Genomic DNA, 72089 nt, shown 5'->3' with positions numbered 1-72089 from the left:
AATAAATGTATCACTGAATATAGATACTTTTTTTCCTGGTACAAAACAGAGAGGATTAGCCTATATTCTATTTCCTAGATTTTATTACTCTGCATATTGGGAAATAGAGTGCAAAGCAATTGAATTTCAATTTTGTCAGCAAGTTGACTTTTATTAATTAAAACTTATTTGTTCTCACCAGTTACATTCTCACTGTTCATTCTGTATCACTTTGTCTTTCATTTGAAAAAAAACCCAAACAAACAACAGCTTTCTGGTTTGGTCTTTGCAGCAGAATGCTATACTTAAAATACAAATCCTTCAGTGAAACTGAAAGTATACAGTGGTCACAATACGAAAATAATGCTTTCCCAAGAGCATGAAGGGTGGTGCTAAAGTAACAAAGTGTTGGTAGAAGCAGGATAAAATGTTTGACCTGTATCAGCAAAAGGAAAGGGACATAAGTGGCATGTAAACTGGCATATTCTTATGAGACAGAGAAGAAGAAAATGTTTCCTTGTATATATTTATGTACAATGATCATACAGAAAATCATGATCAAGTATATGACTTTTTTTCATTAATTTTTTTTTAATGCAAAGGGTATGTCTATAAACCAGAATAGTTTTTAGAATCCTCTGACAATCATGTCTCTGTGAAATAAAGGCTTTAATTGTATACTGGAAGAATGCTAAAATTTGGCACCTTCCATTAGCTTACAAACTATAATTATAAAAAGGCCAAAAAAAGACATGCAAATATGCCAGAACACAGGCCCAAACTGGTCTATTTGATTCTTTTCTGTAAGATCTAGTAGAGGCAAATTGGCACATGGTGATGGATTTCCTCACTGTGGTTCTCACAGCAGTCCGGGACAGAAGGATATCAAAGTGACTGAAAACATGAGAGGAAGTGATACATTAAGACAATCTTTCCCTTAGAATATGACAGACTCTCATAAATGTACTAACATTAAAATATTTATCTTCATGGCACTTTTCTGACTGCAGTATCTTCCTCCAGCAGCCTGGTACACATGAATGCAAGTAAGTAAAACTGTAACACCAAGGTGAGGATGGCAACATTTTTACTTTATCCCAACTTCAGTCTTAGTATTGTATTCTTTTAACACTATATTACAGAAGTATGAATGAATGACAGTATTTTGAAATTTTGACTATACTATTATATTTACCTGTTTACACCCACAAAGAAAATATTCCATTGTACACAGCACTAAGGGCTATGTCAAAGTGGTTAAATCAATATTCTTTAGCAGGAAGAAAAAATGTGCTTTCCTAACATACTCAAGTAAAACAAGGGGTAGTGTTCTTGGAAATGATTTAACATGCTTAGTATTGGATGGCTTGCATTTCATCTCTCTGGCTTACATGTTTAAACCTTTCGCTGGTTTTACAGTATGGGATTGATGTGCTCCAGCAGAGTTAGCTTATCACTGCAAGACACACTCTGTTGTGAGGCCTGCCTCAAAGAAAACATAAAATGCACTGAGAACCTTTGATATTTTGATGCAAATTCCATAATGTATATTAAATAATGGAAAACAAACTGCACCACACTATAACTGGTGTTTATCTCAGCTAATAATCCATGTGTGCTTACTTATAAAGGTGGAAATACAAAATTAAGAGCAATAAAATGAGGAAAATAAAGTATCTTGTAAAATTCAAAATATGTTGGGTTTTTTCTTCCAGATCTATGACAACTTTTAAGGGAACTTCAATTTCTTTTGGAAGACTTTACAATGAGTACAGAATTCAAGTGTTCTTCCAATATCATCATTACAATTACAGTTTTTGTGGAAAAAAATATTTATTAACTTTTTAATATACTTTTATGTATTTCATAGTGTGCATCTCAAAAAAGAAAGTAAGAAATGAAGGCTGAAATGTTCATAATGTAAAGCTCTTGAGCAACTACAGCCAAGTTAAGATCTGTGGGTCAGTTATTAATTTGTAGATCATATAATCCAGACTATACACTTTTTTCACCAGAGTTAAATCAGAAGTGGATCTCCAGTTACCTCAAACTACTTTTCATATTTGAATGTCCAAGATGTTAATGTACTTAATTCTATATGCTGGTTATTCCTTATTTTAATCCCTCCGTAATATTCTGAATCTAAAGAAACTGACAGAGAAATAATTGATTATCATTTTGACCTGTAAATTATTTGGCTTATAAAAAGCCAAACTGCAAAAAAATTGCAGTTTTGAACCTAGACTGAAGTCATTAAGAAAACAAACCTGTAGATTCTGGGTACTCTGGATATGGGAAAGTTCCAGCTCTTAAGAACAGCTTATCTTTTTCTGAAGCTAGTATCCATTTTCTCAGCCTTCCTTGTTTGAAAGACTTTTTTTATATCCATATAAATGAAAAATGCTAAAGACCTCAAAAAAAAAAAAAAAAAGAAAAAGAAAACATTTTTCAAAATATTGGTGGAGGGTGGGGTGGGTGTGTAAAGCTGACGATGCCATAGAAAAATCTTGTATTTTTTCAGGATTATCAACATTCCATATGGATCTTCTCACTGACATACCACTGCAACACTGGATGTCTAAATACCAGTTTGAATATGTTTAAAGCTCTGTCCTTCTGTGTTTTTAAAAGCATCATGCTAATGATAGTAGTTTCCACAGCAACCAATAGCATTTCCTCCTTTTCCTCTACCCTCTTGCCTGGCAGTGGTCCCTGTAGGACTGACATCTCTTTGTGTAAAAATAAACAACTAAAATTTTGTGTAATACTGTTCAACTAATAATGCTGCAGAATCTGGATAAACTATGTATTTTAACTGCCAAAAAGGCTTAACTCCAGGTTTTATGCTCCTTGTTGTTTTGGGGATTTTTTTGTTGGTTTTGTTTGGTTTTTTTTGTCTTTTCTGTTTGTTTGTTTCTTCTTTTGTTTTTGTTTTTACAGATGATTTGAGGAAGAGTATCAAAACTAACCAAGAAATCAAGCAAGACACTGGGAAATGGGATTTCTTCCTGTCATGAATGAGCCTGAAACATCTTAAAAGGCTAATGGTCAAGATCTCAAAAAACAAACCAAACCAAACCAAAACTTTTGATGAATGGTACATATGCTTCATTCTTGCATCAATCTTTAATTCATCCTGATTTCTCTGAATATTCTTGTTACAGGTCACTATTCCCAAAATAGCTTTAATCACTCATTTCCAGGTTAAGACTTGTCAGCAAATTGCTTTTTATGAATTTCTCATTCATTATTCATCCAGTGTAACTGGTCATAAGAGTAACATGACAACACAGCTGTCAATACTGATGTCTAGTATTTATTAAACAAGATGGTAAAGAATAATAAGCCCTTTATACAAATATTAACATCTGTAACTATTTTTTATAAAATAAGTGAAACTTAAACAGTTTGTGAGGAGTTTATTTAGTATACTGAGTCATCTCATATTTTATATCTATTTTATTGTGAACAATTGTATGTGGTGGACAGGATGTAATTTTAAATTAATAGATTAAAATTAATATAAATAAAAGAAGTGGAATATTTATGAGTAGTTTCCTTATGCTGTGAAACAAAAAATGCTTTACCCATCATTGCAACTCTGTTTAAATAAATACATTTTGATAAGTTAAAACCTGTGTGATAATAAAATCAAGCTGATAAGCATTCTATTATAAAAAGGCCATATATTAATCATCCCAAGAAAATACATCTAAAATTTTATGTAAGATACTGTGGATTACTTATTAGGTTTGTTTGCATAGCTACCTGTTCAACAGGCATTGATTCAAGTAATATTTAGTTATACTGCCAATGTCAATCATTCAGCAGTAATAAATCAATCAACATTCTTTAAACAAAAAAGTTTAGAAAAAAACCCCAAAACCTCAACAACAAAAACCAAAATGTACAAACAAATAAAAACCAAACCGAAACATTTATGACCAAGTCATTAAGTTTTTTTTCTTCCAAATTTTCATATAAAATGTGTTCTCATATTCAGATTTTCCTCTGCAACTGTGAAATCTGAAGTGTAGGTAAGATGGAAGGGAATAGGTTCTTACATAAAAACGTTCTCCCAGGAACTGAAGATTTAAGAAAGAAAGAATAGTTATTGTATGACAACTAATTAAATCAGTTCCAAGAGTTGGCAATGGTGAAAAGCCTGCTGAAAAGCAGACTTCTTCATTGCTTTGTTTTTCTGTTACCTCTTACATCTTTATTAATCCTGTACCTGTTTTGCCATTTCAAAGCTCCTGGTGTTCTACAACGAGGTAGACCTTGATTACAAAAAAAAAAATATTTAATCTTTGCTCCTCTATAGGTCTGTTATTAATACACACTTCCACAAATTTCTGCATTATCAGATTTTCAGATTCCAAGTTTTATATTTGAAAAGGTTTTTACTATGCCCTTTTTTATTTGTAACAGTAAAATTTTTTGACTTGCACAAGTGAAGGTATCTTTGTCAGATGTAGAATCATTCGATTACCTGGTTCCTAGCTTATCATATGCGTGGTGTGTCATGTTCTGTTAAAGACAATTTGGTTGAGTATTTATAAAAGTAATTTGTTTTTGTTGTCCTGACTGCTCCACATGGTGACAGCTGGGACCTCCTTCAAATTTTTCACTCCTTGGAGAAGTGAGAGCATCCAGGCTGGGGAAGCTTCCCAACAGGGAGAGAAGGAAGATGAGAGACGCAGCAAGACTGCAAACTTGCAGTATCTACCTTGTGGAAAGCAGAGAGCCTGCATGCAGCAGGGAGCAAATCTAAAACTGAGCCAACTCTCAGAGACCATGGAAAGAAAGCTTCTTTTTTAGGAACAGAGATGGGACTACATGGAGTTTCTCAGCCTAGGAAGACACTAACAACTTACAGATTAGAAAGCAAGATGAGAGGTGACCACACAATACATGGGGAATAGTTAAGTGTCTGACAGATACTTTAATGCCTCACATAGAAAATCTGAGTTGGTCTGTTTAAAGAATAGCTTTCCCTAGTTTATAATTTTATGCTATAAAAAATAGAATGGAAACTTTTTGGTGTTTTGCTTCAAGAAAAAGGATAAGTAAGTTCCACTTTAGTGCACTGTAATTCAACCACAACACCCCACTGTATAAAATAGCCAACAACATAGACTGTCAATACTGTCGTTTCCTATGCTTGCGTAGATCCTAGGCTATCTGGAAAGGAAAGAGAGAACCCACTCCCTCATTCCTAGACTTAATTGGTTATAAGCAAAGGTGCAGGAAATGGTAGGATCACAGCTCTGGTCCTACAGCTGTGATTCATCAGGTTTTTTCACATCTTCAGAATTTATTAAAAATTCTAGATTTATTTTTGGTTTATACCTCTTTAAAGCAGAACTGCTTTTCACATCAATCTATGACTTTAATCCAAGAAAGCTTTATTCAAAGGGAAATTTTGTGGTAATATTAACTACCGTCTTTTGCACAAAAGGGTTAGCTTTTGGCAAGATAGAAGGACTATAGACAGATATGGCAAACTGACATTCATATTAATTATGAAGCTAGAATAACTACCCATTTTTTAGAAATCGCCTGTGCTACAGCTCTTGGTCATGAGCAGGCTGAACTACCTGTAGCTTGTTGCTTGAGCATTAGGGATTATAGAATCATAGAATCAATATATGTAATTCCCTTTCTTTCCTGTAACAGCACTTTCTATGAGCCACTTGGCATCTTGGGCCTAGGTCTGTAACATAAGTGGCTTTATTCAAATTATTTGTCCAAAGGAATTAATACTTATGTAGTCAGTATGCTTGAAAGATTAGAGCCACAGGCACCAGCTGTAAATTCTGTCTTTTGATTTAAAACTTTGGCCTGTTAGTCCTATTATGTATCTCAGACAAATGCATGGAAACTGTATGTGCCAGGAAGACATTAATAGCCAAGTTATTGTCTTTTCCCAATATAAGCAGGGATAATTTTATAATACCATATTATGATTTCTCTTTCTAATAAAAGTATCTGATTGTTTACTGATCTGCAGGTTTCCTTGCTTTTTGAACAAGCAAGTAAGCAAAAAAGGAATAAAATCAGCTCACACAAACAATGAGAAAATAACAGTGGTATGCATGAGGAGAAGAGGTAATGCTAAAATGTTGATAATAATACACAGCAGTGTCTTTTAAGAGCTTTTCTCAGATTCCTAACAAAGTTGACCGTAACATCTAACAATATTGCAAATCATACATATGTTCTGTTGGCTGTAAATTACAAAATATGGTTTATATGTAATACTCAAGCTACCCTCAAAGTATTGAAATAGACTTGAATTACCATATTAATTTGGAAGATATCTATGCTTCAAGGTTTTCAATTCAGTTTCTGTCCAGCCTTCCTTCAGAATTAAAATTTTAGTTTTTGTATCTCACATTAATGGAATTAAACCAACTGGATTATTTTGTTTCTCTTCCAAATTGTTGCTGACTGCTTTCACGTTACTTATAGCCAAAAAAAAAAGGCAAGTGCATCTACAACTATCCCACTTGACAGATCAGCCAGCAGGGCTTGCCTTTAGACAGACAGATGGTATCTTTCCTCTAGAGACAGACTGTTCCACTTGCACAAATAAGCCGCCATCAGACTTGAATCAGACTACCGCCCAGTATGCTTGTTGCAGAGGAAAACACTGTCTTGACCATTTTATAGGGACTGAATCAAGAATAAAATTAAAATAATAGTAGCATTTTTAGTCTCCTTGCATGGTGATATTAACAAAAGCATTTTTCCTAGGTAGTGCATCACTGAAACAGGCAGTCCAGAGTGGTTGTGGCATCTCCATTTGTGAAGGTTTTCAAGATACATCTAGAAAAATTCACAGCTGCATTGATCTGGTACTGCTTGTAATTCTGCAGTTAGTGTGAGACAGTACTACATGACCTCCAGAGATTCCTTCCAACCAGTTTCTATGACTCTATGATAAACTCAGTAGTAATAATGGTATTCCCAAAGATGATAATCCTCTTTAGATACATAAGTTCTTTCATAAGTTTTCAATACTGGCAATCCTATTTACTGCCATCATGAATGAGGAAACTGATGAAAGCCACTATCCTTGCTGTCAGATGATTCCTGTTTTTTAAATATACATTATTTTAGACATGTATGCCTCTTTTTCCACTGTAAAGCCAGTGCTATTAAATAAATAAATGTTAATTAGGGTTCCCTTTTACTTTTGCTATAAAACCTGGTGTCATTCCAAGGAAGTATGTAATTTAGAAGAGCTAATTATTTTATTCTACATTAAATGTTAATTAAATATAATTTATGATATTATTGTTATGTGATGAACAACTTCAAATTATAATGTCACATCTTAAGATCAAAAGAGTTACAGGCATTCAGTATCTTTGGGTATCTGGTAATAATCTGCAATTCTGCATCTTTGAATAAATCAGATGTGAACTTTTTTAGATTAGTTGCATCTTTTGTATTAAAATTTAATGAGAAATATTATTCTAGTGTCATAATAACCTTTTTGTTGTCTTGAAAACATAAATTAATTTCATTTAGAATATTAAGATTATTCTCCCCCTGAAAAAAATGTGGACATAGCAGTTTATTCCAAGATCTAGACTGCTAAATACTAAAATATACACCACCGTACATAAAAATTACATGCTTTGTATACCACGAAAGACTCAAGTATCTAAATTGGACAGTCTTTCTAGATAGCCAGTAGAATTTGTTATCTATGTTAAAAAATAAACCCTGAAGGCTTCACATTGGCATTATAGCCACCTAGATATAACTATTATGCATGATTCTGGAATCCTGACTTTTTTTGCTCCTTGGCTTTTCTCTGTTATTTAAGAAACTAAAATTAAATTTAAGGTATTCCATCTTCTACATGTAAGTCCTATTCTTACAATAACGTTTGCTCATCTCTACAAGAACTGCTATAGTCCTTTTCTAAAAAAGAATGACAAGAAATGAACCCAGGGAAGACATATATTCACTAATATGCTGACATTAAAATATGGTTAGTATTATATTTCTTTTACTCTGTCATGTTCGTATGTTTATGTCTTCTTATCTGTTAATATCTCTGATCCCCTGTCTGCTTATTATTATATTTCTTCTCTTATAAAGTTTCCTTTATAGAATTTTCACTTACCTTTTGTCCTAATACATGCTTTCTTCTGATTAAAGCAATTTTTGTTTATTTGCTTCTTTGTTTTGCTTTGCAAGGAAAAAATGTCCTCAGGTTTTCGAAACTGTTAAGTCAGCAATTACTTAGTGCTACAGGTGAATGAAGTATCTGAAGGCAACCAAGTATTTCACTCTGACCTAGAATGTATTAAAACAAACAAAAAAAAGACCCAAACATGAATGAACTTTATAAATAATTTTCTTTGAATCAGAGAATCATGATTAGAACCCATCTCTAATTACAAAAATCTGACTTTATTGTAATATCCCAAATCATATTTAGCTACCCATGATCTATATGATTCTATCACCTTTATATGCAGTTTTAAGCATACAGACATTGAAAGTATTCACATACACACAGTTTGCAGATGGGAGTTTATAATTAACTATATATTTATCTATATATTTGTATATTCCATGTCTTGGTTGCAGAATATTTTAGGTCATCTGGTGCATTAGAAATAAAACAGTTCATTAATAAAACAAATATGCTGTATTTCTAGGCAGTTGCAATGTACTGTAAATTGTATTGGATATCTGAACATTAAAAGAGATTGATGGACACATTAGAATTAAATACACCACTTGAAAGAAATGATTGGAAATCCACTTCTCTAACACTTATCTTCCTTTCCATCTTCAAAGAAACACATCAGCGTTATTTCAGCACATACCAGCATATTTCTAGAGAGGAAGAATATAAGATTATTCAGAGTTGTATATGTTATATACTTCCCAATGCACAGATGGAAGTAGGCAGAAAAAAAAAACCACATAAATTTGTAATTTAATCAAAAACCATTTTTTAATCCATTTTGTAACAAACTTATAATGACCAAAAAAAAATGGAGGAAATTGATGATGAAATGAAAAATATCTTATTCAAAGGACAGTCTAGAAAATATGCTAGTCTTTCACAAGAAAAGTAAACAAATGTAAAGATCATCAGTGAGCATGCTCTAACAGGAAACGGATGCATAGCTTTAAAGCAAAACAAGTAACAAAATCTGATTCACAATTGCTCCAATGCCCATACATCTATATTTGTTTTGATACAATAAGCCAGTGTAAGTCTGAAAGAGTGCATATCATGCTCTTCATATGAACCTGTGTGCTCACAAATTCATGAAAGTCTTAAAGAGCTCAATCTGTTTAACTTACTAAAGGAAACATTAGGAAGCAATTTAATTGAAAGACTTTTAATATCTTCAAGGGGAAATTATTTTTGATACTAAAAAGCTTCTTAATCTCACAGACAACAGTGTAACTAAATCCAGTGATTGCAAGTGTGCTAGAAACAAAATCAAACTGAAACTAAGGTATGTGTTTTTAAACATTTTGGGTTATTAGCTACTATACCAATTTAATGAAAATGCAGAGAGTTAGCTTTAAGTATTTTCAACCCAGATTAGGGTTCGTTATGAGAGCTAGATTTTCAATCAATCAAAGCTTATAAGGACTGATGTAAGAATCAGAGTAACTAATACTAGATCATCTTCTGCACCTGGGAACAGTATATATAGATGAAACAACACAACATAGTCTTTAGCTCTTGTTCTGGTTTTCCATTTTAGCAGATAGTGCTTCCCGTATCTTGCAGCACCGTGTGAAGCCCAAAGCGTGTCCCAGTAATACTGCACAACCTTCCTGTGGGCTGGGCCCAGATGCTGGGGTCTCTCCATCCAGCTCATATGATTGATCTCTTTGCATATATCAATGGCTGTGTCAGAGGCCCCTCTGTGGGCTTCCTAGGGAGTGCAAAATGAAGCAGGCAACCACCCAAAGGAAGATCTAAGAATATGTGAGTATAACAATGCCAAAAATGTCCATCACAAAGCAGAATGAAAACACAGGGAATGATACTCTCGGAAATGGAAGTCTCCCTGTATCATGAAAGCATGGGACACGACACTGTCAGAAAGTAATTTCCCCGTCATAAAATGGTGTCTGAAGCAATATGGTGGGCCCTGAGCATGTAGTGGGAGGGGCTTGCAGCTTTGCTATCCTTTAGCTATAAAATTGTGGCTGAAACAAAATGCCAGTCCCCTGTGTCTGTAGGGGAAGGGACTTCCAGGTCTCAAGTACACCTGGGTAAACTGGAAGTGGTGGCTCATCCTGCCAGACACAACAGACCACATTGCCAGAAGAGGGTTCTGACTTACACAGTGAACAGTATGTAATCGCTGTTTGCAGGACTGGGATACCTGCTACTTCTTACCTTGAGTGAAAGTTCTCCCCATACTATTATCAAGCTCAAGCTGAGTACAGTATGTCCTATTCCATATATTGCTATTCCTTATCATGATGGGGAAATTCTCATTCCCATTCTCATCTATGTATGGTTCCTTAGTGTAGTGCAGTGTTAGCGGCTTTGCCCGTAACTGGAGAGCATCAGCATTGACAGAGATCTACCGCATATAATAACAGACAGTGTTTATGAAAATATATGTTGAACAGCCCTTCTGATGATGAGGAAGACATGAAACAGAAGAAATCTGAATATTAAAGAACCATTCGTACAGCATTTTGTATGTTGACAACCTCAGTATCTATTACTCTGTTGCAAATCAGCTTAAGACAAGTACTTTATTGAGACTATATGTATGTTCTGTTAAAGCTTGCATTTGGAGTACTTGAAGGTACATATAAAGACATGAAATATACTGAGCTTATTCTACAGGTGTTAAGGAAAACTTATGTCCTTTCTCTGATCTTTTCTTTTGAAAAGTGTTTAATTGCCATGGGTTTTTTTCTGTTTCTAAAACAGTATTCCAGCAATGGAAAGAGTATTTTTAGGCTGGGTTGGAGGCTGTTATAAATTCTTTGCTGTCCTTATGACCACGACAACCAGGGAACTGGCAAGATGCTTGTATTTTTTTACAAGTCTTGCCTGCAAGCAGGGCAGTACACCACTGGTACTAAACCCCCCGTGAGTCACTGTGCTAGCTTGTGTGTTATTCCCATGAGTCACTGACAACCCTGGTTATTATCAATGTCTCTCTGATTGCCATCCACGCAACTAAGAGTGGATGAGGAAGATATATTTGCAAGAGGACTTCCTCTTCCAAGACTCAGATTTACGAGATTCCCTTGTGAGGATCATGTTTGCCTTCAGGATACTGCACAGTGTAAGAAGAGAAGGGAAGAGACAGCAGAAGACTGAGAGTGGGAAGTCCACAGAGAGCCATAGCCATTAGCAACAGCTGCCCCCTGCAGATTTCTGCCAATTCGAGTTCAAAAACTGTAAAATGGGGCAGGGCAAAGGATGGTGGGGTGCATATTGGCTGTTTGGAGCCAGTGGGAGCAAGTTGGAGCTGGTTCCTCCACCCCACTGCTCATGTGACTTGCTGCACAACAATGCTGCTTATGGCCACTGGTCAGCCAGAAGCAACGACTGTCAGTCCCAGGGTGGGGGGGCCAACAGCTTTTTGTGCCACAGGGCAAGGGGGTGACATACCACTTTCCCCGTGGGGCCCACAAAAGGAGGCTTCAGGTCAGGAGACAAATATGCCCACAGAGTTCCAAGAAGGGCCCTTAGTTCAAGGGCCTGAGTACTCCTGTCAATGCAGAGTGTTTCACTGGGGCAGCCACCACCCTGTGCTGAGGGGGCCGGTTCCATCGGCATGGGGATCCAAGGAACACAGGGAGAGATGCATACCAGAGAAGAGGTGTTGGTGTTAGTCACTTTTCTTGTGTAACCCTTTCAAGGGTATTACTAATCAGAATCTTCTGCACTAACCTAAAGATTCAATTAGGCAAAAATAAATTTCTGGATCCATAGTTTTGGCTTGTTCCCTTTTGCTGTAATAAAATTTTGACTGTAGAAAACTGTGAACTGGGAAGAGATCCAAAGGATGAAAAATTCAATGGTAAGCTAATTATACAAAATTCCTGATCACCTCATGCTACTCAGAGAGAAAAGTATCTATTCATTACTTTTGAAACAATAGCCCATAAATATATGCATCTTTTTATACTGGTCTCTACTTTTTGCTCTAGCTCACTGGATAAGCTTTCAACACAGCTCTAGCCTATGTGATGGACACACTGGACAAAGCCAGCAGCAGTTTGGTTCAGGCTACTAGTCCTTACTGTTACAGGTCATTTAAAACCTCCTTTTCTCCTGGCCTCAGTTCTCTTGGCCGGTGTGCCTGCTCCAATGTTGTCACTATACCTTGTGCTGCTGTGAGAGCAGTTTGTAACTTGCAGGATTGTACCTTGCAAAGGGTCAGTGAAAAGCATTGCTATTTTGGAGAAGTACCTAGAGATAGCTGTTTAACTGCACTGATCAGAAACTCAGTTGTATACACTCTTAGATGAGAAGGCAAGAATGTTTGGTATGTGATAAGCTGGTTGGGAACACATGAAGAAGATGCAATTTAGAAACAAGGAAGATAAGAGATCAAGATTTGTTGAGACAGGTCATAGGGACCAAGCTTTACTTCTGGAGCAGAAATTGAAGCAAATCTGTTTGAGTCAAATCTGATCTGCTGTATGTCAGATTTTGCTTTGTCAACATCACCACCATTTGGTTTGAGTCTGATAAGTCTAGGAGAACTGGAGAGGAGAAGAGGAAATTTAAGGTGGCACAACAAAGGAAATATACACCAGAACCAGCTGCAGTGAGAGGGGAAATTTATATAACAAAGGAGGACTACGTAAAAAGGACTGTGGCTACAGTATTTTGATATTTTATTTTTTTCACAGTATCTGGGTTTCGTTTTCTGATCGAGAACAGATGATGTGCCCTCGAAACAAACAGAAACAACACACAGAGAAATATTCTGTTTCTGTACAGAATTTCTGTTCTATTCAAATGATTACACCTGCACTCCTATTTAGGATGTAATTCAACACCTCATAGTTTGAAAAGGATACCCAAGCTGCCTAAGGGTGTCAGTTCATTTCAGCAGCATCCCTGTATGTCTGCCAAAGATTAAGAGTCCATGACTTGAACATTTTTCCAGTCTATACAATATCATCAGTTGACATCAATCCTCTTTTTTAGAACATGGTTCCTTGCACAGAGGCTACTCCTCCTTCCTCCAGCCCCACATCTCTTCTAGGGTTCATTTGAGGTCAAAGTACATACTGCATGAGGAGCAGTGTTCTCTCTGCTGACTGTGTCAGTACTGTTAAATAACACAGAGTCATGAATCAGTCTTAGGGATTAGATCATTCCAGGCCAAATGACACGAATGGGACCCATATACATTAAGGTTAGCTATTCCTACAGCAGAATTTGCTTGGTGTGAGCTCATTGGAATGGTCTAACACAGAGCAATTGAATGAATGAACAGTTACACATTGCAAATGATATAGAGATGATGTGTGCACAAGTTCACAACCTTGACCAATATTTTAACAGCCTGTGTCGCATAACCTGCCTCCTGTATGAGCTAAGGAACCACTTGCGGTGCAACACTCTTGACAAGGGTGAAGTAACCATAGAGAATTCTGGATCCCTGGCAGAGGAAATTCTGCGACTAGCAAGCATCCAGCCAATAATACACACTCTCAAATGTAGGTGGGGTTGTTGGTGGAGGGAGTGTATGTATGGAGGAGAACAGTACAAACGAGAACAGCAACATCAGGAAGAACTGGAAAATGGGCCAGCAAGGCTCATAGGCTTGTCAAGAGAAACCCAAGAGCATCACCTGAATGCAGGATATTAGGAATGAATGTTTGCCCTAGGATTTACTCCATGGAATAATTTTGCATAACAGCAGAGTAGCTTCATACCTTTTCAGTACTTCATAACTGGAAAGATAATTCTGTACTCTGGTAACTGACCCTCTGCTATGGAACTATGCATCGCACAAAGTTCTATGCTCATCTGTGATGGAAGAGGCAGGATGACACTGAACTAACATAGTGGAATTATAAATATCTTAAATGTTCAGTATCTACCTAATTCAGAGTACCTCCCTTTAGATGTGAAATAAAACTGAAGATCATCAAGCAGATGTTTGACAACTGTTCAGCAACCATTTCACTGTGCATTTGTACCTGGTTACAAATCTATCAACCAGGAAAATTTTTAGTTACATACTGAAAATAGTACCACTGCAAATAAGCCTGGTGTCATGGGGTAGAGCATGAATCCTTAAGTCTACATGATTAATAAGACACGATCATGCATTTATGTATCAGGGAACAAGATAATTGTGAACTGCCTGCCGCAACAAATACATCTCTCTTTCTCACATTCATACCAACAGATCATGCAAAATGTGTCTTCAATTTATGTGGTATTAGTTATATACGCATTGGCAACTGCTCTTCTCAGGGCTATTATCCAGTCTTTATGATAGCATAATACTCCTATACTGTAATACTGCACTATAAAACTGTGAGAAAAAAACACAGTCTTGTTTTTCTGTTCTACTCGTACCCCTTGTCCTTGTTTCATCTGGGATATAGCTAATTTTCTTCCTAGTAGCTGGCACAGTGCTGTGGTTTGGATTTAGCGTGAGAATACTGTTAGTACAACACCAGTGTTTTAGTTGTTGCTAACTAGTGCTTACCCTAACCAAGGACTTCTCAGTTTCCAATGCTCTGACAGTGAGATACAGAAGCCAGGAGGGAGCACAGCCAGGACAGCTGGCCCAAACTAGCCAAAGGCATATTCCATACCACAGAATGTCATGCCCAGTATATAAACTGGGGAGAGGTAGCCAGGAGCCACTGAATCACTGCTCGAGGATGGGCTGGGCATCAGCAAGTGGGTGGTAAGCAATTGCACTGTGCATCACTGTTGGTATTCATAGACACACAATGAGCTGCTATTGCACAAATATCTAATTTCTGCTATCTCAGCTCTCAGGAAAGTTTACTCAGAAAGGAACGTCACTTTCTCATATGATACTGAAAAGTCTAATAATATTTTCGTACTTAGAAAAAAATAGAATCAAACTAAGTAGTGAGTAGTGGTGATTTTTCTTTTAGTGTCTCTTGTGCAGACATCTATTGTAAAGTTTTTTATATATCCCTCCAACATGAGCAGAATCCTTTTAAGAATATGCACAAAATGTATTAGTGAAACTTCACTACATGGAATGTTTATAATGGAGAAATAGGGATTAAATTTATCCAGTAATTACCAAACAGTGTTTGTAGAAAACAGCTTGTTTATTTATATTCACTTACTTTATCTCTATACAGATTTATTGACAATCCTGTCTTTAAAAATACATTCTGATCTGTTCCACTCAGGACACCTTTTTTTACCCTTACATGTTTTTGTCACTCTTTCTCCCACCAAAACTGTTTTATTATCCACATTCTTCTGAGAGAAAAAAACAAACAACTGAACTTGTCTCTGCTGTTCTCTTATGGTGCCATAGATTTCAAGGAAATTTATTTTTTTTGTAGGTAGATATGGAAGACTGAACAAGGTCTAGGTCTGGCAGATGAAAGGTCCTCAGTGTCCACGCAAGAAGGGAGTAGAAAAAGAGTGTTCATATGTCCCACCTACCTGATTGTGAGATAGATGAGAACTAGTTCATAGATGTAATGAGAGCTTTCTGAAGAAAGGCACAGAAACATTCACATTCTAGTGAATTTCTGATTTGTTTATAAGATTTTTTCTTCTGCTTTCTGACTTAGCATTGTGGGTTTCATGTGCTACTTGAATCACCAATAAGACTAAAGATTTGAAATCTTTGCACAGGCACTGAGTAGTCACAGCTCCAAGACAAAATTAAGTCACATTTGAAAACAGAATCCTCATGTTTACAGAAATAGTGTTTCATTTTTCATCTGTGTTGGTTTTGTTGCTTTTTTTCATTGACACACCCTGTACCTAATCATGCCTTACATATACTTAGAAGAAAGATACACATACATAAATAATATAGGTTTGATAGCTTGAAACAGTACACACAGATTTCTGAGGTTAGAGACCACATCCCCTGCTGAATATATTATTTTCTTTAGGCATGATGGGGAAGGAGAAAGGGAAGAATATAACCAATTATGCTATCTGCCATTTTGTTATACATCTTGTATTTTCTCTATTAAAGACCTCCATTATTAATGTGGAAAAAAGGAATCTTTTCCTTTCCCCAGTTTGATAAGTATCTCTGATCTCATTTAGGCATTGGTTTCCTAAAGATAGGACAAGGTGGAATTAGTTCAATCCTAGCCCCAGTCATGTACAATTTGTGAAATACAAATGCAAGAAATCTGGCATTAAAAAGAATGTTAATTGCAGAGACCAGAAATAGAGATGACTGAGTTCTTGCAATATCTCTTTTCTGTAGACTGTGCCCAAAAGCCTGTGTAAAAATCTGCATTTAAGTAACTAAATATGGTTTGGCTTTCAGAATGCTGAATCACTCAAGAAAGCAGTTGACATAATTGGAAGCCAGGGAAACTAACACTCTCAGAAAATAAAGCCACATTTTCTTACATACATAATTTGACCACATTTATTTAATGATTTCAATCAGAAATTATCTAACTCTCCCTTATGAATTTCCTTGCCTCTACTTCCTGTTTCTTAATCCATTATTTCCATCATAATCTTACCCCCAACATATTGGATAACCAATATCTGAAGAACCAACTTGATATGAAAGGGAATGAAAAGAAAGATCCAAATCTAGCAATTATTTCCTGAGTGCATAACAAAAACTAGAAAAGTTGTTCCTGAAATCTTAAAACTCCAGGGAAGTTGGTCTGCATGGCTGGCTGAGGTCCAGACTCATCCATATTTCACAGAAATTTGAGCAGGAATATTTTTATAAATGTTTACTGCACTACCTCTCAGTTGGGCAATCTCCATGTTAAATGAAAGGATTATACTGTATGTTAGCTGAACCCTGGGGCTTTTAGAACTCTGTTTTGCAAATTATGACTGAGAAAGTATTAACCACATTAGCAAGAGGAAAATAGCAACAGTAATAGTATAATGGACAGAATAACTGGTTTGCTGGTGTTGATTCTCCATTTGCTCTTGAGAGCTCACCAAGTATAACACCCCATTCTTTTTTATCTATTAAATCCTCAATGTTTTAACAGATGATGTTGAAAGACAGAAGACTTTTTTTTAAAACTAGATGTAAGTATATGCTTACTTTAATTATTGACATAAATTCAATTCTGTCCCCTATTCAGAATTTTCTGATTAAAGGTTTTTGAAAGAACTTTGTTTCCAATTTCCAGTTATATGCATTCTTTTTATGCCTACAGAGTTTACATTTGCAATGCTGATAGCCATCCAGTTTCTTCTCTGATTAGTCTCTTTGATATAGTAGACCATTGTATTGGGTTTACATGGCAAGGTTTTGGTACAGGAGGTGGCTTCTGATAAGCTGCCAGAAGCATCCAACAGAGCCAGTACCAGCCATCTCCAAGGCAGACCTGCTGCTGGCCAAAGCTGAGCCAATCAGTAACAGTGGTAGCAGCTCTGGGATAACATAATTAAAAAAGAGAAAAGCCTGTTGCACAACAGCAGCCAGAGAGAGAGGTAAGAGTATGTGAGAGAAACAGCTGTGCAGACACCAAGGTCAGTGAAGAGAGAGGGAAAGGAGGCACTTCAGGTACTGGAACACAGATTCCACTGCAGCCTACAGAAGACCATGAAGACCATGGTGAAGAACATGTGTTGGAGACCTGTGGTGAAGATCACGCAGCCCATGGAGGTTCACAGTGGAGCAGATACCCATCTGCAGCCCCTATAGGACCCCACACCAAGGCAGGTGGATGTATGTCACAGCAGTGGCTGTGACCCTGTTCAGAGCTGTTGCTGGAACAGGCTTCTGGCAGAACCTGTGAAGAGAAGCCCACACTGGAGCAGGTTTGCTGGCAGAACTTGTGACCCCAAGGGGGACCCACGCTAGAGCAGCCTTTCTGAAGGACTGCACCCCATGGAAGTGACACACACTGGAGCAGCCTGTGAAGAACTGCAGCCCATGGGAAGGACCCATGCTGGAGAAGTCTAGGGAGGACTGTGTCCCATGGGAGGGACCCCACTGGAACAGTGGAGGACTGTGGGAGGAAGAAGCAGCAGAGAGAATATTTAATGAGCTAACCAAAACCTCCATTCCCTGTCCACCTGTGTCACTCAGGGGGAAGGAGGTAAAGGAGGTAGAGAAGGTAGGAGTGAAATTGAGCCTTGGAAAAAGGGAGGGGTGGGGGGAAGGTGTTTTAAGATTTGGGTTTATTTCTCATTATCCTAGTCTGATTTGATTGGTGATAAACTAAATTAATTTTCAAGTCTTTTTTTCCAGTGATACTAATTGATGAGTGATCTCTTCCTATCCTTATGTCAAACCATGAGCCTTCTGTTATATACTTTCTCCCTCTGCTCACCTGACAAGAAGTGATAAGAGTGGCTTGGTGGGAACCTGGTGTCCAGCTAAGGTTAAGCTACAGCTACACAAACTGTAGTTAGTATAAGCAACATCTTACATTATTAACCTATGAGTGAATTTAAAGCACACCAAAAAGTGAAAACATTACCTGGTATTGTGGAATTTAATACTTTCTAAATAGGATAGAATAAAATCAGAAGGGGCTATAACGACTGGAAGGAAAGGAACTGCTAAAGTCAAAGGTGGCATTACCTGCCTCACAGAAAGCATTGGGAGGAAAAAAAGAGAGGAAAATCAAAACAAAAAACTTCCGAGCAGTTGAAAAAGAGCTGAATTTCCCTCTGCCAAATTTGTCAAGCACAATTTGCTCTTATTGAGGCTATGTTGGCTGTCACCAATCATTCCCTTATTGTCCATGTTCCACAGCATAATTTTCAGGAGGATATGATCCATGATCTTGCTGGACAGTGAGGTGAGACTGACCGGACTGTACTTCCCTGGGTCTTCCTTTTTTCCCCTTTTGAAAATGGATGTTATGTTTCCCCTTTTCCAGTCATTAGGAACTTCACTGGACTGCTACAACTTGTCAAATATGAGGGATAATGGCTTGGCAGCTTCATCCTCCAGTTCCCTAGGGAACCATGGATGCATCTCACCAGGTCCCATGGACTTGTATACCTTTAGGTTCCTCTAGATGGCCTTGAATCTGATCTGTCCTGCAGTGGGTGGTTCAACAATACTGAATGATATTTTAGTCTCTCACACAGTACTACGTCATTTATCAAGTATTCACCTCTTCTTTTTCCTGCCGTTACCATTTTTTCTTTCAGTGTCCTAAACACAAATCGCCATCTGAATCCCCTAAATTACGGACAAGATATGGCTATGACTGTTGGTTTATAATCATAATTTGTATGAGCATTTTCAATATTTATTTTTCACCAAACAGGATAGAATAATCTGTAACCTGCTGCAAATTTTTTAAAGGAGAAAAGATAATTTTATGGTGCTGATGGTTTCTTTTTTGTTTGTTTGGGGTTTTTTCAAACAAGTATTTCCATTGAAACAGTTCAGCTGAGCCATTTCTTTTGCCCTTTTACAAAATTGTATCATTATTACTTATGCAACTACACATTTGGACCATTTAATGGTAATTTCAGATAAACCAAAGTGATTTCATTTATTAAAACTACTAAATGCTTCCAGTCATATTAACAATTATAAGCATTATCCCTTGGTTTTGGATTTACTAGAAGCTGTAGCTCAAACCTCCATTCTTAGTAGGCTGAATTTTTGTCAGGACTACATATCCAGAAGGCAATTGTTTGGTTTACTGTATGATGGAAGGCATAAACTTTTTGGTGTATCATAGGAAAGACATTTGGAACCTTGCTCACGAGATCTACCAAAGAGTGGGAACTAAAAATTGCATGAGGCAATATAACATATAAGGTGACACAGCTATTTTGATAATCAGTCAAAATTACTGATTTTCAAATAATTTGAGATAGTTTCAAAAGCAAAAATAGAAAACATAAATGGTTTAGGTAATCAGACAAGCATTCATAAAATAAATTTCGTATTATATACATGCTTAAGGTAAGGAGATGATTCATTGATAGTCATAAAACTGGATAGTAGAAAGAAAATTACTATTTTTGAATCACACGTTAACAAAGCAAGTAATTCTGAGAATATTCTATTTCTAATTTAATTACTCATGTATTATTTCTTATTTAATTACTTATTGGTGGCTTGTGGATTTCTTTTTCCTCTCAAGAATGTATCTCTATGTAAAGTTACTGTATTGAAAGCATAAGTAAAGGGCTTTTTACACATCTAATGGTTAATAAAGGATTTTGCATACTGGTTCTTGAATTACCAAGGTTATACTTAATCCCTCCAAAATGTTTCTTTAGAAGATCTAAATTACAATCTTCTCTTGCTCAAACAAGAAAGACCATTTTAATCTTGTTTTCTTAATTCCAAAAGAGAGGAAATTCTACCTGTATCTGTTCTATTCCATTTTTGAGGGTCAAGACAGAAAGTTAATAACTCTGTCTTGCCCATTTGCTCTGACAGCTGGTGGTCAATTAGTATTCCCTTATCCCATAATTGGAATCGCTGATTACAAACCACTGTTGCTAAGACTCAAATATTGTGGCTCATTTGCAACTTCACTGCCAGGTGAGATTAAGGGAAATGTCCCCCTGGTTAAGCCACCAGGAGCTGTGCCAAACTATAATCAGTCTTTCGCATACATCAGAGACCTACAAACACAGCAGAACGATTGTATAAGCAGCAGCTGCAAGTTAAAGCTGCATCAAATTCTTCAAACATATGTACTTTGCCAGATATCCAACCACTCTTGCAAATGCCAGTACCTCATTACTTGGCAAGTTTTCTAAGACACACAGCTGACACAAAGTAGAGGAATACCAAATTGTTCACACAATACATAAAAGATATTTTTTAACCACATACAGGTAATAATTCTGATTCTGCTATTGACAAGATTATAATTGCTGCTGCCTCTGCATTCAGGCTTCAGGATACCTAATACAGAATCTTGGTAAACACTGAATTTATAGATAATCAGATTTATGAATTAGCTTTTCCACGAAGTACTTACCATACTGTTATTATGTACACTTAATGTTAAAATGTAGACCTTTTACCAAAACAGGTCTAGCTCATGCTGAAAGTCAGCTGTTCATTGACGGTAAGGGAAAAACTGGAAGCAGGGAGCTTATTCAAAAATCCCATGAGTAATGAGGTCTAAGTTAAGGAATATGATCACTTTGCAGATGATTAATGGTTTGATAAATCTATCATTTTTTATTTTTATCTTTCAATAGATCTCCATTTTTAATTCCTCATTCCTGTCCAAGGAGCCCTGCTGAACAATCAATCTTTCCAAATACTGCCTTTTCTGCCCCCTTTTTTTTTCTGTGCTATTATTTCAGCTAGAAATACTACTGTATTATAGGAATTAACCTGGGAATTGGGAGATTGTGGTTCTGTCTTCATAAACAAACTAAATAAATCTTTAACTATACAAGGATGACTATTCCTTATCTCTAACTTTTTTTCCCTTTGTCTCACTTTGTTTTGAATTATAAAGTCTTTAGGACTCAGATTCTCTCATGTTTCTGCTACCAAGTCTCAGCACTTCAAAAACCAATGAATGGGAGCTAACATCTATTAATACAGTTCAGGCAATAACTGGAAGCTGTAGTTTCAGCATTCAACTGGTTCTTTCAGGGGACACTAACTGAAATGTGCTTAAAAGTTTCTAGGCTTTCAGTGTTTTCTTCATTTCCAGAAGAGCTCGTGAAAATCCTCATCTTTATTAGCTATTTAGCTTGAAGTGAACCTGTTCATTGAATGCAATCAATGTGTTTAATGTTTTGGTATGTGCAACACGAAATAACTGTTCACTTCAGAGTGGTCCTAGCTTCATTCTTAAATGTGCCCCAAAATCTTCTTTAATAGACAGTGTTACAATATATACTTCAGTCCTCAGGCTTGAAATCCTTGCCAACCTTCTATCCTATTAGATTTACATGTAGGGCTGACATGTTGAAATATGATTTCTTAAGGTCCAGTGTGCCTGTGATTTCAAGTGACACAAATTGGCTCTAACTGAATGATATTTTCCAGTGATCTTTCATGGACTCTGACTGCTTATACATCAAATATTGCAGCTTGCCTGACCAAACTATAAGGGCATCAGTGAAGGAACTGAGTGTCAGAGTTGCTTACTTCTCTTCCCCTGCTTATCTTCAGAATTTTAAATTAAGAGAGTAACATTCCATCCACTGAGGAGATTAGCTTGTTTCATTAGCAAGAAGGATGTGAATAGTCATGGACTGGGCTGTGATGAGAAGATTAAACTCTCAACTATCCCTGAGAGTATATAAAGAAGTGCTTGAAAGTCAGTAACTGGAACAGTGAGTGGAGAAATAAAATGCAGTGTGCATAAAGTTTTGAGTGTTGATGACAGTGATGGGAAGAACAGACCCATTAGAAAGAGAATGCCTGAGACAGATAAAAAATTATAGATCAGATGAGCTCATTACCTACCTAGAAAAATCTTCGGTAAAATGACTGAGCAGCCCTATACTGCTTCTCAGCAATAGAGGTGGATCTTGTCTGTACTGAACAGATCTACCAGATATGTAAATGAGAAGAAATGCCTATTTATAGCTAAAGATTTATCACTATTTCCATTTGTGGTTCAAAAATGAGGGACATATAACAACTACATTTTCAATAAAAACATCTGATACTGACTGCATCTAATTTATTGCTTTCTCACATAGCCGTAAAATATTAACAGGAAAGTTTTTTTTTGGGCAGTGCATAATTGAATGGCCTTTCAGTTAGATTTAGAAAACACTTTTTCAAACAGGGCAAATCAATTTTAAGTATCAAACGTCAAAATCTTGTCTGTGTGTTTCCAAAATTTAAATCTAAATATTTTTACTACTTATAATATTTTAATTTGTGTTTATACACATCTATATATTTTGCAATATCCTCTTTAGAAACAACAATAAATGGACAAAAAGCAATTGCTATGTCTTATCCAGTTCCTGAAGTGCATCCTTGTAAACAAAGGGAAGGTAGTCCTTCTGTAGAAATAATACACCTCAAATAATGCAACTGATAATATAGAAATCTAAAACAGAGGATACAAATTATACCCTGAGAGCCTTTGTTTTGAACCTTGTGAAGTAATTTATATATAGATATGTATACTGTATATGAAAGGCATTACTTTAATTCTAACAAACTACTTTAGCTTTTGCATATTCTTTTGACACCACCACAGTATCCTGTAAGACTATCAGTGACTGGAAGACTGTTTAGAATTTTTTTCTCCCTAGATATCACAGCTTTTTGGGAAGCACTACAGACCTAATAGGACTTGTATTTTTATTCCACTGTTAGCAATACATGATGAGCTTTTCTTTCTTTTTCTGATATTTTCGCTGTTGTGTTTCAATTGCATACTATTCCTATTCAAATTAAAACCTGTTTAACGTAGATGCAAGTTCTGATACATTTGGAATTTGCAATTAAGAGATAGAAATGCAACAACAGCTTAAGGTACTATTGCCTGTTTAGCCACATGGAACTTAAACTAAATTTCTGGTAATTCATACAGATTTCTTGCTTACTATGCCAACGGTTTTATCCTTGACCTGGAAGGACCACACACTCTAGGGATTAGTGGTAATTACATTTCAGTCTAAGACCATGTCCACAGAGCAAAGACTGCCAATGGAATCATATTGTGCTGAACTGCATAAAAATTATACCAAATTATGTGTAGATACTTTACAAGCAAGTTGCTCATAAAAAGGTAAGTAGCAAACTATATTGTACTGCAAAATAAAGTTAATGACAAGAAGATTAACTGTTGCTTTCCTGGGCATTTGGTTTTTGTTTTATTTTGTTTGGGTTTTTTTTATTTTATTTTTATTTCACTGCTCCTACTGACTTCTTTTTGTTGTTGTTGTTGTTTAATTCAGGGTTTTTTGGTTTTGGGGGGGTTTTTTGGTTGGGTTTTTTTTTTTCCCCAGAGGGTTAATCAACAAGATGTCCTTCTTGGTTTTGTCTTTATTCTCAATACATATGACATTCATTAACTATGATTTTCTTGAATTTCTTCTTAGCCTAGGAAATACTACCCTTACATTTCTTCCAAGTGTAGGACTTCATTAATTTAAAGGGAAGCTAAAGGCCCTATAAAGCGATGCAGGTTTGTTTTGGTTTTTTTCTTTTATTTTGGGGGGAGGGAGAGTGTTACAAAGTTCAGTTAATAAAGCTAATCAAGGTTTCTAATTTTCTATTAGTTTCACTGACCACTGCATTTTCAACCAAATATTTGTATAGTTCTAGCTTGCTGTTATATTTTCAGTTCAGCCTCAGTTTCATTGCTGTTCAGCAGCATCCTGGTCTACAAGAAGAAAGGCTTTAGGTTTTCACCTTTCCAATACCAAGTATTTTTAAAAGTAATAGATGAAGTATGACCCTCCAGATAATAGATGCAATTGTTTATAAACTCAATGATGCATTTTCAAGCAACTTAAGCTCATCATATTGTCTCTCATAACTTTCAACTCTCAGTAAGCACAAATTCAATTAAGACATTAATTGTAGCTTATGCTGCTACTATAAGTTTCAAAAATAAAATTAGAAAGCCATTTTTATGCTTCAGTCTTCTTAAACTGAAATACACTTCAAACTGTATACCTTAAATGACCAAACAAAAGTTGCTAAAATAACACATGCAGACACTTTCTCCAGGAGGATGCTGTGGGAGACAGTGTCAAATGCTTTACCAAAGTTCAAAGAGACAATGTCCACAGCCTTTCCCTATCAACCAGGCAGGTCACCTTATTGTAGAAGGAGATCAGGTTGGTCAAGCAGGATCTGCCCTTCATGAACCCATGCTGACTGGGCCTGATTCCCATTTTTTTCTCACACCTGCTTCATGATCTCACTTAAGATCATCTGCTCTATAACCTTCACAGGCACTGAAGTCAGGCTGACAGGCTTGTAGTTTCCTGGGTCTTCTTTCTTGCCCTCTTTATAGAGAGGTGTCACACTGGCCAACTTCCCATCCTCTGGGACCTGCCCACTAGACCAGGACTGCTGATGAAACGATGGAGAGGGACTTAGCAAGCTCCTTTGCCAGCTCTTTCAGCACTCTTGGGTGTAACCTATCTGGTCCCATAGACTTCTGTATGTTTAAGTGGAGCTGGAGGTCTCTAACCATTTTTTCCTAAATTATGAGGACTTCAGTCAGCTTCCCATCTCTGCCATCCAACTCAGGGAACTGAGTAACCTGAGGATGGCTTGTGTGACTATTACAGACTGAGACAAAGGCAGCATTAAGTACCTCAGCCTTTTCTTTATCCCCAGTCACTAGGTCTTCCCTAGTATCCAGTAGAGGATGGAGATTCTCCTTGGCCCTCCTTTTATTACTAATATATTTGTAAAAGCATTTTTTATCATCTTGTATGGCAGTGGCCAGATTTAGTTCCATCTGTGCCTTCACCTTTCTAACTTTCTCTCTACATAACATTCTGGTACTTTTCATGGGGTGACAATCCCTTCTTCCACAGGCAATAAACTCTCTTTTTTATTTTCCTGAGTTCAAGCAATATCTCTCTGTTCAGAAAGGCTGGTCTTCCCTGCTGGCTTGATTGTCATCACATAGGGACTGCCTGCTCCTGCCCCTTGAGGATTTCAGTCTTAAAAACTGCCCAGCTTTCCTGCACCCCTTTTTCCTTCAGTAATGTTTCCCAAGAAATTCTGCCAATCAGCATCCTAAACAGATCAAAGTCAGCTCCCCATAAGTCTAAGGTGGAAGTTTTGCTGATTTTCTTCCAGACTTCTCCAAGGTCAGAAACATCCACATGCACAGAAAACATTAGCTTTCATAAAACAAGCTATCTATTCTTTGAGCTGTAATCTCGAAAAAGTGAAATGTGTTATCTTAGTTCATTTTATGCTACAAAAATGGTTTCTCCCTCAACTGACAAATCAGCAAGTTTAATTGGTTCTTTGACCTGCAGAGAAAGAACAGAGCCAAAGGTTCTTGCAGACTACCTCTTTTCCAAATCTGTAGCCATTAAAACCCAATTACATAGATACAAGAATCACAGTTTATTTAAGCTGATATAGAGCTGTTGGAGCAAGTAAAGATGAGGGACATGAGGATGATAAGGGGACTGGAGCACCTTCATAGGAACACAGGCTTAGAAACTTAGGGCTGTTCAGCCTGGAGAAGAGCAGGCTGCATGGAGACTTCATAGCAGCCTTCCAGTATCTGAAAAGGGCCTGTAAGAATGCCGGATAGGGACTCTTCATCAGGGACTGTAGTGATAGGACAAGGGGTAAGGGTTCAAACTTAAGCAGAGAAAGTTTAGGTTAGATAAGGAAGAAGTTATTTACTGTGAGGGTGGTGAGGCACTGGGATGGGTTGCCCAAAGAAGCTGTGAATGCTCCCTCCCTGGCAGTGTTCAAGGCCAGGTCAGACAGAGCCTTAGGCTACATGCTCCATCATCCCTGGCAGTGTTCAAGGCCAGGTCAGACAGAGCCTTGGGCTACATGGTGTCCTGATTTCAGCAGTAGCAGTCATTTTTCTTCTTCTTAGTAGCTCGTGCAGTGCTGTGATTTTGACTTTTGGCCTGGGAACAGTGCTGATAACACTGATGTTTTTAGTTGCTGCTCAGTAATGTTTACTCTGACCAAGGACTTTCTGTGTCTCATGCTCTGCCAGGGAGGAGGGGAAGCTGGGAGGAAGCAGAGACAGGACAACTGACCCAAACTAACCAAAGAGGTATTCCACACCAGAGCACGTCATGCTCAGTATACAAGCTGGGGGCAGTTACCTGGAAGGGCGATATCACTGCTTGGGTTGGGCTGGGTATTGGTCTGCGGGTGGTGAGAGGTTGTATTCTCTTCCCTTGTTACTTCCCTTATCATTATTATTATTGGTGGTAGCAGTAGTGGTTTGTGTTATACCTTAGTTACTAGATTGTTCTTATTTCAACCTGTGGGAGTTACATTCCTTCGGTTCTCCTCCTCATCCCTCAGGGAGCAGGGGCAGGAAGTGAGGGGAGTGAGCAAGAGGCTGCATGGTTCTGTGTTGCCAGCTGGGCTTAAATCACGACAGTTCTTTTTGGTGCCCAACATGAGCATGAAGGCTTGAGATAACGACAGATCTGACCAGAGTGTGTCTAACTGTCGTTGTGATAAGCATTTGATGTTTCGGATTAATAGTCACTCATCACAAGGCTGATTTATTGGCTCTTTATCTCAAAGTTTCAGCATGTTGTACCTTACTTATAGCCAGTGTTTGTTGCATTAGTGTTCATCAGCTGGGGGCCTTAGGCTAAGGTTCTTGTTACATTGTACTTTATGGTAATGACTTGTAATACAATAGACTCATTAATCATGAAATTGATCTGGCTTGTATTCCCAGTGTGGTAACCACCTCTATACTTTGGGAGGAATATAACAGAAGTGTTTAGCAATTATACATCTTTTTTTCCCCTCTTTGGGTGGTCAGCCTGTGAGTGAGACATTCCCTTACCTTCCCAGCTCCCCCACCAGACTATTTACAGCATCATTTGAGAGTTATGAAGGTTTTGAATGGCCTTTGAGTACCCCTGAGACCTGCCTGCTGATTGTGATGGGGATCACCATGTTTGCACTCATACAGAGTGTGTTTTACCCATGACCATTTTGTCTGATCTCAGAAGTTAAGAAGAGTCAGGTTTGGGCCTTGTCTAGGGTTAGGTGACAATATAGGAGGAACAAGAGATTTTCCCTGAGGTTGAACAGTCATGAGTGGCAGGGTGTGTGGGATAGTATGGGCAAGTATCTAGGCCAGGGGGCCCCTCCAGTACTTCTGAACTTCACTGCTGAACAAGTGCAAAATCCAGAAAAATTAGTAAAACATTTAAATGAGGTGTGCTGTCATCGCAGTCATACCAGAGAAGGACAAATCATGGCAATGTGCTGGGGCTTGGCCTATGCTTACAGAGCCCTGTTCAACACTATCCAGCACCTTCAAAGGGAAAAAAATGTCTCTGGATCTGATGGCAAAGCAACAGACAACGCAGCTACTCCAACTCCAAATACAGCAGCTACACCAACCCTAGTGACAAGCACAGCAGCTACTCAGACTCTGACTGCAACAGATAACACAGCTACTCCAACTCCAAGTACAGCAGCTACACCAGCCCCAGAGACAAATACAGCAGCTACTCAAACTCTGACAGCAACAGACAGTGCAGCTACTCCAGCTCCAAGCACAGAAGCTATACCAAGGACAGGATCTACACCAACCCCAGCAACAAGTACAGCAGCTACTCAAACTCCAACTGCAACAGACAGTGCAGCTACTCTAGCTCCAAGATAGCAGCTACACCAGCCCCAGTGACAAGTACAGCAGCTACCCAAACCCCGACAACAGATACTGCAGCCACTCCGACCAGTGGTAATCACTGCAGCTAAACCAGAGGACCAATTCAAGCCATATCAGTTGCCCCTGAAGTATGAGGCATCACTGTCCATGGCGAGGGGTTTGGAACTAAATGATCTTAAGGTCCTTTCCAACCTTGACCATTTGATGATTCTATGATTCTATATTGAATAAAATTCAAATGCAGTGTCTAGAAAAATATAAAACCACAGGTTCCCCCATCTCTGAAATGAACACTCTAAATTCAGACATATTCCATTTTTGAATGGTTACCCACCTATGAAACTACAGAGCAAGGCACTCTTTTTTAATGTTCTTTTTTCCTGAAGGCACCTTCCACAGATCTCAGCTTCTATTAAGCTGCAGATAAAATTGCACATGCAAGGTTTACCAAGTGTTCTAGTTTAAAAAAAACAAACAAACAAAAAAAAAGGCAGAAAGTACAGGTATGAATCAGAATGCACTTTTCTGGCTATATGATGATGGATGGGGATTACTGCATCTTCTGGGTTTTGTGGTAGACTTATTCTTAAAAAGTGCACTAGATGTATTTTGAGGAAAGCTGATGGATCAGAGTCCTCTCAGTTTTCAAGAAGGTATAGACTAAGAATTAGAAGTTTGCTTAACACTGAGGTAAGTGTTGTGCTTTTTGCTCCCCACATAAATATGGATACATGTAATGATGGAAAGATAATGTAGGCAGGTAGGGAATGCAGTGGCAAAGTATTAGATTTGTAAGGAGCTGGTAAGAGATTTTTAGAATCACACTTCAGATTACCCTAAATTAATTACCAAAATTTTCTTAGTCCTAATCTAGGAACCTAAATCTTCCTGTAGAATTAAGTCTGCATCTCTCTAATCAGAGGACTGAAGAGCATGGTGAAGAATATGAGAAAAGACTGAAATTACTGATAGGACCTCTTTAGGACTATCACACTCACACAGAAGATTTTAAACTGAAAAATAAAATACCAAGAGAAAGCCAGAGAAATGTAGAAAAGCAGAAGGAAGAAACGCTCCAGAAACGTAAAACTATTTTTTTTGCTTTTTTTTTTTTAATTCCACCATATGTTCAATGTATAAATGTATTATTCTCTTTTAGAGAAAGAGAAAATAAGTTATATATTTCATTTTGTTCCAGTCACAGAAAGACACCATCTTACATTTTTCTCTCAGATTTCTCTCCCTTGGCTAGGAGCCACCTGGGAGCTCTGAATATGATACCCCAGAGTTCAGTAGTTACCTGCTGAGCAGAGCAATTCTACTTTACTATTCACAGTTACTTTTTTCTTAATCCCTCAGACACTTCCATCAGTCTCTGATGTTACTAGGTATTATGTCTCTGAAATATTCATTGTTCACACCAGAGCTGCTAGCATGGTCTGACTGCTTATACTTGGGAAAATAGAAGTACAATCCTTTCAGCCTGTTGTGGTCTTTTTTTTTTTGTTTTTTTTTACTGAAAGGACAAATGTAAGTATTTGGGGCAGTAACTGTTCAGTGTGAGGATGCTAGCTTTACTTCACTGTTGAGCAACTGTGCATTTCAGATCCAAGAGTAATTACATTTCTTTTACTCTGTTGTATGTAGGTCTGATAGGGAAAAGATGAAAAAGATAAATCTGTTGATGCTCAGTCATTCTGCCAACATATTCGATTTTCACTTTTTATTGTTACCAAGTGGGGCGCGGGAGGTGTTGCAGAGGTAGCTTATGTCCTGCTGTAGTTCGGTGCTAATTTCAAAAGTTGTCATTGATATCATCTTTTGAAAGGAAATTGTGAAACAAAGCTCTACACATAAAGAAATTTTCCATTTCCCATCTGAATAAGCATTTCAGAATTTGTAACCTTAAATACAGCAACTGAATTATTAAGAAAAAGGTGTACACACAGCTGTTCTCCCGAAGAAATAAATAAAAGAACAATATTCAAAACCTTATAAAAAGTATTTTTTTTAATGAATGCAGCAGTTTTCAGAAACTTCACTGTGAATTTCAAAGGTGGCTTCTACTATGGTTCATTTTTTGCTATGTTTGCAACTGTGTGGTACATACCCATGGGAGATTTCAGACATGATAATTTTTACATAGTCTACAGGAGAACAGCTCAACTGACCTTGTTCTCTTTACAATCTCCTTAGTTTCCATTACAGAGTCCTCTGTCAGTACTGCTGTGCAGAGATCTCATTTATATTCTGTGGAGTACTACTATTTATCTCTGATTTTTTGATCCAGTATGCCAAACAGAAACAGCTGGCCTGGTCTGTGGTCTGCTGGCCAGTTTCCCTTGGGCTGGAGGGCACAGAGATTGCAATATTGCAAAGGGTATGCCTGAAATATCACACTTGGTTTAGTCTCATCAGGAGGGACTCACATCTGTGTTTCAGTAGCACCCCTTTTTCCTGTCACTCTGGGAGCAGACCATACAGGAGCCAACAAGGCCTGCAGCATCTGATCTGGTGAGGTGTGAGAGAGTGCTAAGGGAGCCAACAAAGAGCTATGCTTTCATTCAATATACTGTGATGATGTGGAGCATGCTGGAAGTGTGGCCAGGAGGAAAACCTGTGAGTGTAGCAACAATGTATAGTGAGGTTATGAAACAGTCTGTACCTTTCAGTTCAAACTAGTAGATAGAACTTTTTTGAGAGTTCTCTACTTTTGTTGACCTGACAAGATCTGCAAAAATAATCTTCACTCTTTATTCAGTTGAATGAAAAAAAAAACCCTGTAAATAAATACAAAAGATAATTCCTTTAAAATTTTCTGTTTGTTTTAAATTTCATTGCAAATCGATAAAATGTCTGTCCAGTTCCAGTAGTAATGCAGAGGCAAATCCTGATTTCAGATTTAATGTGAGGTGTCCCTGCCCATAGCAGGGGGGTTGGAACTAGATGATCTTAAGGTCCTTTTCAACCCTAACTATTCTATGATTATATGACTCTTAAGAGTTATTCTGCTATTCATATGGTGGCATTTTAAACTACGTACATGGTCAGGTGAAATTTTGCTATTCAGAAAGATAAATAATCTATTCTTGCCAGCAAAGCTCCACATTGTGGAGTCTCTCTCTCTCTTTGTTATTTCCATTCCTGATACAGAATCATAGACTCATCTAATGGTCAGGGTTGGAAAGGACCTTAAGATCATTTAGTTCCAACGCCGCTCCCATGGGCAGGGACACCTCACATTAACCATGCCACCCAAGGCCCTGTCCAACCTGTCTTTGAACACTGCCAGGGATGGAGCATTTACTACTTCTTTGGGGAGCCTGTTCCAATGCCTCACACCCTCACAGTAAAGAGCATCTTCCTCATATCTAACCTGAACTTGCCCTGTTTAAGTTTAAAACCATTACCCCTTGTCCCTGATAAAGAGTCCTTTAAGGGCTGATGTCAAAAAAAAAAAAAGAAAAACAAAACAAAAAACATGGGTGATGGAGGAAAGTAAAAGCAATGGGGTCTATACTTCATTTAATCGTGCCTTTTACAGTGGTATAGCACATATAATGTGCACCACACTTACCAGCTCTAGTTCTATCAAGCTAAAAAATAATGTTGGGAAAAAAAGTTGGGTTGGCTTTTTTCTTCATTTCTTTTCCTGCTCACTTCTTCTATATTGATACTATGGTTTGACTTTTGCGTTACAAAATTCACTGAGCTGGGATTATCACCTCCTGTATATTTTCAGAATGCTCTGCACAGATGTCAGCCTGGTTGAAGCTTGCTATGTTGTGAAAAAAGACACATAGCTAGACTCACTGGGATATTTCATCTCTGTTAAACTCCTTTGGTGGCACAAAGAAAATGCAAATGTAGTTGTGGTAGCTAGCTAAATCAGATTTATTGAAATTCTCAGCACCAAAGAAGTCAAAAGTGAATAAAGTATTCAGTGAACTGCACTCAGAATCATAATGTTAGACAGTTTACTGTGCAAAAAGATGAAAAAAGTATAAATTCAAGAGAGGAGGGGGAATATAGGTTAAAAAAAAAATGTTGTAACATTTCTAAAACAAACTCACAACCCTGTATATGTATTTCATTCGATCCACTTGCAGTTTGATAGTGGAGTGTTAACCCCAGAAGACTTTTAGAGTACATTTTATCATCATTTTTTACGTTTTTCAGTATTTCTTTGAGTTATACAGTGAAATTGACTGACCTAACAGCTGGAATAAACTTAAATCACAAGAACTCTGCTCATTTAGCTTTTATCTTAATCTAAGATGATCTGTAGAAATATATGATGCAAATTCTTGATTTAAATGTATCATGATAGATGGAAATTGAGGGAACAATAATGTCTGGTTGCCAGAAATACACAAAATGACTGATGTCACAGTTTATTGAATACGAAGATTATTTTCAGTTCTTTGTATATGTATGCAAAACCATGTCTGTTCCATTTTAAATTATTATTTCACTACTACAAGCCTAGTTATTATATGAAGAAACTGTTCTATAGTGGTTCAGTATGAACATTTCTTCAACCATTTATATGCAGAGACTCAAAAATGTTTTTAATATTTTCCTACTTGCTCCATTTTCACTTCAAAAGATTTGTCTGCCTTATAATAGTATTCACCTTATTTGTCTCCATTTTACCCCCTGATATATACTTTGCATTTGACTGATTTTTTTTTTGCTAAGCATACTTCCTTTTTTCCCCCCTCACGTTTTTTCTTAAGGATAGTAATAAAATATTTCTAGCCTACATCTGTCCTTAGCCAATCAGAATTTTCATTTGCATATTATATTTCCAAAGAATGCTTAGAATGGATGCAGTGGTTTTCAGGCACAATTCTGGGATGGCCAAAAGGAAAGAAATCATTAGTGAACTTTGTCTATCATCCTAAATTAGTACTACAACAATCTCTGTATGTTATTTTAAAATTATTTTTTTTTAAAGCATTAAAAAGGTATTTGCTAAATTGTAGAAACAAAATAATATAAATTCCCTTAGTGGTATAGAAAATAGCATGACAGGAAAAAAACAAGACCAACAACCAAAAAAACTAACCAAAAAACCCACAAAAAAAAAAAACCACAAAAAAACAAAACCAAAAAAACCCACCCAAAACAAAACCAAAAACCAACATTACATATATCAAGTTTTAAAAAACCTTGTAAGGAAACTAAGTAATTTTAATTTGTATGATACTGCAGTGCATTTGCTCTGTTATCTTTTGAGCTCTCTCTGTTATCTTTCAAGCTAGCATACCAGAATTGTTTACTTCTTGCTGTGAAAAAGTGCCTATTTCTAGTCCTGCTGAGATAGTATATATCAGACCTCCTCAGGCTAGCACAAATCAAGAATGACCTGTGGCATACATGGGGGGGAGGGGGGGAGGGGGGAAGGAAGTCTTCATGGGTTTAATGGTCTAAACCATATTTTTTTAAAGCCTGGGAAAAGTCATACTTTGCATATCAAACTCTGTGGCATTGTTAGCCTCATTCTTCCATCTTTTACTTTACAATTTATCAATCACATCTTCTGTTTACTCCTCTCCTACAAATTTTGGGGAATGAACTATGGCCCATTCTCAAAAAAGAGATCAATTGTAATGCAAGTCATACTCACCTGGACAGACTAGTCTAGGCCAATCTGTTCCCAGTAGAAGTGATCAGAGTCGCATTTAGGGAGCGTATACAACCATGGTCTCTTTTGTTTGATCCACTTCCATCATCTGTTCTCTGTGTCCATGATTATTGCATTAGGGATTCTAACATGTCTCTCCGCCAATTCATTTCAGCATCCGTTTGTTCTTTATGTATTTGTTCATCCATGAATTTGAACCTGCTTACACTGGATGCCCCCACTACTTCCTATGATAGCAAGTTGCAGAAGTTCACTACCTGCTGTATAAAGAGGTACTTTTTGCTTTATCTGATTTAAACTGGTTTCAATGACAGTATCCTATTTTTAATATTTTCAGGTTTTGATGAATAATAAATCTTACTCATTTTATTTATCACTCTAATGATTTTGTAGACCTTAGTTACTGTCCCTGTCAACTATTCCCTCTTCAAAGTAAAGCCCCAGACTCAGCCCCAGGGCTAACAATATGATCAAATGATGGAAGAGCTGTATGAGGAGGAGAGATTATATCACCATCTAATGTCACTGTTCTGTGATTCTGTGAGATGCATTTGAGAGAGTTCAGACTCCCAAAATGGCTGAGGCTGGAAGAGACCTCTGGATGTCATCTGGTCCACTTCCCCAACTTTAGTTATGACAAACACCTAGCTCATACCAAATTCCAGCATGAAGGTGGTACTAAGTCTCTCAGACCACAGGGAATGGTAGAGCCACTGGGCACATACAGTGTAGAACCTGAAATGCCAAAATAAGTCTTCTGAGTTGACAGCAAGGCACCAACGCTGAAGTTTTGCACATTTTCCTGGGGTCTCCATTCCATTCACTCAGGCATCAAACTCTTTCCATCTACCATTAAGTCATCTTTTAATAGAGAGCCTCACTGTAGCTTCTGCATGCTACCATGGTTTCTTTGCACATATAGGTAAGTAATGTGTTCACCTATATATGTACCTTGTATATATAACTATACACACACATCACCAATGTGCTTGTAAATACACGTATGCGCTTGTAACTGAGTACCCATCTAACATCATTCATTCAATCACTTTCTCTCTCAGAGTCAGCACATGAACTCTGATTTGCTCTTTGGGATGTCCAATGGCTCTGTGCCTTAGTCAAGATTTAATCACATTACTTTCCTTAAAGTATGACAGACAATTATCATATGACAGTACAGAAGAAATGCCTATAAAACACAAAGTGCATGTGACAGCCTTAGGACTATCCAAAATGTTTACTGTGACTTCACTGCCAGTCAGTTTGTAACTCGAATTTCAGAGGACAGCTTCTACTTAAAACCATGAAAGAGCTAAATGCTTGTTCAATCGCAGCTCTAGCACCTGACACCGCTGGTGGACACCTTATGTTACAGATGAACTATATCAAATATATCTTCTACAGCTGATATTACTCTTGGAATTTGTAGTATGGCTCAGGACTGTAGCACATCATACAATAGCACATCATTGACACAATCTATATCCTCAGTATAGATAACAAAGATGTACAAAAGTGGGACAAGATCCAGCATCAGTTCAAAGATCTCAACCTACAGACAAGAAAATAGCTCACTCTAGTGGTACAAACCAGCAAGATAATAAAAACACCTGGATGTCAACTTCTTATGGCCTTGAGGCTGAGGAGAAAGGGCAGTATGAGGCCAAAGAAAGAGTGTAAAGAAACTGGAAAGAAAGCATAATAAAAGATGCAAATTGCATGATTGGTGCTATTTCTGAATACCTGTTAGACAGGTCTGCAATTGATCACCATCGCCTAAATCAGGAAAGCCTGATGTTCCAAGCATACCACACAACCATATGGCTTGCTTTGGTATTCAGGAGGATCAGCTACTAGGTAATGCTGGGTCCCTTCCCTGACCAACAGAACACCTGGATGGACAGCCCAAACACCCTGTAAGTGCCTGTTTCAGGTCTGAGAGTAACAGCATCTTCCCAACCATTTTCTAACATGTCATGCAGGTTATAAGCAAATATATTCCCTGTTCACAGTAGTGTGACACAGTGTGTGGCTCTATTGCTTGGAATACAAACAGCTGAACCCCATTACTTGGTTATCACAGTGCAGCCTCCCCTTCCACCTTTTTGTCTCTATTTTTTTTGTTGCCTCCTCATTGCTACTAGTACAGTGACACTCATTATCTAAAATAATTTGATTTCACTAAACATTTTCAAAATACCTGTGGGTTTTTTTTTTTTTTAGACAAGAAAGAGCCGATTTTGTCACACTGGTTTCATTGGCACTTACAAAACAAACAAAAAAAAAATAAAGACAGATGTTTCCCTAAAATCTGAAAATTATTAGAATTTCATACAAAAATATTACATTAGCCTAGCTTTCACAGTCCCACACAGCCAACAGTCAGCATATTAAAGAAAATATCCTTTCTTTCACCACATTTTCTGGTTCATATCCTACAAACAAAAGTAACATCAGTGGTGCTCCCCAGGGATCAGTATTGGCTCCAGTTCTGTTTAATATCTTTATCAACGATCTGGATGAAGAGTTCACTTTTAGTAAGTTTGCAGATGACACCAAGTTGGGCTGCAGTGTTGAGCTGCTTGACGGTGGGAAGGCTCTACATAGGGATCTCAACAAGTTGGATCAATGGCCCAAAGCTAATTGTACAAGATTCTACAAGGCAAATTGCCAGGTCCTGCATCTGGTTCACAACAACCCCATGCAACGCTACAGACTGGAAAGCTGCCTGGCAGAAAAGGACCTGGGGGTGTTGGTCAACAGCTGGCTGAACATGAGCCTGCAGCATGCCAAGGTGGACAAGAAGTCTAACAGCACTCCGGCCTGTATCAGAAATAGTGTGGCCAGAAGGTCCAGGGAAATGATCATCCCCCTGTACTCGGCACTGGTGAGGCCACACCTCAAATACTATGTGCTGTTTTGGATCCCTTACTATAAGAAAGACATTGAGGCACTGGAGGGTGTCCACAGAACAGCAACAAAGCTGGTGAAGGGTCTGGAGCACAGGTCTTATGAGGAGCAGCTAAGGGAACTGGCATCGCTCAGCCTGGAGGAAAAGAGGCTGAGAAGAAACCTTATTGCTCTTTACAACTACCTAGAATGAGGTTGTAGCAAGGTGGGTGTCAAGTCCCTTCTCCCAAGTAACAAGTCATAGGAGAAGAGGAAAGACTCAGGTTGCACCAGGGGAGGTTTAGATTGACTATTAGGAAAAACTTTTTCACTGAAAGGGTTCTGAAGTATTGGAACAGGCTGTGTTTTTTTTCCAACCTATTCATTTTCACTGTACTCCCCCACTTGCTTATTACAACTTTTATCTACTGTACCTTCTTACAAGATTTTCAATGAAATAGCAGCATAGTAGTGTTAGTTTTTTTCCATTTAGCCATAAAGGACTCTGGAGTTGATGTATATAAAATTATTACTCCATTGTGACAGAGGATGAAATCCCAGTTCCACTATAACCAATAGCAAAATGGCTATTAAATTCAGCGGGACAAAGATTACACTCACTGCATTAAAAGAGAGCTTAATCAAAAGCACCAAGCATTCATTATTTCACATAGTTGGCATAACCAGCAAAGGCTCACTTGGGGTTACTTTCATTTTTGAAGGTGGTATTTTCAAAAGTGTTTACTATTGCCATAGAATTCAGTTCGGGCAGAGTTTGGTCAAAGGTGAGCACTTCTGAACATTGCATTGAGATGACAGAATAAACCTAGGGTGTTTTTTGGTTTGATTTTTTTTTTTCAACTCCTCCATTATCTCTGTGCAGCGACCATTTTTCTATAGCTATGCCAGACATCATAATGGTGCATTAGAAATCCCAGAACGAGCCCCAGCAGAGCTGAAGCATCCATGCTGTGCTGTACAGACAGATGAGTTCATATTCTTATTGCAGTCTAGTCCCTTCAGCCCACTGCAAAATAGATCAACCTCAAACCACTTCAGCAGAGTTACAGTGCCTCCTGTTTCAGAGCCAGTTTTCCTGAGGATCTCTGCTTTTTATTCTTCTACAGGGTAACAGGATACCCAGAGTGTATTAACAGGAATATCAGTGTCACTTTGAAAGCAAACTGAAGCTCAGGTAATATATTAAGCATAGTTTTGCAGTTAACTGGATGATTTAAAGCTTAGTTGAAGACTGAATAGAAAAATAATGAATAGCGTTAACAGAAATCAGAATTTTTTTCAGTGATAAGTGCAGATAAGCAGCAGAAAATAACATTAATATATTAAGAGAGTTCATTAACAGTTTCAGAAACAAATATTCTAGTACTGAAATCTGCTATTTTACTGGTATGGATGACATCCTGAAAAAAGTGTGATTTTATTTTTGAGAAATACCTGAATGAGTAAAAAAGAGAGACAGACTCTTCTCAGTGGCACCCAGTGACAAGACAAGAGGATCTGGACAGAAACTGAAACACAGTAAATTTCACTTAAATATTAGGAGTTTTAATATTTTTTGTAATATATATAAGGGTGGTCAAATACTGGAACAGCTTGCCCATATTAGTGCTTCCATCTCCGGAGATATACAAAACCTTACTGAACATGACCCTGAACAGCCATCTGACTGTGCTTTGAGAGGGGGGTTAGACGATCTCAAGATTACCCCCTAAACTTAGCCCATCTGAGATTTGCTTCTTTTAAATTGAAAGATATATAAATTACTGTGGGTATATTAAAAATACCTCAGATGTGACGTAGGGATCTCTCTACCATTAAGGTTAGCTTTGACAAAATTCCACATTAGAGTTCAGTATTTACAAAGATAATGATGCTATTAGACTTTTTGCATATATAATTCTAGATAGAGAAAATCACTAAAACTGTTTGTCACAGCTTCAGAATTTGCAATGGAATTGAGTTAAATAAAGGAGAAAAACATATAAAGGTAAATCCCTGCAAACATACCAGCCTAAACTTATCTTACACTTGAGCATCTTCTGGTTGTACCTATATGCCTTGATGTGATCTAAATGTGGAAACAAAAGAGTACATCCTTCGAAAGTAAACCTTTGGGTTCCTGAGAAGAAGAGACTGCAGGACTGAGTTCAAAAGAAAGCAAGTAGAGAAACATAATCATTCATTATAGATTCAAGAGAGGGAGGTTGATGATGACTACCCTGCCACTGCAGCAGAGGTTCACAATATTCAGCAGAAATACCAGTTACTTCACTTTTAGTCTTTCTACAGAATTGTAGAATGTTTTGGGTTGTAAGGGACCATAAAGATCATCTAGGTACAACCCCCTTGCCACAGGCAGGGACACATTCCAGTAGACCAGGTTGCTCAAAGCCCTATTCAACCTGGCCTTGAACACTTCCAGGCACGGGGAAGCCACAACTTCTCTGGGCAACCTATTCCAGTGCCACAGCGCCCTCATAGTGAAGATTTCTTCACAAAATCTAATCTAAATCTCCTCTCTCACATCTTAAAGGCATTACACCTTGTCCTGTCACTGTATGTCCTTGTAAAAACAAGGAAAAGAACCAGAAAGAAATTAAATAAACACAGTTGAAATAGCGTTTTGGTTGTTTGGGGTTGCAGGTTCTGAACATGGAAGAGAATTTAGCAGCTTAAAACATTACTGTTTTGGAGGTTGTTTTTTTCTTCATCTAACTAATAGTTTCATAGTTCATGTCTTTTCTTCAGCATTCTGTAGATAATACGAAAAAGGTCTGACTGAAAAATTATAAAAGATCAAAGCCTGTTTTACAACATGAGGCAAACCTTTTGAATTCAGGTGTCAATTACCTTATTCATGTGTTCAAGTGCCTGCTCTTAAAAGTTCAAAGGTACTGCTGCCCTCACCAACTGAAGTTCCCCAAAGAGGTGCAGTGGTGGTTAATCTCTGCCACTGGGAGATGACATCTATTTAATTCACATTTTATTCATCTAATTACCTATTTTGCCACAGTATTAGAAGACCATAACTTTGTATAATGCTCTTTATTTTATTTACCTGCTGACCTTCGCCATTATAATTTGGGAAATACTAATTTTTCTTTTTGCTTCTAATCATATGTAGAACCATAAGGTAAACCAAAAAATGAAAACTTAACAAAAATTAAACCCAAAATACATATTCAAAAGGGGGCTGACTGACATGTAACTGTTGCTATGACTTTTGTATCATATCACAGGCAAGTTGAAATAATTGAAATAAAAATTAAAATTAAAAAGAATCAGGAATACAGAAGATGGAAGAACTGGGAATAATTAGCCATAGGATCAAACATCTGTCTTATGCACATGTCATTTAATTCTTTTGGACAACACATGATAAATCTGGCATTTAACTAGCTGTAGCTCTTATGGCATAGGCATCTTTGCCTACAAAATTTTTTAAGGCACTGCTGTTACACAAACACAAGTGAAACCTCAGAGTACGGGGGAGTGATGGAATGAAAAGGAAAATGTGCTGATGATTATGGGAGGGTCTACTTGTGACCTCCTTGTTTCTGTAGGTAGCTGAGCTGGGGAAATGTAGGGAGATGTGGGTGGGTTTCTAAGGTTACAGTTAATCAACATTTTACTGCTTTAGTTGCAACGAGTTATGGTATTAATAGCATTGTGCCCAGCTAGGTGTTTCTGCAACTACAGCCAAGTAATCTTTTTTTATGTTCAGCATTTTCTGCGTGTCTAAAACTCAGGTTTGGTCTGATTTGCGTGTGTGTTTTTGTGGGGTTTTTACTTCTTTTCCTAAAGCAAAAGAAAAACTCAACATCTGAAACAAAACTGCGGCATCTTTAATAGCTCTGGTGTCACAAGTACCGTATTTCAGTAAACATCCATTTGAAAACAGATGTACACTGAACACTAATGTGACCACTTGAAAAAGGAAACACAGGCAGGTGAGACCTATAATTGTATGTCTAAAAGTTTGGTTTTCAGTAGGTTATGATAAAATTATATAGAATTCTTTCCAACAGGGTTCAGATGATTTTGTTATAGAATATATTGGTCTTTCAACTTTTACATGTAAAAAAAAAAAAAAAACCAAAACATCATTTTGCTATGATTTCCCAACTATTCATTGGTGTATAATTTGAAATTGTGAGAGAGGCTTCTTCTTTTCTTTTTGTAATTCAGATGTATATAGATATACAGATTAAAGAAGCGGGTTTGAGATCACTTACAAGTATATAGACGCAGTGACAAATAGTTGCCTAGTATGTTCCAGTTTTGCAGCGTATTCTTTTTTTTGCTATAAAAATATATGAAGTGTTTTAGTATAAAATTGTTCAGTAGAAAGAATCTGCTTTTGCCTATTCATAAAATGCTAAGAAGGCAAGCAGACAAATATAAATATTTAATGAAGTTTTAAGGAAACTTTCCATCTTGAGGCTGAAAAGTTGTCTGTAGTTAATTCTTAGTCCATAAGTACAGTAATTAGTAATGATAAAGCCCCATAAAAGTAAACCCCCTCCCAAAAAAACCCCACCAAAAAAACCCAAAAACAAGCAAAAAAACCCATACAAAGAAAACCCCCCAAAAAATACCACTGTAAAGTTAAACAGTGTATTGAAGGTTGCTTTAGTTTAGAGCACCACTGATAGGCTTGCAATGAAACGTCATGCTAGCACCTCAAAAGTGAAGCTTAAATACAGTTGGCCTTTTGGGCTACAAGTGTACACTTGCCCAGTCATGGTGATCTCATCAACCAGCATCCCCAGATCATTCTCCTCAGGGCTTCTCTCAATCCATTCTCCACCCAGCCTGTGGTTGTCCTTGGGACTGCCGCAACCCACGTGCAGGACTTTGCCTTGTTAAGAAAACTTTTTTCACCAAGAGGTTGCCAAGGCACTAGAACATGTTACCCAGATTTGTTGTGGCATCCTCACCCTTGCATATTTTCAAGAATTTCAAGACCTGAGAATACAGGGAAATTATGCTGTTAGTACTGTGAGAAGCACCTGAGGGAATTGGGGTCATTTAGCATGGAGAAAAGGAGGCTGAGGTGAGACCTTTTCACTCTTTACAACTACCTGAAAGGAGGTTGGTATCTTTCTCATTTCCCAAGTAGCAAGTGATAGGACAAGAGGCTTAGATGTGATATTATGAAAAATTTCTTCACTAAAAGGGCTGTCAAGCACTGGAACAGGCTGCTCAGAAAACTGGTTGAGTCACCATCCCCGGAGGTATTTAAAAGGTGTGTAGATGTCACATTTAGGGACATGGTATAGTGGCACTTGGCAATGCTATATTTACAGTTTGACTAAATGATCTTAAAGGGCTTTTCTGACCTACAAGATTCTATGATTTTATGAGCCTTAAGAAAGGAATGGTTTACTTCCAACACGAACACACAGGCTGTACTTTTTGATTCCATGATTATGAAGAAGATATTGGATGAACTTAGAAATAACACAGGAAGCAGAGACTATGGCCTACATTTCTCATCCTTGCTAAGTAATCTAATTACACAGTATTAGTCATACTTCTTTTCTTTACATTCCTTTTAACAAATGTATCTTGAAGTATATTAATCTCAGTGAAAAAGCTTTACTATTAAGACCGATTTCAATTTGCTTAGTTATTGATCTGATAATCAGAACATTGTCCTGGGATACCTTATTTTGAATTATCCCAGGCTGATGTGGGAACTGAGCACTTCTTGTTTTCTGTTGTATAAATGAGGGGGGAAAAGGAAAAAAAAAAACTGTAAAAAGATCCATCTGCATTAAATTACCTATCCTATTATTCCAAGTACATTAGAAAGTTCTTGTAATAATATTCCTGAACCTTTCTGCATTATTGGACATCCTCTGAAAATATGAAGCCCCTTGGTGATTTACACAGAAGTACTCATAATTTGATTTGGTATACCTAACACTGATGTACTTGGCATTGCCAAAACAGCAGCAAACGTGCAGTGATATATAATCCATCCCAAAAACAAGTAAATGTGGTGCTCACTGGGATGAAATGCCCATCAGATTAGCAGCTGCTAAGGTGTTCCCAGGCTCACAGCCTGGAATTTGTATGCCTAGATTCAATTTCAATCCCATATTAAGCAAATAAAGCATACATAGATTTAGCTAAATATGCTCCAGGGAATAGAGGCCACTAATGGTTCCACTAAAAATTAAGGGAAAGTAGCAAACTTGAAAGTTGATAAATATATTCACACCATATGTTTTAGCAATCTAATTTTACACGCCTGTGTCAGCAGCCTAAACTCTGTTCAGTTGCTTGAAAACACTTTCTGGAGGAGTTTTTATGTAGGCTGTTTCTTATGATTTTATATGCTCTAACTTCAGTACTTAAATGCAGAATCCTTTTTTTTGCTATTTAAAGGAGATAAATGGCACAGACAGGAATAGATCAAGGTTTTCAGGCTGACTCTCTCTAGCTCCCTAACCACTGGGCTCTATTGTCACTTGAGGTTTTTTCCATTTACCTCAAGACCATCGGGGTTGCTTGTTTTATCTTTTGCGTTTCTGTAACAAGAGGACCTTTGTTGAACAAAGTAGTTACGTACAGGATGGCAGTTATTTACTGAAAAAGAAATAACACATAATATCTGGTGTTCCCTGCATTTCTTGTGGCCTCCTCACCCACTCTGACCCACTGAAGCCCCCAGCAGTAGAAATGGCCTGGCAAGGACAAAAGCAGAGGCAGGGCCAAAGCAAATCTTTCCCAGGGACAGGCTTTGGGAAATGGAGCTGGCTCACCCATTCTCCACCCCGCTCTCAAGTAACTGCCTTCCTCCTGGAGGGAGCTGATGCTCACTTGTGAGCTATGGCCTGAAAGACCCAGGGCTGGAGTGACACAAAAGCCCTAGGTCAAAGGGGTCCCACCCCCCATGGGCACCCCACTCTTCCCAGCAGCCTTAGGAGTTAGGGTGACACTGGGATAAGTGCAAAACCAAGGAGAAGAAACACATACTAATACATTTTCTTTTATAACAAGTCAACTGCATTATTAAGAAGGTGGCTGGATCTAGATGATCTTTAAGGTCCACTCCAACCCAAATCATCCTATGATTCTATGACTCTGTAATTATTAACAAGGCTTCTTTTGCCCTAAATAGACAAGCCTGACTTGCAGTAAATTCTCAACTCTATATGCACAGTGTGATCCTTTTAGTCTACAGAAGGATTTTGAGTGTCACACTTGCTCCTGCTACAGATGGGATTCCAGTGTCCACCACCTAGGAGGTAGGCTCAGCTCTAGGCAGCTAAATTTAGGTGCCTGTGTGCAGGCTGGGTGTCTAAACTCCCATTATAAGCAAAGCAGTTAAGAATGTCAGTTTCCTAAACAAGGTGCTGTAATGTTTCCAAGACATCCACATGCACTTGGCAGATACAACACAAGACTGCCCATGTCTTTATGAAGTGGCAGTTCAATTCAGGCAAGATGTCACATGGGAGTTAACTGGCGTAAGAAACCCATGGAACTTGCCTAGAGACTGTGATTAACAGACTCTGGAATCTGGGGAATGACCTCTTCATACTAAGTATACAACTCTATCCATTAGTTGAATCCCATTACCTATATACGGCAATGCAGATCATGCTACCTATATATGTAGATTAACTAAGTTTACACTAAGTTGATTTAGGTTCCATTTCAAATAGAGGTGTGGTTGTGTGGGTTTTGGTCTTTTTTTTTTTTATATATACTGCATGTCAGCTGGCAATACAGAAAATCTTGTGTAAATGTGGCAAACCTTAAAAGTAAAAAAAAAACAGTAATTTCATTGTCACTGGAATGAATATTAGAAGCTTACAAATAACAAAACATGAGGAAACCCAAAACAAAGACAAAAAGAGAAAGATTTAAGTCAATTATACAAAAATTATCTGCGACCTAAAGACTATATATTATAAGGCAGAATGAAATATCCAGATATTCATACTACAAGTCTGCAAGACCAACAGCACAGCTGAAATGCCATTTGCCCTTACAGAAACAAAGTCTCAAATTATACTTCTCTTCATCCCAGGTTTCTTTCCTAAACAGAACTAGAAACCTGCAACATTGTACTGAAAAGTATCCAGTTATCACAATAGTTTTTATCATGCCCTCTACTTCATGGATTTTTGATAGGAATTAAGGATAGCCTTGTATTGCAGAATCTTCAGCACCTAAATCCACCTACTTCTACTGAATCACATATTTCCATGAAGCTGTAAAAATGTAAGTGGATTCAGGACGTGCTGTCCCATCCTATCCCATCCCACCCAGCAGGTGAGTAGGGCATTATCTTTTACAGCAACAGTGCACAGTTCACGGGAGAAACCACAAGCCCTCCAGAGACTGAAACAAAAAACAATTTGGTTGTAAGCTTCCCTAAAACTGCATCCATCATGAGGTAGCAAGTTCTTATTCTTACAAAAGATACAAAATAGAAAAAGGAGAATTGAAAAAAAGCAAACAACGATAAACAGGCTCACCAACCCATGAATCCAGTGACATAGCCTTGGTCAGTGAGTGGAACTTCTTTCAGCTGTAGGCATTACCAATCCACTAGAGTCCAGGGTAAAAAAAAAAAAAAAAAAAAAAAAAGAAAGAACAATCACTCAACCAAAGCCCAGTTTTGCCATTTTATAGGGTCAGACTCTCTTGGCTTCCCCCACAGGTGAGACTCATCCGCAGGGGGACCTGGTGAGCCCCAGGCCCTGTTAAGGCTGTGCCCTGACGGACGCCGCAGTGTCTGTGCCGCCGTTTCCGGGCAGTTGAATTTTCCGGCCTCAGGGCAGGCACACAGGAAACCAACCCCGGACTTCCTGGAGCGCGATCCCTGCTCTGCCCCACTCACCAAGGTGCTGCTCACTGTGGACAGGCACTCAGCCTCCCTCAGTGCCTTCTATCTTTTGAGTTGCTTTGAAACAGACACAAAAAAGGGTCTCTTGACCATCACACTTGCACCAGTGCATCTGATTTTACTAAAATCAGGTGAAGCATTAATGAAGCTATTTTGCACAAAGGAATGAAGCAAGGTCATGTTAATATGGTTTCAGTAAAGTTTTCCCTTTGCTGTCACATACACACCAAATAAAAAGTTTCTGTGTAGGAAGACAAAGTGAAATGCTGTTCTGTCGAAAAAAAAGGAAAAAAATTAGTGGTTTATGTGATCAAGGACTTGAGATGAAAAGGCTGAAAAAAAAATATATTTCTCAGTAGTAATGTTTTTCTCCAGAATTCTTTCTTAGAACCAAACCTAGAGAGAGAAAATTAAAAAAAAAAAAGAATTTTCTGAAGTACTCTTTACTATCTTAAATATTTCTATTCTCTAGAGCAGCTAGAAGTTAATCATTGGGAAAGAAGCCATGCCTACACTCAACAGCACTGCAAAACTCTTACATGGGCACATTGGTAATAGGATCAGTACATTCATGTGACATCATGCCAGAGACCACAAATACGAGGATAAAAATGAGTCTATATAAAAAGAATTAAAAGAATGGCTGTGTTTGTACTATTTGAGGGTTTATTCATCAGGTTCTTTTACACTGATTACAATTACAGTTTTTAGTTCAAGAATACTTTTCTATGGAAGTGCTGATTGTTATCTGTTTGGATAAATGGACAAGCAGAAATAGAGCTACTACAGATATAGATGAAAATAGCTTTTATGTTTTTATTGCCTTACATGAGATGATCAGTGTATTCATGAAGCTGCATATCAGTAAAATATGAAATATGAAATATAAATACACTACTGAGTGCTGGCACGTTATACATTCAGCAGTATTCAGAAATTAGAAATGGAGTCAATCTAAATCCAGTGTAATTGATTTAACTCTATTAATTCTGCTGTGTTTATTCATTGCACCAGAGGAACATCTAAAACTGCTGACTTTTGTGGCTGCACAACAATCTTGGATCATGGGAGTTTTAAGGATTGAGGTAAAACAATGAAAGAGGGAATGAAAGCAGAGTGGCTAGTCTACCTTCTGTGAAGTATCTGAGTGCAATATCAATGAGGCATTGAGGACATATGGTTGTCATGCAAAAAGATGGGTTACATTTCTTATCGGTAAGTACTCGATTGCCTACAAGTGTCTATGTGCCTCACCATATCCTGTCTGTCTTCTTCCTGCCTCCTGAAATATGATGAGTTTCCTGTGGATCCTGTGAAATATGTGCAATTCTCATACAAATGCTTTGCATATAGTAAGGGTCAGAAATAGCTCTCGGTGTTTCAGTCAACTGCTGATGATCAGACAATTTAGGTAAAATTAAATTATTATGTTTACATAACAAGTGATTCTTCCTGCTCTTAAGATATTGATGGGGTTCATTTGTCTGAACAGCAGTGCCTAGAATTTTTCTGGGTTATCCCACCTAGCTTCCAACTGTCTCTCCAAAATAATGCAAGCTTACTCTCATTCCATACCATATATCCCAGCCTGTCCAGATGTTTGGATATCCTAAGACATAGCAGATGGCACTAAATGTTTGCATGTAGGCAAACAAACTGAATCTCTGCTCAGTACAACAGTGGTTGAGCCTCAGTGTCATCTGACACATCCTGTTTCCCTTACGTGCAACAGACTGGCAGATCTCACAGAACATAGAGGAGATGCACATCTTTTCAGAACAGCATTTGAATATCATCCAGGAATACCCGAAGAACTCCTGGAAGGCATTTAAAACCTATGCTTAGGTGAATGAATCTGCCACAGTATAGGGAGCTATTCAGCTAAATTAGACACAAAAGTATTATCACCTGAAAGCTCTATAGACCCCATTGACTGTGTTGAGTAGAAACTTCATATAGTCGCCGATACATAGTGCATTGGGAGTAAATGGCAAGGTTTAGGTGAGGGTGGGCTGCAAGGATGGTCTCTGTAAGAAGAGGACTCCAGGGGCTGCCCAAACAGCCAATTCCAGTTGGCTGTGTCACTGCAGAACACAGCTGAGTCCATCAGCCAAGCTGGTTGTGCTTTGGGTAAAGATATTAAAGAAAAGGCAAAACACTGTGCAGGTAGTGAGGAGTGAGAAACAATGCTGTGAGCACCAAGGTCAGAGAAGAAGGAGAGGAGGAAGGTGCTGCAGATTCCAGAGAAGATATTTCCCTTCAGCCCACCACACCACAGCAAATATCCATACTGCAGCTTCTGGAGGGCTGCACAACTGAGCAGGTGGATATTCGCTATATGAACTGCCACCTATCAAGAGCCCATACGACAGAGCAGGTTCTCCTGACAGGAACTTCAGCCTGTGGATACAGGCAGGTATTTCACTGCAGCCTGTGGAGACTGTCAAACCACAGTAGATATCCACCCTGTTGCCCATGTAGGACCAATGCTGGAGAAAGTTTATCCTGAATGATTGCAAGCCATGTAGAGGACCCACAACAGAGACGAGGAAAAGTGAGAGAGGAAGGAGCAGAGGGAGGAACAGTTATGTGCTGACCATAACCACCTGTTCCCTATCCTCCCTGCCCCACTCTGGGCATGGGCATCGAATAGTAGGGGTAAAGGAGTAAAGTTGAGCCCAGGAAAAAATTGTGTCTTTGTGGAGGTGATGTTTTCGTTTTTGTTATATTTTCTCAACTTCTACATTTATTTTAACTGTCAATAACTTAAATTAATTTCCCCGACTTGAATCTGTTTTGCCATGACAATAATTTGCAAATGATCTCCCTGTCTTTATCTCAAACAATGATTTTTTTTTCATCTTATTTTCTCCCCCTGTCCTGTTGAGAAGTGAGAGAACAGCTGAGTAGGAGTGTGGCAGTTGGCCAAGGTCAACCCAGCACCCACAGAATTATGGATTTATTTATTTTTATCCAACTCTCTTGGGTATGAAAGAATCTCAGCTTGCAATTGCAACAAAGTCCTCAATCTCCTTCAGTTGTTTTAGGCACTTTGATATGCAGTTAACCTATAGAGATGTACATTTTGACACTTATATTTAGGAATTTACAGGGTGCAAATTAATGTTACCCCATGCAACTGACAATAGAGAAATATAATTGTACATGATCCTCCTTGAAATAAGATTCAGTCAATATATAAGGGCAAAATGGATAAACATAATGAGAGTTTAGAAATTCACCAAATTCTGAGCAATCCTAGGACTAGTGTCCTTCAGATGCTTTGTAGATGTAGCTTCTATATTGGTATGGCAGAAAGATAGATGATCAGTGTTCATGAATGTATATTTTAATAAATAAGAGCATTTGTTTTGAAGATTAGATTTAATTTTGTTAAAACAGCATCAATGGAATTGGGAACAACTCCAATTCCAATATGAGTCTGTAGTCAAAACAGACACACTTTCTTCAGGAACTTTTTACAAGCTGTCAAAATTCAGTTAAGGAAAGCTAGCCAAGAGAATGTATATTACACTTTGAAGATGTCAAATAAAATCCTTAGTAAAGAAATACTTGTTTTGTAACACATCATGAAGTAATTAGACTCTCCAAATGACTCTTGCTGTGCAAAGTGCTGCTAAAGAGTTCCAGTTAGATCAAAAGATAAAATGCAAATGCGGCTACCATGATTACAGTGATCAGAGAAAACAGTCATTTTAAGCTGTGCAAGAAAAAAGGATAAGTTCTTGTTCCATTTACCTCAAAGAGAAAGTAAACTAGAGGTAATTTTTTTTAATTTTTTTATGCAAAGCCATAGAGGGGTAACTATGCTAGAGCTCTGGTCTACCATGAAGAGGAAGTGTTATTTTAGGACACCAGCTCTGCTTTTGACTTGCAGAGCAGGCTTAAACAGCAAAGTGCCTGTCTGCTTATAAATTCTCAGGAGGACTTTTATTACCATCCCTCTTCTAGTTAAATTTTGGCATATCATTTCATAAAACTGGAATACAAATTAGCTGATACATTGTTTTCTCATTTTGTCTTCTGCCTCTAGCTGGTACCTGCTGTATATGAATCACAGATTAGACAATTACAGAGTAGTTTACTCTTAGGGAAAATTTCTTTATAGTACCAACAGTTAGAAACTGAGTTATGCTTTCAAGTATGTTTTCTATATTTACCCATTTCAGTTATATATGTGAAATACATCTGTGATTTCTCTTGCATAAGGCTGTTTTTACTAATTTGAAGATATGAATCAAGGAAAAGTTTATGTTTAAAATTAAAAACAAATTAATAAATATCAGTGTCTCACATTGTCTGAAAACAATCTATATGCATTTATGAAGAGTGGATAGTCATCCTAGAAAGTAAATAAGTCAGATTTAATCTGAGTAGGATGTTAGATTATTGTTCGTCACCCAATTAATACGAGCCTGCAGCAAGTTTCCTGTAGCAAAAATATTGGATATGTCATTTTCCTAATAAAAAGAGAAATACTAAGCAATGAAATGTTATATAGCATTGATTAAGTCATTATTTGATTACCATATGACTGCATTTTAAGAAAGCTGTTAAAACTTAATGCAGTTGAGAGGGCCTAAAAATAGAGCGTTATCTACTAATAAAAAAAGAAGCTTGCAAAAAATAATATATAAATTGAGCACAATATATAGAATAGTTAAAGGATCTATTTATAGGAGGTAGGATAGACCTCTGTACAAGGAGATTTCTGATGAAGGTGGAAGGATCTTTGTTAATTAGCAGGGAAAGCATTATTAAATATAATGGCTTCCAGCTGAAGTAAGCAGGGCTTGTACTAGAAATAAAGTGTAAATCTTTAATTGTAAAAGCAATTAGTGCTGGAATAGATATCCTAAAGGTATGGGAATTTTTTCATGACTTAGAGTCTTTAAAACAATATTGGATGTCTTTCTGATATATTTTCATTTAACAACAAACTACTAGCTTGGTATAGAAAGTATCAAATTAATGTAACTAGACCATTCTCTCCCTGTTTCTTTGAAAATCCTCCATTTTCCCTCCTGTTGAACAAGATGAATCTAATATCCATTGAAATTACAGTCTTGTCACTGATTTCCAGACATTTATGACTCCCATGTCTTGTCTCCAGTACAAGAATTTTACATTTCATAATGCAGTCAAAAAAAAAAAAAAATCTGTGGAAAGATTCAAGGATTTTTTGCAGGAGCCAATGATTATTAGAAATTCCTTCAGATCTAGTCTACCAGTTCTTTATTATCTAGTTATCACTATTTTTCTTCGAAGCAACTACTCATAGTCTGGATAATTCCTCTTGGTTTGTTTCAGTTGTAATTTTTTTTTTCTTCTGAAAAAATATGGACTTTTGTACTTCAGAAGGTGAATTTCACTTTTTTTCTCTCCACACTGCTGGATTAACTGTGCTTTGAAGGCCCTTTAAATGTGAAGCTGTGAATTACAAGTTGATTTGGCACACTGCAGTATAATTCTTTACCTGCATAGCTACTTCTGGTCCAGGAAGAAAGCTACATGTGAAAGCAATAGAACACCTTATACTCAGCAGCAATGGTAGAAGCCACAAGCCTAGTGATAATGTTTTCTCTGTCATGCATGTAGTTTCCTTTTTATGTTCTTCCTTATGGTTAGGAAGTCATGAAAATAATATCCTGTTAAAAAATCTGAAAGAGTTAGTATTTCAAAGACTACATGTGGGTTTTTTGTCTCACGTTTTCAAACCTCTACTGCCATTACCAAAAGCAAGAAATGGATTTACTTAAAATCTGAGATTATGTTATATGCCAGGGTCTGGATTCCTAGCTTGGCTACAATAGTCCCATATATAACATGAGAGTTCTTATAACTTAAAATTGATCTCAGAGATAATTATAGTATAGGCACACCAAGAAATATTTATCGGTATTTATTGAAACTACCAGGCACATTTTTAGATCAATGACCATTCTGCCCATTGCATTACTTTTCTAAAATAATACATGATAATGTGTCTGAAGTGGCAGACTAAAACCCAGTTACAGGCTCCCTCATGATGGGATGTATCCTGTTTACCTCCCAGGCCCATGCTAGAAGAGCCAAATGCACACCAGCTTCTAGTTATGCAAGCACACAACATGGTACCCATGGAAGGGAAATTCTGACAGCACAAAAAGGATTCCTGTAATGTAAACCAGGAGCACATTGCAAACACTTCTGCTCCATTTGGATACAGTTCTCAACAGCAGACTCTTGACTGTGCTCACATAGCATCAACATAATTTTAAGTACTAAATGTACTAGAATCAGATTTGAATTCAGGAGTTGTGAATATATTGCTGAATAAGAAAAAAAGGCCTTAAGGTCTAGTGGTGAAGCCTGGTTGGCATGCATAAGGTACATGTCAGAATGGCCAAACTGTAGAGGTCCAGTTAAGCAGAATAGGCAGTCAGGCTCCAGATTTTCTTGGTATTCTTTCATTTAATGGTATGGATATAGTGAGAGACCCTCTTATTAAGTGTTTGGACTACCCTGAAAATTAAAAATACAGATAAAGTAGAAGTCTGTCAAAGAGAGACTCTCTCAGGAGAAGAAGACGGCAGTGTACTATAGCTGTAGAGTAGAAACTGAATAATGTTACTTCTACTCCAGACTGTATATCCTGAGACAAACCAATTAACTTCTCTAGATATCAATGTCCCATCCATAAAGAGCATTAATAGTCACTTTCCAGTGATTTCTAGGAATTATTTTTTTTAATTAATGTAAGGAAGACACTGTATGAAAAAGAAACCTTGTTACTACTCTTAACAAATTGTTCACGTGGATCTTATTTAGAAACCTAATTGTGATTGATAGTTAGTACTGCAATATGTCATGTTTTTATTATTCTGTATAAAAATGAGAAAACATTATCTTATCATAGTTTAATGCCTCAGAATCATTTCCTTAAATAAATTCTACCCCACAATTAAGCTAAACAGAAAGATGAGCCTGATGGAGTGTCTGATGAAGGATTAGCTTTTTAGGGTAGCCTTAATTTGCTTTCTTTTTTTTTTTTTAGCTTTGCTGCTTGCTACTTTGAAACAAATTCTCCTCTTTGGACAGAATATTAAAAAATATTATAGTTTGTAGAAATTAATAGGAAAAAATAAATTGTTTTTTATCTTTAGTAGAACTAATCCTACTTGCGTAATAACATAGGAAGGCAGAGGATGGGATCTGATGTACTGAATTTAGACACTGAATTTATTTTTCAATTTTGGGTTCCCTTTTTCCCCAACTGAAGAATTTTCAGTTGTGATCAAAGTGTAGAGGTAGTTGTCTTCAAAAAAGTTTAGGGGAACGTTCACTTTAGCTAAGTCTAAGCAAACAGGTGTAATCCTATCGGATTTTTTTAAAAAGGCATCTGGATTCCATCCATTGACTATGCTGCATCCACACAATCTTGCTACACTGCCACAGAGCTCTGTGAGAATGAATGCAATCTTTTGTCATTCTATTAGTTGGAGTTCCCTTCAGGGCTTCATTTGCATTTGCTACCTGGGGATGAGGAGAAAGAGAGATGTATTGCAGGGTTCTCCAGTGCATTCTCTCACAATGACACAAACCAAATCTGGTTAGTTATACTAATTGATAAGGGTGTGCAAAGTGTGAGAACATTAATTTCAGATCATCTTGTATTGGGATGATAAGGAAAGGGGGAAGGCAATAATCAAGATATAGTCTGTCCTATCTTACCATATCTGTTCTTAACCATTTCTCTGTGTAATTTCCCTCTCTATTGAATGTGTGTTAGTGCTGCGAGGACTCTACTGGCATGACCAGAGTTAGTAGATTTGATGACAGCTGCTGGAGTCACGCCAGAGATGTAGGTGTCCCCAGTCTGTGGTGCCAGCAACTGGAGCGAGTGGGTGCTTCACTGACAGCTACTGGAGTGAGTGGGGTCTCAGCCCTAGCCACTAGGGTAGGAATGGTGAAAACCAGCTACTAGGATGACTGGGGATGATCGAAATGAGTGAGGGGCTCAGTGCCAGTGGCTGGAGCGGGACTGTGGGTCACAGCCTGTGTGACTGATACCAGCTGATGAGGGTGAGTGTACCTTAACCAAACCGGGATGGGGGGGAGGTTGCTGGCAAACTTCGACCTGGATGAGCAGCAAGGAGGATGCTTGGGATCAGGCAGGGCTGTCAGGCAGGCAGAGGGGTTGTGTCAGTGCTCAGGGGATCCGTGAATGTGTGTGTGCTTGTGAATATAAAGAGTGCTCTGTGTGTGCTGCACTAGTGACCTTCTGCCTCTGCTAAGAGAATGGAATGTGGCTAGCTGAGCTTGTGTGTGATGCAAGTCCTCTGTGTGAGTGCTGTTGAAGGCAGCACCTTGTCTGTGGCCATTTGTGTGTCCTACTGTGTTGGTGTCCTTTGTGTGTGTGTTTTCTGGGATACACACTGAGTTTGCTACTGGTTGAGTCTGGAAACAGGAAAGCAGCAGTTGCTCCAGCAACCTCAGGCTCCAGGCTGGCCTCCAGCAACAGGCACAAGGAGCCCTCAGGCCCTGGAGCTGCTGGAGGTGGCTGCTGTTTTAATGCCCATTGTAGTACACTGCTCTTTAAAGAGAGTCAAAGAAATCTGAAAGAAATGAAATTATCATGAAGAACTAACCCTTTAAATTTGGCAGACTAATCGGGTATATAACTGTTGAAATTAAAAATCAGAATGTGATCCTGATGAGTATTTTCCAAGCAAGGAAATCATCCACCGCATAATGAATTTTATGGAGATCAGACATAGCTTTGTCATTATCAAGTTGAAATCCAGAATAATTCAGGAGGGAAAGAAAGGCATGCAAATCTTAGAGTGTGATTCAGCGGCCTAAACACAGGAACATTATGCAGTTTTAGACCCTCGAAGGTATCCCAATTTACTTCTATATGCCCCTCAGAAAAACATCTATCTTCTGCAGACTTAGGTAATTTTATCCACTTTATGCTGACGTCTTGGGAATCACAGATGAACCCAAATGGAAAAAGAAAAATCAGGATATCTTGTTTAGGGAACTATATCCCATCATCAAAGTCTGAGTCTGCAGAGAACACCATATAGCACCAGACTGTAGTACCAGATGAAAAACTGTTCAGACAGAAAGAGAAGGAATATTTTCCAACCACCAGCAGAGTGTGAACAGCATGAGCAAAGAGGAGGATAGCAGGAATGCTTACTTAAAGGATTTCTTAACAGCAATAATTGATAACACTGCAGCAGAAAATTAATGGAAGAGTAGCTCTAAACAAACAATGAAATATTATTTAAAATTCTGTTGAATTTGCATTCAGCATTACAAGTCAGTGCAATGCCAAAATAAGAGAGATTAAAAATTAGATAAAAATATAGATTTTTGCAGAAAAGTAGGAAAAATACATGAAACACAGGAATTTTTGGAGTTGACCTTGCCATCCACAGGGACCTTGACAGGCTCTAGAGGTGCGCAAACCTCATGAAATTCAACAAGGCTTAGTGTACGCTAGCTGGAAATTTGCACCAGTATCAGGGGGAAAAATGAAAGTATGACTACTGAGTTAGTTTTGAAAATAAATTTAGAGAGGTAATGAACTAAATATGTTTAGAAAAAATAAAGCTTGTCTTTTAGGAAAACAAGAAGAAGCTCTTAAAGTTGAAACCAAATAGCAGAAAATTAACAGCACTACAGAAGACTTGCAAACATGCATTAAGAAAAGCTCCTTTAAAGCTGTGTTGGTATGAGAATCAGGGAAGTATCTCCAAGGTAAATTAACTCTGGTTGTTACTTGAAAGGAGGAATAGAAGCCCTGCAAGACTCTGGTGAAGTCCAGATGAACAGAAAATGTTACTTCTTGTTGCCAATTACAGGAATAATTTTGGGAAGTTTGTCAAGTATATTTTTACAATTTATAAGAATTTTGAGACTTGCCAGAGCAGCAAAGCAGACTATACATTTCTTCATATGTTCAACAATTATTCATATATTCAACAATTGTTTCGACCTTATTGCACTGTGTACAACATTCAGTCTGTTTCATACTGTTATGATATTGATACTGCTGTAGTCTTAAGTAGACAATATTTTGATCATGAGAAGAAAAGAATTGAAGAGCTAGAACAGTTATATGTAAATAACCAAGAATGTTATTTATTTAGGAGAAAAAAAATAATTTGTGATAATATTTAACACAATGGAACGAATAGGTAGAGGAACTCACGCAGCTGGGATATCAGGCTATGTGTACCCAGAACTAAAGTTTTGCTTTCTGATACATCCAAAAGGATGCCTTCCGCAACTGCTTCTTGTTGAAGTTCAGTGGGATTTTGGTGAGCCAGGCTGGGTGTAAATACACAAAAATTATTTATGTTTTCATGGATCTGTATTGGCAGAAGCACAGACAGTTTGGTCAGTGATTATCCCCTTCTATTCAGCACCTATTAGACCACATCTGCATCCAGTTCTGGGGTTTGCAGTACATGAAAGACATTAATAAATTGGGCAGCTTCAGAGGAGGACACCAGGACCAGGACCTCCACAGCTGGAGCACTTGCCCTTTGAGAAGATATTGAGAGACTGGAGCTTGTTCTGTCTGCAAAGAGACAGCTTTGGGGGCAGCCAAAATCTACATTGCACATATGTATATTTTTTGCATGAATGGAACTTCATCTTGATGAGCCAGAAATGGAAATAGGATAAGGCTATTGGTGCTGTTTGTGTGTCTGCATGTAGGCAGTATAGACAATAAAGTACTTTCAGTCTGCATGTGAGCTGTTCTATGCTAAGATGATGGGAGTCTAGTCGAGGATGTGTAGTATAGATGTTGTATAGTCACTGTTGGAGGGAAGAGAGGAAGTACAAGAGAAGAAGGGGAGGTTTAGATTGGATATAAGGAAGAAATTCTTTACTATTAGGGTGGTGAGGCACTGGAATGGGTTGCCCAGGGAGGTTGTGAATGCTCCATCCCTGGCAGTGTTCAAGGACAGGTTGGACGAAGCCCTGAGTGGCATGCTTTAGTGTGAGGTGTCCCTGCCCATGGCAGGGGGGTTGGAACTAGATGATCTTAAGGTCCTTTCCAACTCTAACTGTTCTATGATTCTATGACTTGTGCTAACCACCACACAATGTAAGTCTTGCTATTGAAACGAGAAAAGTCTTGTGTTAGACCAAGTTATTTAAAAAGTATGTGCATTTAAAATACAAAAATATATTCATAAATACAAGAACATAACTGGTTTGCCACATCATGTGACATTAATTAAAGCTGCATTGGGCCAAGTTGTCCATGTATTGTACCCTTTTCTTTACAACTTTTCCTGATGTCTGTAAATTTGCAAGCTGTGTAGTTAGTTAAACAATTCTGTCATGAATCCATCTATGACATCTTAATCAAGACAAAAGCACAAAACCATTTATATTCTTATCTGCTCACATGTAAAAAGAGTATTAAAAAGAAATCTGTTTAGAAATATAATAAATGTTCATGGAAAGAAAAAACATGACAAAGTTTTTTTTAATGTGTTTTGTCCTTTTTCTTGATATTTTAAAGAAACACATAAAAATTTAGAAGAGCAAATTGACGTTACGCATTTGGTTGTTTTATTGACGCTTGATCCCAGTGTTGTAAACTGTAGCTTACATAGCTTCTTGGAGACAATGCCAAGAACCTGTGTTATGCGGGTTGAACTGTGTTTGGGGGGGGTGTGATCTAACCTCATATGCATATCAAATTAAGTTTGTGTTCTGTGACAGATCTCATAGAAAGCTGGTTAAAACTAAATAGAAAAGTAGTTAATTTTGTAATTAAAAAAACCCCAACAAATAAGCAAAAAGAAACGTGCAGCCAAAAGTATTAAAAGAATTAGTGGATAAATCTTTAACAGTACTATGCATTTCATTAATATCGAAATACTGAAGAAGTTTCAGAAAGTAAGAATAAACTTTCACCATAATAATATTATTAAAGATAATTGATCTTACAAAGTCAATTATAATGCTGTTAATTCAGTGTTTTAAATATTATATTAGGTAGTATGTGGTATGATGAAAGACAATGAAAACATAACACAATACCAATCACTATCTATCTTCAAAAAAAGAAATCATTAAACTCTCATCTTATACTTTTGATGAGGCTACAAGTTAGCTGATGAAGTTAAAAATATCAATACAAGATAAATCTCACAAATATATTTGCTTTGGTACTACTTGATATTATCCTTAATAGTAAAACTTGAAACAACCCCAATTTTTTTAGACTAAATGTAGTATAAATCTAATTAGTATAGGGTATATTTCTAATGAAACCAAAAAGATTAATTCTTAATCTAAGTATTTTATGTAACATTTAATGAATGACAAAAAAAAAAAAAGCTCATGTAAGCATTAGTATTAAAGTTTAGAAACAATATAAAATTATAACTCAGAAAGAAAAGGATCTTTTAGCATGAAGTGGGAATATCCATAATTTCATTTCGGTTTTGGTTGCTGTTCTGTTTTTTTTTTTTTTTTAGATAGGATGTCTTATGTTCCTAGCACCATATGGCAAACAAAAGTTATCAGCAAAGTTTAAAGTAAAGCAGACATACTCAAATACTGGATAAAGTACCACAAATGATGACCATCCTCTATGAAGTTCTTCATAATTCACATTTTTAAGATCTGAAAATATTCTGTTTATTTAGGGAAGTCTGTTGGGCCTGGATTCATTCACCCCAAATGTAGGAATACAATTAAATATAATAAGTTAGATAAAATGAATCCAGGACAGAAGGTCACTTTTCATCTAGAAGTTATATAAAACTCTGTTTTACAGAGGTAAAGTGCAGTAAGTTCATGAATCAGTTCAGTGTCTTGCCTAACGTGAGATTCTTTGTTGTTCTGTTTTCAAAATTTGAGCTGGTTTCATCCAACCAGATTTCTATCTCCAATAATATGCTGACTAATCTTTTATGTATATTTTAATGGAAAATACATGTTCTTATATATTTATATAATTTCTGATATAAAATTCAGAACATCCAGAATAAAAATAATTTTGTTTAAGGGATTTATGTGATATTTCTTGCACTTATCCAGCCCTCAGTAATTGAGTAAACTTATGTAAGTGATGCTGGTGACATAACTGATTCAATCAATACCTGTAAAATGATGAAAATATTTTAGAAGAGACTGGCAAAGACCCAAAATCTAGGACACAGTTCTACTAAACTTTAATTCAAATTAATTTTAATATTTAATTTATATTAGAGACATATTCCATTTGAAGCTCACTGTTAAAATATATCTGTACTTGCAGCCTTATTTTTCTTTAGACCATTCTAACATAGTAATACTTGCTAATATCAAAATATGATGACATATACATTTAAAATGCAAAAAAGTAAACTAAATATAGGTATCTATAGCACTGAATAATTTTAAGAGATTATATGAAAATAAAAGTGCTGTAAGGAACAGCTTTGCAAAACAAGGAATATGATTTTGAGATGCCAGAGACACTTTTCTTTTTTTGCAGTTCTGATTTTACTTACAAATTTCTGTACTCTCTTTATATAACACTAGTAATAATAATCACTTATCTATGCAGATATCACAGCAATCCATGCACTACAATCAGCCCCTTAAATGTATTTTACTATGTTTAATTTCAGCTCAACAGTTATAGAACCTAAAGCATAAGAAGAGACATAATTTTAGGTCTGTCTTTCTGATAAATCAAGAATGTTCTGTAGCATATATCCTTAAGAACTTTTTTTTGCTACTTAGTATTGTGGTAGATTTGATTTTTTTGGGGGGTAGAAATTTTTAAGGATTTTTGAGAGACTAATAACCATATCACCCAGTTTTTCAATCTGAGGTCTTATGAAACTAATTCAATCTTTCCTTATGCCTTATTGAGAGTAGCCCTACAGCTCACAGGGAAGTCAAAACCAGCTCCTGCACTGAAGCTGTCATGCCTGCCAGAGGGATTATAATGACCAGTGCCAGTGAAGGGATGGTAAGCAAGCTCTAAATTGCCAAACAAACTGTTCATTTATTTACCCACAAAGAATTTAGATTACCATATTGTACGTATTTAAATTACCAGAATCACCAATACAGGAAAAAAATCCACACACATGCACACACATAATACCTACCAACAGGCAAACACAACAACACACAAAACCCCCAGAAACAAATAAACAACAACAAAACAAAACAAGAAAATAAAACCAAACAAGAAAAAAAACCATGAAACAAACAAACAAAAAAAAAAAAAAACAAAGGAAAACCAAAAAGGTGCAGTTGAGCCTAACATCCAGTTACACAACTGTTCTGTAATGGCTGAGTAGCAACTCTAGGGATCTGTGTTTCTCTTATGTTTATGGCATGCTTCCAGGAGGTGTTCATCACCTTGATGAAGGTGGTATTTGCCTTCTACTATCACATAAAAATGTATCATGTATTATATTTAAGAAGGCTGGCAATTCCTGGCTTTTTCACTTCTGTTATAATGTCACCCTTTTTATTTAACTCACCCTTTTGTTTTTTGTCTTTGAAACTGTTTTCAAAAGGCTAAACTAATTTGCTTAAACTCATATATTTAGTGTCATTTAAGATGTCTTTAAATATATTGTTTGGTTTCCAGTAGGCAGTTCATAAGAGAAGTTCTCTGGTTTATCTGCTAGCTTGAGTAGCCAATCTCAGGTACCCAAGATCATCTGAAATAGTGCTAGACATATGTTTCTGAAATTTAATCCAGTCATTTAAGTCTCCTGTGTAGAAGTCTTAACCAGAATGAATCAGTTAAGAGTACCCTTTCTTCTTTTAGTTTACTAGGTGGAAAGAAGAGGCTGTTTTGGAGTGTCATTAATTTCATTCAACAGTAGGTAACCAAGTCAAATGAATTGTGTCCTTTAAAAGCCAGTTTCCCTCAGCTGGCTATAAGAGATCCTGAATAACTGTCACATTGTAGATTAACTCCATCTGTTGTAGATTTCTTAAACTTGTAGAGGAGAACCTCACACCTAATGTTTTATTTAATCTGGCTTTTAGGCTTTTGCTTACTAGCATTATGTTCCAAAAATATTTCCAATGTGAATTCATAAACAGCAACATGTATCCCCATTTACAAACCTAAATGAAACCCTGAGGTTAAATGGTTAAATACCCAGATAGAATAATAATAATATCCTTGATCTGTGGGGCTTGTGGGGTGGTTTGGGTTTGATTTTTTTTTTTTTTTTGGTTCTTAGATTGTTTTTTTTTGTTCGTGGGGTTTTTTTGGGTTGTTTTTTTTTCTGTTTGTGCAAAGCAGATTCTGCAGAATCTGAAGATGAACATCTGGAAGATGACTTTTCGTGATATGTCAGCAATTCAGTAAGTAACCTAACACATACTGATGGTCACATCAGACCATATGTCAAGTCCAGCTTAGATGTATAAAGTAGACGTTTTCTTCTATTTCCAACTCAGAAGCTTCAAGAATGTGACTAAAATTAGGTGGCATGAATCCACCAACAACTTGTTTCAAATTTCTATTCAGAAAATAATCTCATTCTTTACTTAAAAGGAGATAAACTGAATGCATTATTAGGGCAAAACAGCGTGCTTTTTGTCCCAGTCGTCAGTTTTATCCCACCTGAGAAACCAGTTATTGAGCTGTTATATGGTATACTTCAGAACTGTACCAAAACTGCAAATATATAAAACTAATTTCAGCTGCATATTTGTATTTCATATATATATATAGTGTTCAAAACATGCTTTCTCCATATTCCTTTAACATCAAAGTTGCAGAATTTTTAAGATAATGAATAAGAAATGAAAGGTAGTTACTGCTCAAGGTATTTTGCAAAGGTTTCATATATGCCCATAGATCTCAAGCTTTAGAATTATCTTTCTTTTTTTCTTTTTTTAAAATTCCAAACTATTTCCATTTAAGAATACTTTACCACCAAATTTCATATATTTAATAGTTTATATGAAGGAACAGCAGTGGTCCCAACTTGAATCCATGTAGTATGCTGCCAAAAACTCTCTCATGGCTCAGAAAGCTTGGATTAAATTTGGCCTTTTCAACATGGTAATTTATTTTGATTTTTTTATATCTATGCTTAACTATTTGTAAAGGAACGCCTTCTTGTTTGCTGCTGTAATTAATTCTGTTGAAACCTTACATGATTTTGTAATACTGACTACTGTTCTTAGAAATACAAAGGTTTTTTTACCTTTACAATTTTCATATCCTCTACTTTCTGTAAGATAAAATTGTCTTTTTAGATAAAAATTACTTGACATTCCTATTTGCATTTTTGTATCAAATTTATAAATAGTTTCAATAATTTTGATTATATATCTCCAATGTACCCAAGGATGAGGTTTTAAGTGTTTCCTCCATCTTTTTTCAAGTGAGTCACTTAATGAGTTATATTAACTATACTAGGTCTCTTTACTTTCATTTTAAGAATGTAGCCAGAAATGCTGTCTGACTTTGATTAACCTAACTCCTTTCCTGAAAGCCTCTATTACGAAAATAATGTACAAATTCTTCCTTACTGATTATGTGGTCATTACAGTCCCTAAAAGAGTCTTTTGCACTTTACAGGACTGTTGCATAACAGTTCTTTATACAGCATTATAACAGAGAACTTAGCTGGCTAATTTTCTCCTGTGAAAAATACTTTCCCCATTTTTAATCTACATAGAGAAATCAGCAGTTTAGACCTTTACAAAAATCTCTTTCAAATCATCTCTTTTCAAAACACAGAAATTACTAACTCCATTATTCTCTTCTCCAGCCTGGACTGAACACTTGTAGGGAATAAACAATTACTTTTTATTTATGTAATTGGTGGAAAGTGTTTTAGAGTGGTAGCTGAGGTAATACAGCTTCAAATCAAATAGTTAGGTACTGGATTGAATTATTCACATTTAACTGCTCTGCAAAATCACTTGCTGTGGTATTTAATGTACAGGAAAACACAGGAGTAATTATTCTTAGAGATTAAGAGGTTTTGTATGAAAAGTAAACAAATCTGTTTGCTTCAATGTTTGAATACTATTAATTTAAAACATTAAAGTGAAACTCTCTCCCAGTATTTGGGTAACTCAACCAGTAAATCATTTAAAAACAAAACAAGGTCTAAATGTGCCGTGTGTTCTGACCACAGAGAGCAGCGTTGCTGATGAAATGTAGCTGTAGTTGATAAGATACTAAGCTGTTAGCCAATTTCCTCTGAGCTTTGTAAGGTTGTTACAAGGTAATGAAGAACAGTAAGTTGGGCTGAAACTTTAAAATAAGGTTAAAAGCTGATGATACCCTTTTAATTCTTTAAAATGTAACTACATAACATTTCAGTCAGATTCATGATTTGTTGTTTTCAAGTGGAATTTATTTTAATAAAAGTGAAGAAAAAAGGTTATATTTGCATCAAAATATAAGTCTGTCAAGAATGTAGAGCAGGGTTTTTTTTGTGGTTGTTGTTATTTTAATATATTAAAAGGCATGGCAATTATCCCAATGCTAAGAAAAAGAAATTCTGGAAGTTTATGAGTAATTGCTATTGCAAGCCATCTCATTATATAGTTCTTCCGCAAATCAATCAAGTTCTTGCATAAAAATAGATTGCACTTATTTCTATTCCTAATAAAATGACAGGAATTGCAGTTCTCTGATGTGTATATATTTAACACCAATATGAAATTCTTCTTATGTAAACCTGCTCTTAAATGGCTGTTTTATTTCCTGATTGGTTTTATCTCCTTTCCCCACAGTACTGGGCTGAGACTAGGCCAGAGGCATGGCCAGAGAGAGGCATCCCTGTAGCAAGGGGGGCTGCAGAGGTGGCATTTGTGAGAAGACAGCAGAACCATTCCCATGTCAGAGAGAGACAGTTTTAACACAGCTCCAAGATGGACTGAAAGCTAAGCCTATCAGTAAAGTTGGTGGCACCTCTGTGATAACATATTTGAGAAAGGGTAAAAACTGCTGTGCAACAGCAACCAAAAGAGAAGAAAGGGAAAATGTGAGAAAAGTAGGCCTGCAGACACCAAGGCCAGAGGAGAAGGAGGAGGAGATGCTCCAGGGGGCAGAGCAGAGAATCTGTTGCAGCCCATGGAAAAAAAACCATGATGACACGTATTTCCACCATACAGCCCACGGGCATCCCATACCAGAACAGGTGGATGTGCCCTGAAAAAAGCTGCAGCCCATACATGAGAGCAGCATTACTAATTGGTAGTAAATTAAATTCATTTCCTTAAGTCATGTCTGTTTTTCCTGTAATGGTAATTGGTGAATGACCTCTCTGTCCTTATCCTAACTCATGAGATTTCCATTGTGTTTTCTTCCTAATCTGCTGAGGAAGGAGAGTGATAGAGTGATTTGGTGGGCACCTGGCATCCAGCCAGAGTCAACCCACCACAAAGTTCATTATAAAGAGCCCATTTGATATTTGTCTTTCTTTACTGACTATCAAGAAACCCAAAATTACTAACTTTAGATGACTTTCTCATGATTGAAATTAGGTGAGTTAAAGAACAACTGTAATGAATTCTCTGTATTTTGGATCAACATTAAATGATGATATGTAGAAATACTTGTGTCTAATAATCTAAAAATAAATAATGAAAATAAGTCCATACAAAAAGTGGATTTTATAGTGAAAAAAGGCTGATGGCATTTTGGAGAAGCCACTACAGACAAAGCACAAACTGCTGATGTCACAAGCATTTGAAGATGATGGTGGAAATATTCAAATTATTCCATAATAATACTGACAAACTGTTGCTGAAGGATGCTTATCACTGTTATTTGTGAATTATGTGAAAAGGACTTAAGAAGTTATTTGTGCATTATGAGAAATTCTAAACCTTTGTGTAAGCTTTTGCTTAGGATTTTAGTCACTGTGTTCTCTAGATTAACAGTAAATACTCTATACTGTTCAGAAAAAATCAGCATCATAAGTAAAGATTTTTTAAAAAGCTAAATAAATTATTTAAAAGTCTGATCAAAATAAGATACAGTATTAGATCATAACTCTATTGACTTTAGAGTTCAAAGGGATGCTTTTAGATCAGTTTGCAAAATAAAAGCTTGTACATGTAACAGATATGTCACTCTATTTCTTTGGTATTCAAATTTATTACTGTTCATATGCCTAAATTAAAATTGAACTAAGTGTAATCTATTGCAAAGTCAGGACTGATTAACATGGCTTTAGCTGAGTTGTCAGGGTAATGCCATAACCCTATATTTTCTGTAGCTCTCACTTTTTTGTGGAATGGCAAATAAAGTAGTACTTTGATGTGATGTTTTGTTTTATACTTCACTTCAAAGCTGTTTCTCTTGTTAGTCTTCATTATTGTTTTTGAGCTGATGATTTAAGATATACTGCAGATTCTTTCTTCAATAAAATTTTAAGGGTCACTTCTCCAGTCAAAAGTGGGGAAAAAATTATAAACCAATCCAAGATTGTTTTGCCATGTAGTAGTTCTGAAAGTATGAGTTCCTTTTTTATATGTCTTACTTTTGGGGTCTTATTGTATATAATATGACAAAACCATGACAATATGTGATGGATTTTGTTGCTTTTTGTAAGAATAACACAAGATGAAAAATTAGCTGATTTTATTTTACAGTGCTTATAAAATGAGAAAAGTGTTTATCCTCTGGTTCTATATTGCGTATTGCACCCTGTGATTCCTAATGTGCTGCCTTGGAGCACGTAAGTGGGAACTAAATAGAGAACAGCTGAAGCAGCAAGAACTATGTCATTTATTGCAAAAATGACTGAGAAGGCCTCAAGTTGTACAGCAGTGGGTTCACAACATATTAAAAGCTCAGTCTCTGATTCAGCAAGGCACATCATAGAAATAGTTGTAAGTGTGGTTTTGCCTGTTTAGTTGAGTCGAGGTCATACACGTAAGGGCTAAGACTTTCTTCTGGGTGTGTGTTTAGTTGAGATGCACTGAACTATAGTCTTTCTTGCTTAAAGCAAACTGGTATATTGACAAAGCAAGATCAAGAAACAGTGACATCTTTTTATTACTGTTATTATTACAGTACATGTTTTGGCAAAACCAAAGGGCTACAGCCATTATTGGTTCTCTATTAAGATCTCTCCCAGTAGGAAGGAGCCTATACTCTGCATTGAATATAAAGGTTACAAAGCCACATAACTGTGATGGTGGCTTCTCCTCTAGGCAAGTCAAGGATATTCTGTTGTTAAGCTAAGCTTCCATGAAGGCTCCCTAGTCTCAATGGACCACCCCAAAAAAATGGACGTACAATTAATGAATGCTAGTCTGATATAGCTTTGAATTAGATGTTTTCTAAATGATTAATCATTAGAAGATTTTTAACAGAAAGATGATTAAAAGAGAATTAGATTAATATTCTGTCCAGTTCCTCAAACTGCTTTTTCTTCAGGGTATCATTAGTGTTTTACTTTACCTGCACTCAAGTCTGATGTTTTGCATCCATGTACATACCTCTGTTACACAGCAGCATGGAAGAAAGCACTAAATAAATCATCAAAACAGCTGAGCAAGAATTTAAAATCAGTTCCTCTAGCCCTTGGGAATGCATGGGACACTGAAAAACATTAATTTTTAACTCTTCCACTGTGTATCAACAGCAGATTTTTACTGAGTTCTCTACTTCTGTGTTCCAGTCATATACAAGTTGAAATTTGTGCTTTTTTGTCTTTTTTTTTTTCAAGTTTAGGATTCATCATGTTTAATTTAAAAAATCTGAAGCCACCCTTTTTGACATTATCATTCTCTTATCATTCTCCCTCTGTGGTGGGTAGATAAAGGACACGGGGTGGAGGTACCTTCTTTCCCCACTGTCTGTAAAAGGAGACTTGCCTAAGGTAAGACTCTTTCCTTTTAGATGGCTAGTGTCAAGCTAAAAAAGCCTGAACTCATACATATTACCAACTTTAAGTCTGGTGGTCTATTATTTATATTTTCCTTTGTGGTCTTAGAATATCAGTATTACCTCCATGTGCTAAATTTTATGTTGAACATAATGCTTGACAAATTAAACCTTAAACTGAAAACCATATTAACCATTTTAAGGTCCTACAGAAAGAGCAAGATTGTTATTGATGAAGTTAATTATGTCTTTCACTTTGGTGCCTAATTTATTCTGGTATACCATGATAAAAATTTAAAAATATTGCTATGATGCAGAGTCAAAGTCACTCCAGAATACTCCAGGGTGAAAGATACCAGAAACACAGTGTTTTGTACAGTTATATTGTACAGTACATTACATTGGATTAAATGTATTTCCATGATTCCTACATTACTGGATAGAGAAAGTCACAGAAGAGGGATTGCCAGATGAAAAAGAAAAAGCAACCAAACAAATCATAAAAAAAAAAATTATCAATGGTCCCAACAGAAAACAACACATGTTCATCCCATGGAAAGTCTCTTCTAACATACAAAAACTCAAAGTTTGTTTCCAGAAAGAAATCACTATTCTGACTATGGTACTACTGTTTCTACAGCAATTTATGCCATCTGAAAATCTGATCCAGCAATTTTATCATTGACCTAACTAGACATATCTGAGTAGCAGCACTCAGATTTGTAGTTAGAAGAACAGAGATCCTGTGATGCAAATTAGTACTATCATTTTATGCTGAAACTGTTTGATATATTAGTATTGTAAATAAGGCTAATAGCCCATATTTTTACATTTAAGCTGGTTTTGTTTTCCCTATTCCCTTTTTTTTTTTAATCTACATATCTTTCTAATGGTATCTTGCATAAAACTGGTCCCACATATACACCTATTTACTGTCATTCATTCACTTCTTTTATTATTTGTTTGTTTTAACAAAATGGAAAAAAAAATAAATTGAAACAATCATACTAGAGCACTGAAATTAGTAAGAGGTCTTGGAGACCGATAATGTGAAATGACATAAAGAAATTAAAGAATGATTCCAAGGATGAGAACTGTATATGATTAAACTTTCATTGCTGCAACAGGGGAAGTGTTAGATGTATTTGAGAGGGAACAACAGAAATAATGATATGTGGGCAAAGATTTAGCAACCTCACACTTTTGCAGCTGCAGCTGAGGTGAGTTTTGCCACCAGTTTCAAGATGTGAAAACCAGAATTTGACATCCATGTAGCATAACTGTGTATGGCATTTCAACACATAGGGAAAACAATGTTTTTCAGGATTTGGACCTTCAAGGGAAATCCAGTGAGACTAATTAAATAATTTAAAAATAAAGAAATCAGTTTTCAAAAGGCTTCTGAGGTTATAAAAAAACTTTTATAGGGAGGGTTCTGCAGAAATGTTGTGTGAGTCCATCAATATACTCGCTCTGCCCCTCCTCTTAATCATCCATTTATGGCCGTTGCTGTTTACAGAATACTGGGATTATGGACCCTCAGTCTGAACAACTATGTCTGTTCTTATGTTCCTGAAGGCTTGTCCATATGAGAAAGAGCTTGTACTCTCTAGGCACCGATGGGAAAATGCACATCAGCAATATCCAGGTTTTATAGATAAATTCTGCACCTGCATGTGTAAAGGGAAGGAAGCCTTATTTCCAGATTTTCACTCCAGAAAAGGAATTTTCTATAGCAATGGATTTACAGTTCTATTAGAACTTGTGCTGAGCGTCAAGTGTTCCAAGAATGTGACAGGTTCTGCACGAATGAATGGAGTTTCTTCTGCTGCTGAACCTCCTGATACTGTGTCAGGAACTCGCTATAATGACATAGAAATGAGTGTTAAAATTTTCACGAAGAATGAAACACTGACATGAAATATTGTAACCTATGATACATTGTAATCCCTGTGAGATTTACTTGGCTGCATATTTCTCGCACATATGAAAACAATATTGTACTAAAAACTAGGAGAGAGGACAGTCAATAGAACATCCTTTTTCCTGCCACTATAAGAGTAAAGGTCTATGTCAAACTCCTGTTTGGATATAATAAAAAAGATAAAGTAATTACAATTACAGAAACAACAGCAAACCCCAACCGATAAAAATCAACAAAAACAACAAATAAAGCAAAACTGTATGGCAATATTGCATTCCAAAGTAAGCAAAGCATTGAGTATAGACTGAATTCAGAGGATACTTCATATCCAAATCAATAGGAAAAAAATATGTGCCATTAGAAATTGGAGCAAACTTCCTCCTGAACCTCTTTTCTTTGTCCAACAGATCTCTTAAAATTACATAATATCAGTTTCTTATACCATAGTCTGCTTTCATAGTTTTGAACCTACCTGTTAGTATAAAAAAAACTCAAAAAAAAACAGCATTCCCCACGAACATTTTTTATTTCTCTTTAGTTGCATTATCTTAATGATTAAAAATACAAGTTGGTAGCAAACAGTATTTTATAGATCTGCACACTTGAATTGTAACAAAACTTTGCTGGTTTTTTTTTCTAAATTAACATTTTTGTAATTATTGTAAGTACAGCAAATTAACACATAGTTTGACCTTTTTATAAGTTAAATCATTCATGCATACAGCCTGTTTTCAGTAACTATTCAGCAAGATAGAATCCACATATTTTTAAAAAAGCCTAAACTGGAAAGAACCATCTGGAAATGTCAGTGGCTTACCCTGATGTTATGATAAATTATGTGATGAACAAACATGGTCTGATTCAGCAAATAACATGTGCAGTCCTTAGCAGATTGTAGTCTTGCAGTTAAGCCTTGGCTTGCAAGTCATAAAAGCCTTAATTCTATACCTCAGGTACATTTTTCTTTCCTGTGATATTATGAAGCTTGTCAATATTGATAGCATCATATAGAATTCAAAATGTAAGTTCTGAAGACTTCAAAAATCCGAATGACAAACTTACAATCCAAAATCTTCAATTTAGGTTAGTACTTCAATGTTTAACATATATATTAAGCAGATAAATTCATAAATGCACCTGAAGAACTCAGATACACGATCTTCAAAAAAGTAAAAAAATGTATACATAATAGTTTTATAGACAAAAATATCTTCTTTTTATATATATGCAAACTTCAATTTTTATAACCCTTAATAAAAAGTTATAAATATTTAATAAAAAGAAGTGAAGTTACTAATTTTTTTTGCCATTAAATCATAACCTAGAGTTGATGCAGCTGAGATAACAAGGTGCTAATAACATATTCTAAATAGAAGAAAATGTTATTTTAAAAAGAGTTATTCTTTGTAATGGCTTTAAACTGAAAGAGGGTAGATTTAGATTAGCTATTAGGAAAAAATTCTTCACAAATAGTTGGGCAGTGAGACACTAACACATGTCCCAGAGAAATTGCAGATGCCCCATCCCTGCAAGTGTTCAAAGGCCAGGTTGGCTGAGGCTTTGAGCAACCTTGTCTGGTGGAAGGTGTCCTTGCCCATAGCAGGGGAGTTAGAACTAGATATTTAACGTTCCTTCCAACCCAAAACATTCTATGATTCTATGATAATGTATTACTCTAAAATAAGATATTACCAAAGATATATTAATGTCCTTCATCACCAGATTCAGACTATGCAATGGAATAAAATCAGTAAATTAATAAAATTAATTTACTGAAGACATAATTTTAAACTACTGTTATATAAGTGTTTCTAGTTTCCAACCCCATATATAAATAACCTCCTTAAAAAAAAAAAATTAAAAATCTAAAAGGAGAAAAAATAGAGAAGAAAAAGATCCAGACACAGCTGAAGTTCCTATTTATCTGCAGAATTTTTCTGCATCATTCAAGTGGGTATTGCATCCCATATAAACTTGCAGATTTTTTTTATGTTTACACTCTAACCTATTAAAGTCAGTACCAAACTATGTATAAAGGTCATTACCATGGTTCCACCAATTGCTGGAAAGATATTTATGTAATTGACAATTTTAATGAGAATTAACATATGCAGAGAAAATATCTGCATCTTCTGTGGAGGGTGGTCTACCAATTATCAAGGTTATCCTGACAAAAAGTGCAGATATAAATAAAACCAAGACTATATTTCCCAAGCTTACTCAGAAAGAAACACTTCACAAGAGAATAATCCATTTATTTTCTTGTTTATTTATCTATTTTATTCTCTGTACTAAATTACAGTTGTTCTTTCCCAATCTTTTCCTTTTATGGCTGTGAACCAAAAGGTTAATATGTATTTATCACACAAGTACAGGTGAAATAAAATGTCAGGTAGCTTGGATGCTCTAGTATAGTCTACTTAAAAAAAAAAAAAACAAACATGCAAATAAGCAAGTCTGCAACGATTAGGCAAAGTGTTTCCCAAAGGCACCTTTTCATTGGACAAAAATAACTCTACACATAATCCAAAAGTTCTATTTAATTCCCCAAACAAGTCCCTAAATTGGACAACTATGTAAATTAGGTGTGGACCTGATTAGCTGAGATTTCTCAGATTACTAAATTTTCTCCTTGTTGGCTTTAAGCTATGGTTTCTTTCCCCTTTGAACTTTCTTTGTGTAAAAAGGTAAATAATAGACATATGGTTTTATTTGATTCTTTGTTTTCCACAGAGAATCCCAAATAATAGCATTAGGATTAGAGTTATAACCCAGATTACATTTAGGCTTCAGAACCTCTGAAACCTGTGACTGTGGGCAGTGCCAATACTGCATTCTCTTTTACAGCCACATATAAATGAAAAGTTTTAGAAACTTTAAAATAAAAATGTCTGTTCACCTCTAGCTTTTCTACTGTCTCATCTGTCCTCCACCTCTTGATTTATCTTTCAAGCTATCTGGGGCAGGAATTGCTTTATACAGCTCCTAAGAAAATTGTGAGGTGGTCTGTGCCTGGAGATGCAAGTGAGATGAAGAGGCAATTCTGTCATGCTGATAATCAGTTGGCAGAGAGTGAGGAAAAGGATTTCCTATGCTTTTCCTCATGTTTCTGAATTTATGATGCAAGGATAATCTATGTCTAGGAATGACTGAATTATGTAGAGACATAGTGTCACTCTACATACCTTATGAATAAGAAAGGCATCATATCTTATAGATCCTTTTCTCAATTTGCCAGATATGGTGATACACTCACAGGACCTTTTCTCCCAGAAGCAAAAGATGAAATGCATCTTTAAATCAATTTTCTCATATGTATCTATCTATTTATATTTTTCCCCAAGGAACCTTGATACAGATTTTTTTTTCTCCCCAATGGAATTATTTCAATTCTTTCCCAGACTTGTTAGATATTATCTTCTAGAGCTATAAA

This window comes from Melopsittacus undulatus, chromosome 2, assembly GCF_012275295.1.
Source record: "Melopsittacus undulatus isolate bMelUnd1 chromosome 2, bMelUnd1.mat.Z, whole genome shotgun sequence".
Taxonomy (NCBI): Eukaryota; Metazoa; Chordata; class Aves; order Psittaciformes; family Psittaculidae; genus Melopsittacus; species Melopsittacus undulatus.
This window is presented reverse-complemented; position numbering follows the sequence as displayed.